This window comes from Chrysemys picta, chromosome 8 (genome assembly GCF_011386835.1).
Source record: "Chrysemys picta bellii isolate R12L10 chromosome 8, ASM1138683v2, whole genome shotgun sequence".
Lineage (NCBI taxonomy): Eukaryota > Metazoa > Chordata > Testudines > Emydidae > Chrysemys > Chrysemys picta.
This window is the reverse complement of record NC_088798.1, coordinates 64,117,381-64,189,225: the sequence shown is the minus strand read 5'-3', so window position 1 is coordinate 64,189,225 and position 71,845 is coordinate 64,117,381. Positions and strand designations below refer to the sequence as shown.

Here is a 71,845-nt window from a genome sequence, read left to right as displayed (position 1 = left end):
ATCCCTGCCCCTATTGGACCCCTTCCCCAAATCCCTGCCCCAGCCCCGCCTCTTCCCCGAGCGCACCACGTTCCCCCTCCTTCCCCTCCCTCCCAGTGCTTGCCGCTGCAAAACAGCTGTTTCGTGGTGGGAAGCGCTGGGAGCTAGGAGGAGAAGCGGGGAAGGCGCGCTCAGGGGAGGCGTCAGAGGTGGAGTGGAGGTGGAGGTGAGCTGGGGCAGGGCGGTGAGCTGCCAGTGGGTGCAGAGTACCCACCACTTTTTCCCCGTGGGTGCTCCAGTCCCAGAGCACCCATGGAGTTGGCGCCTATGAGTGCACAGAGCCTCCCTGGACGCCCATGTGCCTAGGGGCTGCAGGGAGCTGGTGGCTATGGTAAGCGCTGCTGGGACCCTGCACCCTCTCTCGCACCGCAACCCCCTGCCCCAGCCTGGAGTCCCCTTCCGCACCCAAACTCCCTCCTGGAGCCTGCACCCTCCCCAACACCCCAACCTTCTGCCCTGAGCCCCCTCCTGCACCCCAAACCCCTCATCCCCAGCCCCACCCCAGAACCCATGCCCCCCTCCTGAACTTCAACCCCCTGCTCCAGCCCCATGAAAGTGAGTGAGGGTGGGGAAAGCGAGCGATGGACGGAGAGGGGAATGGAGCGAGCGGGAGTGGGGCCTCGAATAAGGGGTGGGGCAGAACGGCTGCCCTCACAGTCCAGTCCCCACACATTCTCCCCCCCCCAGCATCTTGGCGCTGCTGGCTGCTCATGAACACAACATTTATCTGTCGCAGAGCCATGGTGTTGGCACGCTGACCTAATAATCGCTGCCGCGCCATGTGCTACCCAGGGCAACACGCCCAGTCCAGCCCTGTGGAACCAGCCAATGAAAGGGGAAACCTAGAGCCGGAAGCGAACCAATCTTCCAGGGACTGAGCGGGATACCCATTTCCGGTGATAAAAGAGGAGGCGTGTGCTCGGGGACAAGACACTTTTGGTTTCCTCAGCTGCTACTATTTGGCAGAGACCGAAAGTCTGCCCCTAGCTCAGATGAAGTGTGCTCATATTGCTTTAAACTTGCTTGAACCAGAGTGCTCAGATAGTAACAATGGCCAATAGGATAGCACTTTACTTGTAAATTTGAGATTAAGAACGTTAATTGCTCGAAGTTGTTGGTGTGTAGTGCTAGTCCTCAACCACAGCACATGAAAATTGCTAGCTATAAGGTGACAGAGGCATTATATCATCTTTTCTCATGGGAGAAATTCCTGACCTATTGTTTCACTACAGCTAGCCTCAAGTATCCATCCTTGCTTTCCTTTAGGCGGAGAACCCTGGTGTCCTGACTTTCTGTCCCGACACCAGATCATTCATGCATTCGGATCTGTATCTCGACTTTGGTCCACAGTAAGTGTGCACATAAATCTTGTTCCAGAATATTTGAATAAACAAAAACATGGTCATCCTTTCATACAAAGAAAGGGAACTCACTGGAGCCCCGAGACTCCAAAAGTGTCCAAACTTTGTGCCATCATATAGGTTCCTTAACAGGTTGTGGCTGGGGTCTTCATGAGACTGATGATAAAGCTACCACCTCTTCTTGATACTGCTTATATAAGTGTCTCAGGTCATTCTGGGAATGCCTCTCTTATTTCCCTTGCCATCAACAGTAATAGTCTCAGATGGTGGACTGGGATGTTCATCTTGTTTTCTAGACTTTTTCAAGGTTTGTAGGCTTTCTTGGAGATGAAAGTCTCACATCAGGGTTCTGGAGATAAGAAATATTTGTCTAGTCCAGGGGGGTTCAAACTTTTTAGGCCTTTTTAGACCTTTCCAAATAATGTAGTCTACCACGAACCCCCATCTGAGATAGGATCATAATATACCTATGAAAATAGGGGGAAAAAGGTCTAACATTGCATTTTCTGCCATTACATGATTTTTCTCATGTACCCCATGACAAAAGCTTGCATACACCTAGGGTATACATACCCCAATTTGAAAACCACGGGTATAGACTAAAGGTGTATTCCTCTAAGTGCCTAGGTGGCTTTCACAAACATGGAAGGATGGTTTAGTGGCTAGAGTGGTAGCTTAGGATTTGTGAGATCTGGATTCATAATCCTTGCTTTGCTGTAAACTCCCTGTATGAGCTTAGGCAAGTCACTTAGCTTCTCTCTGCCCTAGTTTCCCATTTGTAAAATGGGTATAAAACACAAGGGTGTTGTAAGGATAAACACACTAAAAAGCCTGAAGTGCTTTGAGATTGATGAAAAGTACTATATTCATAGATAAGAACATAAGAATCGCCCTACTGGGTCAGACCAAAGGTCCATCTAGCCCAGTATCCTGTCTTCCGACAGTGGCCAGTGCCAGGTGCCCCAGAGGGAATGAACAGAACAGATCATCATCAAGTGATCCATCCCCTGTTGCTCATTCCCAGCTTCTGGTAAACAGAGGCTAGAGACACCATTCCTGCCCATCCTGGCTAATACTCATTGATGGACCTATCCTCCATGAATTTATCTAGTTCTTTTTTGAACCCTGTTATGGTCTTGGACATCACAAAATCCTGCGGCAAGGAGTTCCACAGGTTGACTGTGTGTTGTGTGAAGAAATACTTCCTTTTATTTGTTTTAAACCTGCTGCCTATTAATTTCATTTGGTGACCCCCTAGTTCTTGTGTTATGAGAAGTAGTAAACAACACTTCCTTATCTACTTTCTCTACACCAGTCATGATTTTATAGACCTCCATCATATCTCCCCTTAGTCATTTCTTTTCCAAGCTGAAAGTCCCAGTCTTATTAATCTCTCCTCATACGGAAGCCGCTCCATACCGCTAATCATTTTTGTTGCCCTTCTCTGTACCTTTTCCAATTCCAATATTTTTTTTTGAGATGGGGCGACCACATCTGCACACAGTATTCAAGATGTGAGCATACCATGGATTTATATAGAGGCAACATGATATTTTCTGTCCTATTATCTATCCCTTTCTTAATTATTCCCAATTTTCTGTTTGCTTTTTTGACTGCCGCTGCACATTGAGTGGGTGTTTTCAGAGAACTATCTACAATTACTCCAAGATCTCTTTCTTGAGTCATAACAGCTAATTTAGACCCCATCATTTTATATGTATAGTTGGGATTATGCTTTCCAATGTGCATTACTTTGCATTTATCAACATTAAATTTCATCTGCCATTTTGTTGCCCAGTCACCCAGTTTTGAGACATCTTTTTGTAGCTGTTCGCAGTCTGCCTGGTTCTTAACTATCTTTAGTAATTTTGTATCATCTGCAGCCGAATTGCAGTCAAAGAATGAAGCGGCACAGTAGAGTAGCCGCCGAAGTGCTGCCGATCGCGGCTTTATCTTTTTTTTTTTTTTTTCCTACTTCGCCGCTTGGGGCGGCAAAAAAGTTGGAGCCGGCCCTGGACACCACTATTTACCTCTCTCGATTCTGAAAACTGACCATTTATACCTACCCTTTGTTTCCTATCTTTTAACCAGTTACCAATCCATGAGAGCACGTTCCCTCTCATCCTGTGGCAGCTTACTTTGCGTAAGAGCCTTTGGTGAGGGACCTTGTCAAAGGCTTTCTGAAAATCTAAGTATACACTATATCCACTGGATCCCCTTGGTCCACATGCTTGTTGACCCCCCCAAAGAATTCTAGTAGATTGGTGAGGCATGATTTCCCTTTACTAAAACCATGTTGACTCTTCCTCAACAAATTATGTTAATCTATATGTCTGACAACATTGTTCTTTATTATCGTTTCAAACAGTTTGCCCGGTACTGAAGTCAGGCTTACAGACCTGTAATTGCCAGGATCACCTCTGGAGCCCTCTTTAAAAATTGGCATCACATTGCCTATCCTCCAGTCATTTGGTACAGAAGCTGATTTAAATGATAGGTTACAGACTACAGTTAGTAGTTCTGCAATTTCACATTTGAGTTCCTTCAGAACTCTTGGGTGAATACCATCTGCTCCTGGTGACTTATTGCTGTTTAATTTATCAATTTGTTCCAAAACCTCCTTTAATGATACCTCAATCTGGGACAGTTCCTCAGATCTGTCACCTAAAAAGAATGGCTCAGGTTTGGGAATCTCCCTCACATCCTCAACCGTGAAGACCGATGCAAAGAATTCATTTAGTTTCTCCGCAATGGCCTTATCGTCCTTGAGTGCTCCTTTAGCACCTTGATCATCCAGTGGCCCCACTAATTGTTTAGCAGGCTTCTTGCTTCTGATGTACTTAAAAAAATGTTTGCTATTACTTTTTGAGTCTTTGGCTAACTGTTCCTCAAATTCTTTTTTGGCCTTCCTAATTATATGTTTACACTTCATTTGCCAGTGTTTATGCTCCTTTCTATTTTCCTCACTAGGATTTAACTTCCACTTTTTAAAGGATGCCTTTTTGCATCTCACTGCTTCTTTTACTTTGTTGTTTAGCCACGGTGGCTCCTTTTTGGTTCTCTTACTATGTTTTTTAATTTGGGGAATACATTTAAGTTGAGCCTCTATTATGGTATCTTTAAAAAGTTTCCATGCAGCTTGCAGAGATTTCACTTTTGGCACTGTACCCTTTAATTTTTGTTTAACTAACCTCCTCATTTTTGTGTAGTTCCCCTTTCTGTAATTAAATGCTACAGTGTTGGGCCACTGTGATGTTTTTCCTGTCACAGGGATATTAAATTTAATTATATTATGGTCACTATTACCAAGCGATCTAGCTATATTCACCTCTGGGACCAGATCCTGTGCTCCACTTTGGACTAAATCAAGAATTGCCTCTCCTCTGATGGGTTCCAGGAACAGCTACTCCAAGAAGATAACCCAAGATTATCCTCATTCCACTAATATATCATTATTACTCTCAGCTGTTTTGTTTTCGGCACTTGTGCTTCTCGTCATGCTTGCCACATGTGTAGTCTTTTTTCCTTTTAATCACAGATTCTCCAAAATCCAGGGCAGACTGGATAAAATGTAACTCCTTTGACACATTCAAATGATACTGAAGACAAAACATTTGCTCTCTTTTCGAGTGGCCCAAATTAGAAACCTTAAATCAAAGGCATGGCGCTGAGCAAAATTTAGTCCTGGATACTTGATATCTCAATTTAGTCAAGCTGTTAGGCTAATTATTAGTATTCATCCAACAAAAGCTTAGGGTAGAGCATAACTTCAAATGTGACCTCTCCTGACTGTGATTTGGAAATATTGTTGCACATCGTGATGTTGCACTCCATATACTTTATGAAAATATGCTTATGAATGTGAATATGATGTAACTAGAATATACTTTATGCAAAAGGTCTCTTGTAAGGTATCATTACAAAGCTTATAATCTGCTGAGTGTGATCATCCTATTTGTTTGCATGTATTATTTCTATGTCTGGAATTAGGAGAATGTGACATTCCCCTCTGGTGTTATCTGGACCAGTGATCTGCTAGGCCACTCCAATCCTTAACTCTGTGATTTATTTGGGGTTTGGATCCCATTGAGCCAGCCTTACCCCGTTCTGCTGTGAGAACCCCCACTCCTGGGCTGTTCACACATAGCCTCTGGCATGTAAGCTGCTCCCAGCTACTTTAGCCAATATCTCCGATCCCAGACACAACCCCAGGAATCTCCGTCTTACAGTGTGCAGTAATGTCCGCTGGATGCTGCAAGCTTATATAAGTTCGTCAATTTAACAAAGAAATTGATATGTACCAGGTTTGTTATCCCAAGCGGAGTCTCTGTCACACTTCAAACCAAATGCACTGCTTCATGTAGAATAAACAAACAGATTTATTTACTATAAAGATAGATTTTAAGCGATTATAAGTCAAAGCATAACAAGTCAGATTTGGTCAAATGAAATACAAGCAAAACGCATTCTAAGCTGACCTTAACACTTTCAATGTCCTTACAAACTTAGATGCTTCTCACCACAGGCTGGCTGCTCTTCATCCAGGCTCTCCCCTTTGATCAGCACTTCAGTCGCTTGGTGGTGGTGGTGTCTGTAGATGTAGGTGGAAGAGAGACAGGCAGCATGGCAAATGTCTCTCCCTTTTATCATGTTCTTTCTTTCCTCATGGCTTTGCCCCTCCACCCCATCAGAGTCAGGTGAGCATAGGGTACATCTTCACTTACCGGAGGGTCCGGCGGCAGGCAATCGATATTCTGGGATCGATCCCGGAAGTGCTCGCCGTCGACGCCGGTACTCCAGCTCGGTGAGAGGAGTACGCAGCATCGATGGGGGAGCCTCCCTGCCGCGTCTGGACCCGCAGTAAGTTCGGACTAAGGTACTTCGAATTCAGCTACGTTATTAACGTAGCTGAATTTGCGTACCTTAGTCCGAAGTGGGGGCTTAGTGAAGACCAGGCCATAGTCTCTCCAAGCAAGGTTGAGCAATTCCCCTGGTGTGGCCTCATGCAGTTGAGTCATCACATTGTAGTTCCCTTGCTGGACAATTGCTATTGATGGGTTGATTGACACCCCACCCGGGTGTTGACTACTTTCTTTGCTATTGCCTCTGGAGAGCTAATATCTGGCTGATTCCCCCCAACGCACATCATATTTTAGTGACAACCATATTACACAATTCTCATAACTTCATATGCATTAATGATATACATAGATGTCTAGATAAATGACTTTCAGCAAATCATAACCTTTCCCCTGATACCTTACAAGGCATGCTTTATATGTAAGATCATGATTATATGAAAATGAGGAATATGGGGGTTACAGTACGCTCCCCCAAGGTATAGAATATCACAGAGAATAAGGTATAAACTTGTATTACTGATGTAAACATATTAAGTGGAAGCCATTAAGGGTGCTTCAGAATCAATGAACTGTAAATGGATCTGTTTACTTGCAAACCTTCCTGTGTATGTGTGGGCCAGCCCAGGAAGAATGAAGTCTGGAGTCTCACAGGACATGTGACCATGTCACATGGTACTGGAATCCATCTTAAATCTGGTACTTTTCCATTTCAAAGGAAGGGTGGGGACCCAGAGAGACAAAAGATTCCCACCTTGTGCCAAAGCTAAAAAATGGGGTGGAATAGGACAAAAGGCGTGGCCAGTCATGAGAAAACCCCTGCTTACCACCTGAAATGTCTGCTAGAACTAACAAGGACTGTATCAGGGGAAAGGATTGGGCCCAGACTAGGAAGGAGTCTAGTCTATGAAAGACGCTTATTGGAACATATCTAAGGGTGAGGCATTACCTGTAATAAGTTTCTTAATGTATTAGGCTTAGACTTGCGTGTTTTTGCTTTATTTTGCTTGGTGACTTACTTTGTTCTGTCTGTTATTACTTGAAACCACTTAAATCCTACTTTTTTACTTAATAAAATCACTTTGGGTTTATTAATAAACCCAGAGTAAGTGATTAATACCTGGGGGAGCAAACACCTTTGCATATCTCTCTATCAGTGTTATAGAGGGCGGACAGTTTATGAGTTTACCCTGTATAAGCTTTATACAGAGTAAAATGGATTTATTTGGGGTTTGGATCCCATTGGCTACTGGGTTTCTGGGTGCTGGAGAGGTGACCTGCTGAGTTGTTTTTGGTTAAAGTCTGAAGCTTTGGGGGTGTGGACCAGACCTGGGTCTGTGTTGCAGCAGGCTAATGTGTCTGGCTCAACAAGGTTCTGGTTCTGGAGTCCCAAGCTGGCAGGGAAAACGGGCTCAGAGGTAATTTCAGCACATCAGGTGACAGTTCCAAGGAGAATTCTTGACCAAACCCGTCACACACATTATCTATAATGTTTAATGCACTTTTATTTTGATGGTGGTTTGTGTCCGAATAAAGCGTTAGTTTGGTGAGTACACTTCCTAGTGAAGATAAATTCGTGGTAGATATCTCAGTCCTCAGTGTGCAATAAGATGCACCATAAACCAACCTGTAATCATTGGGGACAGTAGGTGTGGAAGGGTTTGTATTTTTGCCCTGCTAGAGGAGCCACAGGTATCTAAGCACAACTTCAGTCTACTGGTACAAAGTACAGGTATCCACTTGTGCTGAGGAAATACATAAGGAACATAGGAATTGCCATAATGGATCAGATCCACGGTCCATCTATTCAGTATCCTGTATCTGACAGTGGCCAATACCAGATGCTTCAGAGGAAAGTGTGCATATCTGTCAGTTGTCTCTCTTCTGAGTAATTCCTGTGTCACACATACCTGAAAGGTGCTATATAAAATGATCTTTGGCTTTTGCAGGTTAAACTTCCTTCATCAGGAGGGGCCAGGAATACAAAGCTACATCTCCCTTCTTGCCTCAAAGGAAAGTGGTGGCGGGGAGGGGGAAACTTCTTGAAGTTGGCAGTATAGGACCTATGGCTAGGGTGACCAGGTGTCCGGTTTTCAACTGGAACACCCGGTCGAAAAGGAACCCTGGCAGCTCCGGTCAGCACTGCCGACCGGGCCATTCAAAGTCCAGTCAGTGGTGCTGCAGGTCTAAGGCAGGCCAGTTCCTACCTGTCCTGGCAAGCGTCCTACGCCCCGGAAGTGGCCAGCAGGTCCATCTCCTAGGTGGGAGGGCCACGGGGCTCTGCACACTGCCCCTGCCCCGAACACTGGCTCCGCACTCCCATTGGCCAGGAACTGTGGCCAATGGGAGCTGCTGGGACAGTGCCTGAGGGTGAGAGCAGTGCGCAGAGCCACCTGCCATGCATCCACCTAGGAGCTGGACCTGTTGAATGCTTCCAGGGTGAAGCACAGATCCAGGACAGGCAGGAAGCCTGCCTTAGCCCCACTGCACTGCTGACTGGGAGCCGCCAGAGGTAAGCCCGTGCCCCAACCCCTGGCCCCCCCCAACCCGGATCCCCCTTCTGCACTCCAAACCTCTCATCCGCTGCCCAACTCCAGAGCCTACACCCCCAGATGGAGCCCTCACCCCCCCCGTACCCAACCCGTCTGCCCCAGCCCGGTGCCCCCTCCCACACCATGAACCCCTCTGCCCCACCCCCAAGCCTGGAGCCCCCTCCTGCATCCCAAACCCCTCATCTCTGGTCCCAAACCCCTGCTCCAGCCTGGAGCTCTCTCCCACACCCTGAACCCCTCAATTCTGGCCCCACCCCAGAACCCACATCCCCAGTTAGAGCCCTCATCCCCTACTGCACACCAACCCCCTGCCTCAGCCCATGAAAGTGAGTGAGGGTGGGGGAGAGTGAGCCACCGAGGGAGGGGGAATGTAATGAGTGAGGGGCAGGGTCTCGGGGAAGGATCGGGGAAGGGGGAGTGGTCTTGGGGAAGGGGTGGGGCTAAGGTGTTCAGTTTTGTGCGATTAGAAAGTTGGCAACCCTACTTATGGCACATAGTTGCGCGATTCTGACTCTGTCCAGTAGAGGCCAGTGGTGTGCTAACTAGCCTCGTTACAATGTTACATTGTACCATTCCATGTTAGTTTTTTGCAGGCTAAAGAATTATTTGCAGCCTTTACTGTTCTGTCTTCAATACAATGAATTACTAAAACCACGACCCCCTATGCAAGTGGGAGGATGAAGTCAGTGGTATTGGGATCCACGATAATACCTGCTATGGAAATGATTTAAACCATCAACTCAGAGCCTTACTGCATAGTCCTCCAATGTGGCTGAATCAATTTCACATATTCCTCCTTTGTGCTAGAGTCTTGATTTAGAATATTTATTTTTCAGGCTTTGGCCCTTGGGAATGGAGGTTTTCTCCCCTGTTGTGGAATGACAGACAGGTTCCTGGTACCTGCTTTTAACTGAATGTAATTTAGTACTGAACTAGGCTTTATGATTCTTTGGATGCCTTGGGGCAGGGGTCCCCAACGCAGTGCCCGCGGGTGCCATGGCGCCCGCTGGGGCATCTATGTGCGCCTACCTACTGGCCACCGGACAAGCAGCTGCTGAAATGCCACCGAGAAGCGGCAATGTCAAGAAGCGTTGCCGCCAAAATGCTGCTGATTGTCGGCGGCATTTCGGTGGCGACGCCTCTTGATGATGCTACTTTTCGGCAGCTGCTTGTCCGACAGCTACGCTCCTCGGCAGCTAGTCGTCCGGCACCCGCCACACGGAAAGGTTGGGGACCACTCAGGGCTGGCTCTACTGTTTTTTCCGCCCCAAGCAGCGCCCCGAATTGCCGCTGCGGATGGCGGGGGCAGTCCGTGTGCCGTTAGGGCAGCACGTGCGTTTCTGCGGTGGCAGCAATTCAGTGGCAGCTTCTGTCTTCAGCCAGAAGACAGAAGCCACTGAATTGCCGCCGCGGGCAGCTGAACATAGAAGCTGCCGCCGAATTGCTGTGGCCGCGGAAACACACATGCTGCCCTAATTGCACATGGACTGCCCCCGCCGTCCACGGCGGCAATTTGGCGCACTGCTTGGGGCGCAAAAACACACGGACTGCCACTCTTTGCAGATTGCCACCCCAAGCACCTGCTTGGAATGCTGGTGCCTGGTGCCGGCCCTGGGACCACTACCTTGGGGCTTCCAAGGAACAGACTGTTAAAGCAATTTCCAGACTGAGAGTATTCACCACTGCTGCATGGAGGGACGGGGAGAGGGAGAGGGAGAGAGAGAGCTGCTCCCCATAACCATGAATCATGTGGTCCTATACTTAGCTTTGTTAAGTAAACTGGCATAACACTGTATGGTGGTATTATTTTATTACTACTACTAGATAGTAGGTAGTGTGTGGGTGGGCCAGGATGGAGGGAGAGACTGGGAGTTACGCCTCTTCTTCCTGGAAGTCAGTTGGAATTGTAACCTGAAGGGCCCCTGGAGTCTGTTCCCAGCTCTGTCACTGACTTATCTTGTGACCTTGGGCAAGTTACGTAACCTCTTGGTGACCTAATTTTCCTATCTGGAAAATGGGGCAAGGCATTTTCTACTATAGTAACTCCTCACTTAAAGTTGTCCCGGTTAACGTTGTTTCATTGTTACGTTGCTGATCAATTAGAGAACATGCTCATTTAAAGTTGTGCAATGCTCCCTTCTAACGTCATTTGGCAGCCACCTGCTTTGTCCACTGCTTGCAGGAAGAGCAGCCCATTGCAGCTAGCTGGTGGGGGCTTGTAACCAGGGTGGACCAGCAGCCCCCTATCAGCGCCCCGCTTCCCTAAGTTTCCTGTGCTGCAACCACCCAGCAGGTTATCAATCGGCAGTTCAGCTGTCCCTCCCCCCACTGCCATGTGCTGCTCCTGCCCTCTGCCTTGGAGCTGTTCTCAGAGACTCCTGCTTGCTGTGCAGGGGGAGAAGGGAGAGGTATAATGTCAGGGTGTCCCCCTCTCCCCTGCTCCTGCACTCCACTTACCCCTTTTCCATATAGAGCAGGGAGAGGACATGACGGATAGAGACAGAGAGAGCTTGGGGCAGCAGCTGCTGTCTCAACTTCCTGATCCACTTAAAAAGACAATGCACTTAAGAGTGGGTCAGCTTACTTAAAGGGGCAGTGTGCATCTCTCTCTCTCTCTCTCTCCCACACACAAGGTGTGTGTCTGTCTCTGTCTGCTATGCTGTCTCCCCTCCCTCGTGTTCGTGCTGCCTTGTGTGAGAGGCTACATTAACAACAACGTGTTAACCCTTGAGGGCTCTGTCAAGTGCTAGTTCATCATTTAGCAGCAAGGCATTCCCTGGGAAATACCCCACCCTCTTCCACCCTCTAACTTCACCACCTCAACCCGCAAAAATCATTTTTAGAGGATTTTTATTCCTCTCTCTCAACCCCGTACAGTTGGACTCAAAGTAACTAAGGAACCCGGTTTCTCAGGCAAATGGATAAAAGAATTTCAACAACATCTTTGAACCTCTCAAAGAGTTCTTTCTGTGGTATACATGACAGGGACAATATATATGATGCTATGGCATGGAATAAAGGTTCATCTGGCATTTTCTTGGGATGACTTTCATAACTCTCATGACTTTGTATGCAATGTGCCCCTCCTAAACAGTAGCTGATAAAATCTTTATATCACACTACATCATAAGGAATTTGGGGTCTGTATGTGCAAATGATTTTGTAAATACATCTTAAAATATAGTCCCTCTTACCCATGCATTTTGACATATTGATTCTTCTAAATCGCATTACTGAAACACGTGTAAGGTAGTAGTTAGAGGCACACACTCAACTTTGTTGGTGAAAAAACACATCCTGACCAACATAAGTTTCATTGATTTTTCTTCATGGCTACTGCATTTTGCCAGCATGTGCATGGCATTTCTATAGAATTAATCAGACTGGGTGCATCATCTCTCTACTTTACTGAAAGTAACTGGTGTTCCCCCTCTGCTCCTGACAGCACACTCACAGACTATAGTTCAAATTACCTTCTTCCTAGCATTTGCTTTTAACCAAGTAACAAGCAAACTTCAACCTACGCTCCCTTCTTAGCTTGGCTGTTCCTAGGGATTTCTGTCTGCAGGACCCCTCTGGAGGTGACTTTGTTCAAGAGATGTCAATGGCCCAGACCATCACTCAGACAGAATGGAGAGAGCCATCAATAAATGGGTAAACTGAGAGGAAACGTGAAGGAAGCAACAGGGATGGGTGGGTCAAGCATGTCGGAGGAGGTAGCCAGCAGGGGCCATCAACCTGGGAACCCCAGAGGTCACCCACTGCTCTAAGACCAGGAGAGTCAGTGGAGGCGCTCAACTTAGTGTGTCCCAGGTGCCTGCAAACATGGCAGTTGCCACTGCTGGCCTCCCTGTTCTCACCCTAGTGAAAGGAGATGGGGATCGGGGATCAGGGATCAGGAGAGCTAATAGTGCCATCTACTGTCATTTCCCTGCCAATGTAGGAGGGGCTCAAATTTTGGAGCAGCCTATCCCCCTTCTGAACAGCGAGCTGGCAGACCTTCACAGCTGCCCCTCACACACACTTGTATGCAGCTTAATCCTTGGAATGTAAAGGCAGCTGCAGTGATTGCTACAGGCCTTGACTCACAATTTGGGAGCCTCTAGCTTAGATAAAAGGCAATATCCCCAAATCCTCTACGTCGTGATCTGAGATGGTAGTGATGAGGAAAACCTTGCTGGTGGACTAACTGCTAAGGATGGAGCCATCAGTTAGTGAAAAACCTGGGCAAAGGGAAGGATCCCACAGCATTTCTCAGTGTGGCTAGGCTCAGGCTAAGATGTATTTCTGACAGGAGCAAATTGCAAGTCACCAGGAACTTGGATCTCACCCACGGGACAATTAGCTTGAGTCAGGTGACATGATGACAGAGGTGATCCTGAGGTAGCTGAGCTCTAGGTCCCACAGGGCTTTGTAGATGCAGGTTCAGTAGCACCTGGGAGTTGACTGGCTGCCAGTGCAGAGTACTGGGGAATATGCTGTCACCAGTCCACCTTGCTCAAAAATCAAGGGGCCACTTCCTTCTCCATGTTTTACAGATGGGAAAACTAATGCAGAGTGTGGTTAAGTAACCTGCCAAGTTCACACAGGAAGCCTCTGGTAAAACCAAGAATAAAACCCAGATCTGATTCCCAGTCCCCTGTTCCACCCTCTGCACCATGCTTCAGCAAACAAAGGCAACTGGATTCATCTATTTCACCTTCACTTGAAAAGCCTTTTACAATGAAACATCTTGAGTAACCACTGGATTTTATTGTCCATTTTCCTACTAAAGTCAAGTCCTTTTTGAAGGAAGATATCTGATTTAGGCACAGGGACAAGAGGCATTTTTTAAATAAGCCCCTAGGCTATTCAAGATGCAAACAGAATCTGACATGCATTGCAGGGAAATCTTCCCAGTGCCGAAGGTTAGGATAGAAATAACTTGACTTCAGCTATTCTTTCTATTTTGTAAAGAATATGTGGCTAAAGGTTTTAGATTAAGGTCTTGAAAAAATAGACCTTGAATAGACAAAATCCCAATAGGATCTGGGTAAAGACATAATCAGTGAACCAAGAGATAGCAATTTCTGGGTAATTAAGTTGTTGGTGAATAACAAAACAACACTGGGTAATATTAATGATAATCGTTTTTATTTAGTCAGTGTTCACTTTCACAGATTTTAAGGCCAGAAAGGACCATTAAACCATCTACTCTGACCTCCTGCATCATAGACCCTAGAATTTCATCCAGTTATTCCTGTATTGAGCCCAATTATGGTAAGTGTGACTAAAGTGTATCAAGTTATGCTCTGTGAAGTCTAGATAGTGGATTGAGAAACTTCAGAGCCATAAATTGTACTAAGTATCAGAGGGGTAGCCGTGTTAGTCTGTATCCACAAAAACAATGAGTCTGTCTGGTGGCACCTTAAAGACTAACAGATTTATTTGGGCATAAGTTTTCATGGGTAAAAACCCACACTTCTTCATAATTTTCACTCCATGCATCTGAAGAAGTGGGTTTTTTACCCACAAAAGCTTATGCCCAAATAAATCTGTTAGTCTTTAAGGTGCCACCAGACTCCTCGTTGTTTTTATAAATTGTACTGGGACTCCTGGAGGAATGTTATTTACAAGAGAGCCCAAGTAGATGTACTCCAAGGTAATTAGGAATTTGCGAAGGAAACCACCTGCAGTCCTGTTGGGAGAGAAATGAGCTCTGCTTTAGATTTGTTAACACAAACAATTCCCTTGGCCAAGGATGGTTTCTGTGTTATTCATTCCTATCCCATTTTTCACTTCACCAAGAGGCCATTCCTCATTATAGTTGTTTGGAAGTTGTTTTTCTAGAGAACAGTGTGGCTTTTCTGGATGCATTTGTTCCTTAGCCAATGATGACTCCCTTTATGAAGCCCTCTCCTATGTATACTAAGAACCTGTGAGAGGGCTGTTTAAAGCAACTAGTGCAAATCAGTACTGTACCTGCTCAAGCCAAGAAGGATCACTGGTTACAGTAACCTCCTGCCGTTACTTTTGCATCCTCCTTATGTCACCCAGCACTGACTATGCCATGTCCCCAGTGGTCTCAGTGACAGGAGGGGTCTTCTGATTTGTGGGGTCTCCAAGCATAAGAAGGGAAGGGTGGTGATAAACCCTGTGAATTTTCTCTTGTTGGGTCCCACTCCTGGATTAGACAATGAGTGTGATTCTATGAGTTGCTGAGTTGGAACAGGACTGATGGGGACAGGCCCCAGCTGTCTGTCACTCATGTTTGCCTGTGCCAAAGGCTGGTTCTGTTTATTGCTCATGCACAGGATGAAGGTGGCAAGGGGTGGGGAAGGAGCCTGAAAAAAGGCAAAGGCTAATTTTGGACAGTTTGAAAAAATTCTTATGGTCAGTTACACTCCAACAACCCAGGGATGGGCGGAGGTGTCAGTCAATTTCAGCACAGCCAGGAAAATGCAGGTTTCTGGACCACATGAAGTATAGGCTGCATGATCACAGAGAAAATGGCATCTGCACTGCCTGTGTTGCTGTGCCTGACAACAGCTGTATGGTAGTTAGAATCCCTTAGAATCATAGAATCATAGAATATCAGGGTTGGAAGGGACCTCAAGAGGTCATCTAGTCCAACCCCCTGCTCAAAGCAGGACCAATTCCCAACTAAATCATCCCAGCCAGGGCTTTGTCAAAGCCGGGCCTTAAAAACCTCCAAGGAAGGAGACTCCACCACCTCCCTAGGTAACGCATTCCAATGCTTCACCACCCTCCTAGTGAAATAGTTTTTCCTAATATCCAACCTGGACCTCCCCCACTGCAACTTGAGACCATTGCTCCTTGTTCTGTCATCTGCCACCACTGAGAACAGCCGAGCTCCATCCTCTTTGGAACCCCCCTTCAGGTAGTTGAAGGCTGCTATCAAATCCCCCATCATTCTTCTCTTCTGGAGACTAAACAATTCCAGTTCCCTCAGCCTCTCCTCATAAGTCATGTGCTCCAGACTCCTAATCATTTTTGTTGCCCTCCGTTGGACTCTTTCCAATTTTTCCACATCCTTCTTGTAGTGTGGGGCCCAAAACTGGACACAGTATTCCAGATGAGGCCTCACCAATGTCGAATAAAGGGGAACGATCACGTTCCTCGATCTGCTGGCAATGCCCCTACTTATACAGCCCAAAATGCCGTTAGCTTTCTTGGCAACAAGAGCACACTGTTGACTCATATCCAGCTTCTCATCCACTGTGACCCCAGGTCCTTTTCTGCAGAACTGCTACCTAGCCATTCGGTCCCTAGTCTGTAGCAGTGCATGGGATTCTTCCGTCCTAAGTGCAGGACTCTGCACTTGTCCTTGTTGAACCTCATCAGGTTTCTTTTGGCCCAATCCTCTAATTTGTCTAGGTCCCTCTGTATCCGATCCCTACCCTCTAGTGTATCTACAACGCCTCCTAGTTTAGTGTCATCTGCAAACTTGCTGAGAGTGCAGTCCACACCATCCTCCAGATCATTAATAAAGACATTAAACAAAACCGGCCCCAGGACCGACCCTTGGGGCACTCCGCTTGAAACTGGCTGCCAACTAGACATGGAGCCATTGATCACTACCCGTTGAGCCCGACGATCTAGCCAGCTTTCTATCCACCGTACAGTCCATTCATCCAGCCCATACTTCTTTAAATTGGCGGCAAGAATACTGTGGGAGACCGTATCAAAAGCTTTGCTAAAGTCAAGGAATAACACATCCACTGCTTTCCCCTCATCCACAGAGCCAGTTATCTCATCAGAGAAGGCAATTAGGTTAGTCAGGCATGACTTCCCCTTCGTGAACCCATGCTGACTGTTCCTGATCACTTTCCTCTCCTCTAAATGTTTCATAATTGATTCCTTGAGGACCTGCTCCATGATTTTTCCAGGGACTGAGGTGAGGCTGACTGGCCTGTAGTTCCCCGGATCCTCCTTCTTCCCTTTTTAAAAGATGGGCACTACATTAGTCTTTTTCCAGTCATCCGGGACCTCCCCCGATCGCCATGAGTTTTCAAAAATAATGGCTAATGGCTCTGCAATCTCACCCGCCAACTCCTTTAGCACCCTCGGATGCAGCGCATCCGGCCCCATGGACTTGTGCACGTCCAGTTTTTCTAAATAGTCCCGAACCACTTCTTTCTCCACAGAGGGCTGGTCACCTTCTCCCCATGCTGTACTGCCCAGTGCAGCAATCTGGGAGCTGACCTTGTTCGTGAAGACAGAGGCAAAAAAATCATTGAGTACATTAGCTTTTTCCACATCCTCGGTCACTAGGTTGCCTCCGTCATTCAGTAAGGGGCCCACACTTTCCTTGATTTTCTTCTTGTTGCTAACATACCTGAAGAAACCCTTCTTGTTACTCTTAACATCTCTTGCTAACTGCAACTCCAAGTGTGATTTGGCCTTCCTGATTTCACTCCTGCATGCCTGAGCAATATTTTTATACTCCTCCATGGTCATTTGTCCAATCTTCCACTTCTTGTAAGCTTCTTTTTTGCGTTTAAGATCAGCAAGGATTTCACTGTTTAGCCAAGCTGGTCGCCTGCCATATTTACTATTCTTTCTACACATCGGGATGGTTTGTTCCTGCAACCGCAATAAGGATTCTTTAAAATACAGCCAGCTCTCCTGGACCCCTTTGCCCTTCATGTTATTCTCCCAGGGGATCCTGCCCATCTGTTCCCTGAGGGAGTCAAAGTCTGCTTTTCTGAAGTCCAGAGTCCATTCTGCTGCTCTCCTTTCTTCCTTGTGTCAGGATCCTGAACTCGACCATCTCATGGTCACTGCCTCCCAGGTTCCCATCCACTTTTGCTTCCCCTACTAATTCTTCCCTGTTTGTGAGCAGCAGGTCAAGAAAAGCTGTGCCCCTAGTTGGTTCCTCCAGCACTTGCACCAGGAAATTGTCCCCTACACTTTCCAAAAACTTCCTGGATTGTCTGTGCACCGCTGTATTGCTCTCCCAGCAGATATCAGGGTGATTAAATTCTCCCATGAGAACCAGGGCCTGCGATCTAGCAACTTCTGCTAGTTGCCAGAAGAAAGCCTCGTCCACCTCATCCCCCTGGTCTGGTGGTCTATAGCAGACTCCAACCACGACATCACCCTTGTTGCTCACACTTCTCAACTTTATCCAGAGACTCTCAGGTTTTTCTGCAGTTTCATACCGGAGCTCTGAGCAGTCATACTCCTCTCTTACATACAATGCAACTCCCCCACCTTTTCTGCCCTGCCTGTCCTTCCTGAACAGTTTATATCCATCCATGACAGTACTCCAGTCATGTGAGTTATCCCACCAAGTCTCTGTTATTCCAATCGCATCATAGTTCCCTGACTGTGCCAGGACTTCCAGTTCTCCCTGCTTGTTTCCCAGGCTTCTTGCATTTGTGTATAGGCACTTAAGATAACTCATCGATCGTCCCTCTTTCTCAGCATGAGACAGGAGTCCTCCCCTCTTGCGCTCTCCTGCTTGTGCTTCCTCCCAGGATCCCATTTCCCCACTTACCTCAGGGCTTTGGTCTCCTTCCCCCGGTGAACCTAGTTTAAAGCCCTCCTCACTAAGTTAGCCAGCCTGCTGGCGAAGATGCTCTTCCCTCTCTTCGTTAGGTGGAGTCCGTCTCTGCCTAGCACTCCTCCTTCTTGGAACACCACCCCATGGTCGAAGAATCCAAAGCCTTCTCTCCGACACCACCTGCGTAGCCATTCATTGACTTCCACGATTCGACGGTCTCTACCCCGGCCTTTTCCTTGCACAGGGAGGATGGACGAGAACATCACTTGCACCTCAAACTCCTTTATCCTTCTTCCCAGAGCCACGTAGTCTGCAGTGATCCGCTCAAGGTCATTCTTGGCAGTATCATTGGTGCCCACGTGGAGAAGCAGGAAGGGGTAGCGATCCGAGGGCTTGATGAGTCTCGGCAGTCTCTCCGTCACATCGTGTATCCTAGCTCCTGGCAAGCAGCAGACCTCTCGGTTTTCCTGGTCAGGGCGGCAGATAGATGACTCAGTCCCCCTGAGGAGGGAGTCCCCGACCACCACCACTCCCCTCCTCTTCTTGGGAGTGGTGGTCGTGGAACCCCCATCCCTAGGACAGTGCATCTTTTGCCTTCCAATCGGTGGAGTCTCCTTCTGCTCCCTTCCCTCAGATGGGTCATCTAGTCCACTCTCCGCATTAGTACCTGTAGAGAGAACATGGAAACGATTGCTCACCTGTATCTCCATTGCTGGTGCATGGACGCTCCTCTTTCTCCTTCTGGAGGTCACATGCTGCCAAACCTCCTCACAATCCTTCTGTCCCTGCTGCGCCTGCTCTGAATCTTCAGAACATTGTGGCCGTAGAAACATCTCCTGACGTCTGTCCAGGAAATCTTCATTTTCCCTTATGCAACGCAGAGTCGATACTTGTTTCTCCAGCCCTCGAACCTTCTCTTCCAATATGGAGACCAGCTTGCACTTTGTATAGACAAAGTCGTTTCTGTCCTGTGGAAGAAAAACAAACATGGCACAACCTGTGCAGGTTACAACAGCTGATCGCTCACCTTCCATATCACCATCCTCTTAAGAACTTCCTCAACTGTTGCAGGAACTACTCAGAGAAACCTGCAGATGAAAGCCTCAGTGAGCTCTCCCTAGGCAAACTCCCGCTGTTAGCCTCTGCTGTTCACCGCTCAGCTGGTTCGCTGCTGACTGCCCTTATATACCAGTCAGGCCCACTCAAGGCCCACCTGGAACAAAGCACTCCCAATTCACACTTTTCAAACAAACAAGCAAGCAGTCAAGCACACGGTCAAACTGACCAACTGTCCCAGCAGCAGACACTCAGATACTCACCAACACAGCCCCCCTAATGCAGCACTTAACGTACCTCCTCTCGGACAGCTCCCAGGCAAACTCCCGCTGTTAGCCTCTGCTGTTCCCCTTCCCAATGTATGGCTTCCCTGGCTCTGTCTTAATGTAAAATCATTAGCTAGCTGGAACCTAATCCTGCTTCTGTTGAAGTCAATAGGAAAACTTCCATTGATTTCCCTCGGAGTTGGATCATTGGACCTCAAGAGTGAAATCCTGGCCCCAGTGAAGTCAGTGACAAAACTCCATTGACTTCAGTGGGGCTAGGAGTTTTATCCTAAACTTGCAGAAGCACTGGACAGGCTGGCGGCTCTTTCATAGCATCAATCAAGCTGGAAAGATCTATTCAAACATGTACTTCCCTACAGTATAGAGTCCAGTACTTTGCCTAGTTCTGTTTTATAAAGGATTCAAGTGATGGAGATTTCTACCTTTTCATTTACGAGACGATTCCACAGGTTAATAGATCTTACCACTGGGAAATGTTTCCTGACTTCCAGCTCACATTTTCCCTTGTTCAATTTCATGCGATTGCTCCCAGTCCATACCACCTGACTTGGCGCACTGACTAATTTCTCTCCCTCCTGGGCATTTATATAACCCATGCTATACGTGTGGGGGAGGGAGGGGATGTCCTCCATGAGTGATTGGTCCACATAAAAGAATAAGTGTTTACTATAATGGCCAGCTAATGGATTTACCCCTTTAGTTCAAGTGGTAGAGGATGATGCTTTTATGGCTGTAAATTGATTCAAGACAGGTTGTCTGCTCAAGTGGGATTTTTATATGTGATGGGGTGCAGCCTGGGACTGTGGGACCGCTGTGCCCCCTTAACTCTCCAGCCTGGGCTGTCTCTCACAATGCTTTGCTAGTGACAAGCAGTAAACCCCTCCAGGCACTGTTATCACTCAGCACAACAGCATGTTGAGCCCCACACCCAGCTATATTGCATGAATGCTCCCAGAGCAACTCATGAATCACAGAGAGAAAGGCACCAGAGCCAAATCCCCCCAGCTCCCAGCCTTGTACCTCAGGAATACACTGTCTTGCACTGCTCAACATGAGCAGGCAAGTTTATTAATTGGTTCACCACTTCATCAATGGAAAGTGAACATACACCAGCCTTTGCTAACCTGAGCAGATTTACCAAACACTTCAGGCAAACTCACTGGTAAAGATAAACAGTAAAACAAGTTTATTGACTACAAAAGATAGATTTTTAAGTAATAGGCAAAAAGTCAGAGTTAGTTACCAAAGAAAAGAAAATATAAGCACACAGTCTAAACTCTCAACCCTATGAAACTGGGCAACATCTAGATTAAGCAGTTTTTCTCACCCCACTGGATACTGCAGTTCATAGTACACGGGTTTCACCCTTGAAACCTGGGCCAGTCTCCTCTGTTGGAGTCTTCAGTCTTCTGAGCATCCTTTTTGCTTGTAGCATAGGTGGGTAGGGTTACCAGGTGTCCGTTTTTTGACTAGAACATCCATTTGAAAAGGGACCCTGGCGGCTCTGGTCAGCACTGCTGACTGGGCCGTTAAAAGTCCGGTCAGCCCCAGGCAGGGAGGAGGGTTAGGGTGTGGGTTCCAGGCAGCGCTCACCTCAGGTGCCTCCCAGGAAGTGGTGACATATCCCTGTGGCTTTTAGGCATATTCTGTTAGGTCAGTGGTTCACAAATTTTTGTACTGGTGACCCATTTCACTCAGCAAGCCTCTGAGTGTGACCCCCCCCTTTTTTTTATATATTTAACACCATTATAAATGCTGAAGGCAAAGCGGGGTTTGGGGTGGAGGCTGACAGCTTGCGACCCCCCATGTAATAACCTAGCGACTCCCTGGGATGGGGGGGGTGGGTTAGAACCCCTGTGTTAGGTGGTTGAGAGCTGCCCAAGGACCCGGCCTGCTTTCTGTGCCTTGGTACCTCAGCTCCTCCCTGGAAATAGAGTAGTGTCAGAGACAAGGGAGCATGTGGGTGCTCATCATTGTACTATGTGTCATGCATTACTGCTTCCCCATGGAAACAATGATGCTAGACTAGTTTCTGAGACTGACTCTTTTGAAAGCCTGGCAGAGATTATAATCTCATGCAGCCTTGGAGAGCTGAGCTGTTTGAAATGCACACTCAGAGGAACCCAGTTAAAACATTCAAGTCTACCATAGGCTGGAGCACCCACAGGGGGAAAAGGGTGGGTGATGAGCACCCATCGGCAGTCCCCGGCAGTTCCCCCTTGACCCCCCAGTGTTTGCCACCTGCCAGCAAGCCCCGCTGATCAGCGCCTCCCCCTCCCTCCCAGGGCCTCCCGCCCGTTGCAATCAGCCATTTTGCGGCATGCGGGAAGCTTTGGGAGGGAGGGGGAGGGAGAGGGAGGAGTGAGGGCGTGGTGTGCTGGGGGGAGGAGGCGGAATAGGGCAGGAAGAGGAGGGGTAGGGGTGGAGCGGGGTGGGAAGAGGCAGGGCAGGGTGGCGCCTTGGAGGAAGGGGTGGAGTGGGGGCAGGGCCTGGGTCAGAGCCGGGGGTCAAGCATCCTCTGATACATTGGAAAGTTGGCACCCATGAAGTCTACTGCAAAATACAGGAGCATTATGGGAGCAAGGCAATCCATTCACCAGTTGGGTGCCACAGCTTGGGGAATTATCGCCCCAGATGTATCCGCTTGCATTGTTCAAGGTCAGATCCCATTTAATTACTTCCAGCTCATATTTCTAACCTCACTAACTCCCTTTATCTTATTTCTCTATCTTTACTGGGGTTCCTAACATCTCCTGGCCTAACATGATCTGCAGATCTAGTGCACGTTTAGCTCATCCATTGCCCAGGAATCAGGAGGAGGTGAATAAGGCATGAATTCCAGATCCCTAGCTGAAAGACTGTAGCAATGTCTCCACCATTACATAAAACTGACTAAAGGGGGCCTTTTCTGGGTTCCAAGGGCTTTTCTCATCCACTCCTTTGTGCCCAAAGAGATGATGCCTGTAGTCCGGGGTCTCAAGGGTGGTGATTTACAGTGGAGAGGGGTTGAATTCAAAGTTCCAGCAGGATGCCAGGAAGACAAATTGTTAAGAATCCACAATTCCCGGACTTTCTGGATATGTATTGGAGGCTCACATGTACTTTACTAGCACTAGCATGGGGCTATCCATAAGTCTTTGGACTGGGAATTCTCCTTTTTGGGGAAGAGGTGCAAAAGAACATAAGAACGGCCATATTGGTTCAGACCAATAGTCCATCTAGCCCAATGTCCTGTCTTCCAACAGTGGCCAATGCCAGGTGCTTCAGAGGGAATGAACAGAACAGGTAGTCATCAAGTGACCCATCCCCTGTCACCCATTCTAAGCTTCTGGCAAACAAAGGCTAGAGACAATTCAGAGCCTGGTTTTGCATCGCTGCCCATCCTGATTAATAGCCATTGATGGACCTATCCATGAATTTATCTAGTTCTTTTTTAAACCCTGTTATAGTCTTAGCCTTCACAACATCCTCTGGCAAGGAGTTCCACAGGTTGACTGTGCGTTGTGTGAAGAAATACTTCCTTTTGTTTGTTTTAAACCTGCCGCCCATTACTTTCATTTGGTGACCCTAGTTCTTGTGTTATGAGGAGTAAATAATGCTTCCTTATTTACTTTCTCCACACCAGTCATGATTTTATAGACCTCAATCATATCCCTCCTTAGTCATCTCTTTTCAAGCTGAAAAGTTCCAGTCTTATTAATTTCTCCTCATATGGAAGCTGTACCAAACCCCTAATCATTTTTGTTGCCCTTTTCTCTACCTTTTCCAATTCCAATATATCTTTTTTGAGATGACCGACATGGTGCAAGTGGCCACATTTTTCTGAAGTGGGCCTCAATTCTCAAACAAATCGCTGTTAAAAGAGAAGTTTCTTTTCCAAAACTAAAGATTTAAGTGATAAAAGTCAAAGTTGCAGGAAAACCGAGCTGACCGTATTAGTCTTAGGGACTTGTATGGCTCCCATAACTGTAGTAGCTGAGCACCTCCTGATTTTTAAGATCTTTATCCTCCCAACACCCCTGAGAGGTAGGGAATTGTACACATGGGGAAACGGAGGCATGGAGAGGCTAAGCGACTTACCCAAGGTCACACAGGAACTCTCTGGCAGAGCAGCAAACTGAGCCCAGGTCTCCTATGTGTCCATCTAGTCAGTGCCCTAACCACTGTGCCATCCTTTTTCTTTCTATTGTGTGTTGATCTGGGAAAGATGCGGGGGTGGACACTGGATTTTCCTTCCCATATAAATATCTAGGGGAAGAGAACAGCACAACTGCAACCTTGGAGGGGAAGTGTATTAAAAACAAAGAGCTGGCGGAGAATGGGATGGGGAACTCACAAATCTACAGAGACAAACGGGAGAAAGAGGACTGGGGAAAAAGGATTATCTTCTCTTGACACACCTCCACCAATGTTCCCAAGAGAGTCACCAACTCATAATTTTATCGTGAGTCATGATATTTGGTGTTTTTCTTAAAGCTCCAGCTCCTGGAGTCAGGAGTTTCCATGGAAATCTCCACTTTCATTTAAAAGAAAAGGAAGTTTCTAGTTCTCATGGCTGTTGAGAAAAGCTGAAAAACATGAAACAAGAGTAACCATAGGCGCTGACTTCCCCTCTACCTTGGGGGTGCTCGACTCCATCCCCTCTGCCCAAGGCCCCGCCCACACTCCACCCTTTCTCCCAAGCCCCCACCTTGCCTCTTCCCACCCCCGTTCCCATTCCAGCCCTTCCCCCTAGGCCCCACCCCTGCCCCGCCTCTTCCCGTTCCATCCCCCACTTCACCCCTTCCCCAAGCCCCCACCCCACCTCTTCCCTCCCTTGCTCCACCCCGCCTCTTCCCCACCTCTTTCTGACTCATCTCCTGAGCATGCTCCATCCCCGCTCCTTCCTCTCCCTCCCTCTCAGAGCTGACCTGCACACCGCGAAACATTTGTTCATGGCGAGCGGGAGGTGCTGGCAGGGAGGGAGGGAGAGGAGTGATCAGCGGGGCCGCCGGTGGGGGAGAGAGGCACTGTGGGGTGGGGGGAGAGGCAGGAACTTAGCTACGGGTGGGTGCTAAGTGCCTGTTAATTTTTCTCCCATGGAGTCGGTGCCTATGAGTAACCCAAAGGCTTGGAAACCAGAAGGTAAATATAATGAACCCCCCAAATATCATGATTTTTGGAGGCCTGGCTTATGGTTTTTGAAAGCTTGAGGTTGGCAATACTGCTTATGATGCTGTATGGACTATGGGAGACACTTTATGATATTATGAATACCAATATTATAAAACTGCAAGAAATCTGACCAGATATTCATAGATTCATAGATTCATAGATTCTAGGACTGGAAGGGACCTCGAGAGGTCATCGAGTCCAGTCCCCTGCCCGCATGGCAGGACCAAATACTGTCTAGACCATCCCTGATAAACATTTATCTAACCTACTCTTAAATATCTCCAGAGATGGAGATTCCACAACCTCCCTAGGCAATTTATTCCAGTGTTTAACCACCCTGACAGTTAGGAACTTTTTCCTAATGTCCAACCTAGACCTCCCTTGCTGCAGTTTAAACCCATTGCTTCTGGTTCTATCCTTAGAGGCTAAGGTGAACAAGTTTTCTCCCTCCTCCTTATGACACCCTTTTAAATACCTGAAAACTGCTATCATGTCCCCTCTCAGTCTTCTCTTTTCCAAACTAAACAAACCCAATTCTTTCAGCCTTCCTTCATAGGTCATGTTCTCAAGACCTTTAATCATTCTTGTTGCTCTTCTCTGGACCCTTTCCAATTTCTCCACATCTTTTTTAAAATGCGGTGCCCAGAACTGGACACAATACTCCAGCTGAGGTCTAACCAGAGCAGAGTAGAGCGGAAGAATGGCTTCTCGTGTCTTGCTCACAACACACCTGTTAATACATCCCAGAATCATGTTTGCTTTTTTTGCAACAGCATCACATTGTTGACTCATATTTAGCTTGTGGTCCACTATAACCCCTAGATCCCTTTCTGCCGTACTCCTTCCTAGACAGTCTCTTCCCATTCTGTATGTGTGAAATTGATTTTTCCTTCCTAGGTGGAGCACTTTGCATTTGACTTTGTTAAACTTCATCCTGTTTACCTCAGACCATTTCTCCAATTTGTCCAGATCATTTTGAATTATGATCCTGTCCTCCAAAGCAGTTGCAATCCCTCCCAGTTTGGTATCATCCGCAAACTTAATAAGCGTACTTTCTATGCCAATATCTAAGTCGTTGATCAAGATATTGAACAGCGCCGGTCCCAAAACAGACCCCTGCGGTACCCCACTCGTTATGCCTTTCCAGCAGGATTGGGAACCATTAATAACAACTCTCTGAGTACGGTTATCCAGCCAGTTATGCACCCACCTTATAGTAGCCCCATCTAAATTGTATTTGCCTAGTTTATCGATAAGAATGTCATGCGAGACTGTATCAAATGCCTTACTCATATGCAATGTGAAGTATCTGTGAAAATGTTATTTGCCAAGTATGATAATTTTGTTTATATGTTTGTATTACCTTTGTATTGTGAATTATAGATATGTATAGTATATCTGTATTTCCAAACTTGTGCTGTGTTCCTGGGTGACACCCCCAGACAGATTGGCATCAGCACTAGTCCTGCTTGATGTCCCATCAAGGGACATCAACTGTAAAATGAATCCATTGAAAGGGCCACTACACCTTATGAGTCAGCAAGGCATGCAGGGGCATGCCTATGGACAGAACTCTAAGGTTTTTCCATGCTGTGTGCTGGACAGCTTGTATCTGGAACAAAGAAAGTACAAGCCACATGGCAAAAGGAATATAAAAGGCAGCTACAGCATTATCTCTATTTTGTCTTCATTCCTGCTTCTTACCTTTGGAGGAACTTTGCTACAAACTGAAGCTCTGAACAAAGGATTGGATGACCCATCCAAGCTGTGAATGTGTTCCAGAGGGACTTTCAAGCCAGCAAACTCACCAATACTGCTAAGAACCTGATATATGGACTTTGAAGTCTCTGTATGAATGTGACTGTTTTACCATTTGACAACTCTCTTCTTGTTCTTTCTTTTTTCTTTATAGTAAATCTTTAGTTTTAGACACTAAAGGATTGGCTGGCAGCATGGTATTTTGGGTAAGATCCAAACCAATATTGGCCTGGTAATGTGACTGGCCCTTTGGGCTCAGAAGAACATTTTGTATATGTGAGCAGAGTTTTTAAATAACTTCTCACTATACTGGACCTACATGCTGACTGGGAGTCAGAGAATTGGAATGCAATAAGGGGGCTATGTGATTCCTTTTTTTTTTTTTTTTTTGCTTCTTGATAACCAGTGTGGGGTATCAGATGGGTTGGGGAGTTTAACTTCAGTGTTACTTACCAGTCTTGGGAGAATCTGCTCTCCTTTTTGCATCCTGCCTTGGCATGTCCAGTGAGGGCTACCCCAGGCACCCAGGATCACACTGTTGGTGGCAAATGAACACCTCTCTTGTGTTGCCCCCTCCCCTCGGCCCCCCTCCTTTGTTAGATCTGCAGCATTGGCTGCATCTCATTGCCCTTTCCTGGATGGAATCTGAGCTGTCCAAATGGTACTGGTCCGAGGTGTACAGGGTGGAATTCACCCCTGTGCAAATGAGCAAGGTTCAATCAAACTGAAACTAAATTTGGGATGGGAAGGAAATTAACCACAAGTTTATTCCTTTCAGCTTTGTTGAGCAGGCATATGCAATGTATTGGGTCATTACTGGAAGATTTCCCATTATTAGAACAAAATGAATTCTTCTTAGAACTCAGGAGTGGAAAATTCAGAGCTCCCCCATCTTTAAAAACCTCAGGCATTTGGAGAAATTGCCTACCAAAACAGCACAGGCCTCTGGAAGTTTGCACACTCACAGCTTGTTTTCAAAGCCTTCTCTGGATGAAAGATGGAAGCAAAGGAAAAGAGAAAAAAAGGCTGCTCTAGTGGAATCATCTGGCTCCATTCAATTTGTAGCCTTTGGTGTTGGTTACTCTATTCAGGGTGAGTAAAATGGGGCTTAGGCTAGGTCTACACTACGGGGTGGGGGGGTGTCGACCTAAGATACGCAACTTCAGTTACGCGAATAGCGTAGCTGAAGTTGCGTATTTTAGGTCGACTTACCTGGCTGTGAGGACGGCGGCGAGTCGACCGCTGCCGCGCCGCCGTCGACTCCGCTTCCGCCTCTCGCTGCGGTGCAGTTCCAGAGTCGATGGCAGAGCCATCGGGGATCGATTTTATCGCGTCTACACTAGACGCGATAAAATCGATCCCCGATAGATCGATCACTACCCGCTGATCCGGCGGGTAGTGAAGACATGCCCTTAGAAGCAGTGTTAATGGAAGTACTCTGTGAAAGAGAGAGGTCTGTATATATGGAAATTGTGTGTTAATAGGTAGGGTGTCAATAGAGGGTTCTCAAGAATATCCTAGAAATCAAAGAACTGTAGGGTTAGAAGGGACCACAAGGGTCATCTAGTCCAGAGGTTCTCAACGTTTTTCTTTTTGAGGCACCCCCAACATGTTATTAAAAACTCCATGGCTCACCTGTATCACAATAACTGATTTTCTGCATATAAAAGACACGATTGGCGTTAGGGGGTAGCAAGCAGGGCAATTGCCTGGGGCCCCACACTACTGGGGGTCCCTCATGAAGCTACATTGCTCAGGCTTTGTCTTAAGCCCCAGGTGGTGTGGCTCGGGGCTCAGGGCCCCGGACTTCAGCCCCATGCGGTAGGGCTTCAGCTTTCTGCCCTGAGGCCCAGCCAAGTCCAATGCTGGCCTGCTTGGCGGACCCCCTGAAACCTGCTTGTGGCCCCCTAGTGGGCCTGGACCCCTGGCTGAGAACCACTGATCTAGTCCATCCCCCCGCCAAGATGCAGGATTTGTTGTGTCTAAGACTCTAAACTAATCCTGACTCGTTTGTCTAACATTTGTAAATCTCTCCAAGGACTGGGAATTTACAAGGCTCAGATTCTCAAAGGTCTCTTGGGAGCTAGGCACCTAAATACCTTGAGGATCTGGACCAAAAATACAAGGTTCAGGTAATACTATGGGTCCACCAAACTCAGGTTATTCAGAATCAATCTCCCCACTAAGAAGAACAGGAGGACTTGTGGCACCTTAGAGACTAACACGGCTGCTACTCTGAAATCTCCCCACTAAACACTTGCAGGAACTGCAATGCTTAAGTTGTATATTTATGTACATTGAGTACAAGAAAATGCTTCCCACTGATGAAAGTGTGGGAGTACAGTCTAGTGGTTAGAACAGAGGTCTGTGAGTCATGACTCTTGGCATCTGTTCCTGACTCCTACACTCCTCTGATATGTGACCTTAGGCAAGTCACTTAATCTCGGTGTGCCTTGGTTTGCCATTATTGATACAGTGCTCTCGGAAACTAGGGTGAAAGAAATGAATTAAAATGTCAGCATAGTTACACAAAAATAAACCATTAAAAGTACTACACAATGGGTTGTCTTGAGGCTATACTTCAATGATGATTTTAAATTGTTTTGTAATATATAAAAGCACAGGGAAGTTAGTGTAATCTTTTGTAACCTTTCTGTTGATATGTTCCCAATTAATATGTAATTACAAAGAAAAATGATTAGTTAAGCAAACAGCATGCAATTGCTTTTTAAATACATGCTACTATTATACTCACATTCAAAAATGAAATGGTGTATCAGTAGGTGATCAGTCCACTGACAAGAGAGTAGAGGTTTATAATCATGGAACCTACCGGTATCCTTTGGATGTTTATTGGAGCTCTTTCACAATTTAGCAAAACTACTCCTTTTATGCTCCATTATAACACTAATTAACATTAAACTGCCTTTACCATAATTATATTTCCACCACCTTCTCATTGGCTCTTTATATTACACATTATTTAAATTAACATCTGCACCAATGTCCTTCCCATACTATCAATACAAGCTAGCATTTTAATAAAACATTCACAATTCTCAAAAACACCCATTACAAACTTTGCTCAAACCAGTTATAACCGAAACATAATGGTAATATAACCTTGGGTCACGGCCTTGCTCACTTCTACTTTCCCATAACACTCTGTCTCCAACGTCTCTTTGGCTTTTCTCATGTTAGCAACTTCAATTTCCCATCCTCCTCTACACTTAGGCTAACTTAGCCCCCAAACTTAACTTCTACTTATTTCTTAACCTGAACCATCTTATAGGCTACACTAATGCCTCTGCCAAAAATATCTGTTCAGAAGAGATGCGGCCAGATCCGAATCAGCATATCCATTGATGGATTTACACCAGTTGAGGATCTGGCCCATGTTATTCACACATTCTGACAGTAGCCAAATGTTCAACTGCAGTTTACTGAAAACAGAGGGAAAGGGTGCTTTATAATTACATTGGCATAAACAGACACTCAGCATATACTGATCAGAGAGAAGCTCATATACTTGACAAAATAACAGATGGAGAATTATTTTATGGCATTAATGCTGTTGCCTGCAAAAAAAAAATAAAAAAATCTTTCAGTAGATTCATGTTAGGCTTGTTTCCTGCTTCAATAATAACAGCCCAACTAATCAGAATCTCAAAAGCGTATTTTAAAAAAGCAGATTTATAACAATGACTGCAGTTAGAGGCAGATCGATTGTGGGAGGTTGTTGTAAGTATGCCCAAGGCATCCTGCTTTCCAGCACGACTGAAACTGGCTCTGAAAACTGCAGTACTTTAAACACATCCCTCTAAGTCAGGAAGCCCCACATTGGACTTTCCTTTTAGCAGGTATCATTTTGCAAAGTTCATGGATTTGTCATACGTGTGTGCATTTTTTCTCCAAAGAGGAAATGCTTCAATCTCCATTTTCTAAAGACAAATAAAGTGATTGCTGGAAGTGGCAGTACAATGCTGCGGGATAACTTTTTGGAGAACAGCCCTGTGTGGGTAAGTGAGGAAGAAGATACAGGCTTCTTAAATGTGATCTACAGAGTTAAAATACAAACAAAAACTACTGGAACCCTCCTCCTACAATAGCCACCCATGCAGATGGACTGCTGTGCCAACGTGGATCCCCATTGAAATCCATGGAATTCCATTTAAACACAGCACATCACCTGCACAGATCACAATGCAGGATCAAGGGCTAGAGAAAAGGCCTTATAGTGGGAGACTTACAAAGGGGGTTAGATTCATTAGGAACTGGGGAAACTTTGGGGAAAGAGGGAGCCTATACTGGAAGGATGGGCTCCACCTAAACCAAAATGGAACCAGATTGCTAGATTGCTGGCACTTAAAATGCTTATATACCAATGCTAGAAGTCTAAATAATTAGATGGGTGAACGACAGTGCCTCATGTTAAATGAGGATATTGATATAATAGGCATCACAGAAACTTGGTGGAATGAGGATAATCAATAGGACACAGTAATACCAGAGTACAAAATATATCGGAAGGACAGAACGGGTCGTGCTGGTGGGGGAGTGGCATGGTATGTGAAAGAAAGTGTAGAATCAAATGAAGTAAAAATCTTAAATGAACCAAACTGTACTATAGAATCTCTATGGATAGTAATTCCATGCTCAAATAATAAGAATATAGCAGTAGGGATATATTACCGACCACCTGACCAGGATGGTGATAGTGACTGTGAAATGCTCAGGGAGATTAGAGAGGCTATTAAAATAAAAAAATCAATAATAATGGGGGATTTCAACTATCCCCACATTGATTGGGTACATGTCACCTCAGGACGGGATGCAGAGATAAAGTTTCTTGACACCTTAAATGACTGCTTCTTGGAACAGTTAGTCCTGGAACCCAAAGAGGAGAGACAATTCTTGATTTAGTCCTAAGTGGAGCATTGGATCAGGTCCAAGAGGTGAATATAGCTGGACCACTAGGCAATAGTGACTATAATATAATTAAATTTAACATCCCTGTAGTGGGGAAAACACCACAGCAGCCCAACACTGTAGCATTTAATTTCAGAAAGGGGGGACTACACAAAAATGAGGAGGTTAGTTAAACAGAAATTAAAAGGTACGGCATCAAAAGTAAAATACCTGCAAGCTGCATGGAAACTTTTTAAAGATACCATAATAGAGGCTCAACTTAAATGTATTCCCCAAATTAAAAAACATAGTACGAGAACCAAAAAGGAGCCACCGTGGCTAAACAACAAAGTAAAAGAAGCAGTGAGATGCAAAAAGGCATCCTTTAAAAAGTGGAAGTTAAATCCTAGTGAGGAAAATAGAAAGGAGCATAAACACTGGCAAATGAAGTGTAAAAATATAATTAAGAAGGCCAAAAAAGAATGTGAAGAACAGTTAGCCAAAGACTCAAAAAATAATAGCAAACATTTTTTTAAGTACATCAGAAGCAGGAAGCCTGCTAAACAACCAGTGGGGCCACTGGACGATCGAGATGCTAAAGGGCCACTCAAGGATGATAAGGCCATTGCGGAGAAATTAAATGAATTCTTTGCATCGGTCTTCACAGTTGAGGATGTGAGGGAGATTCCCAAACCTGAGCCATTCTTTTTAGGTGACACTTTTTAGGTGAGGAACTGTCCCAGAATGAGGTGTCATTAGAGGAGGTTTTGGAACAAATTCATAAACTAAAGAGTAATAAGTCACCAGGAGCAGATGGTATTCACCTAAGAGTTCTGAAGGAACTCACATGTGAAATTACAGGACTACTAACTGTAGTCTGTAACCTATTATTTAAATCAGCTTCTGTACCAAATGACTGGAGGATAGCTAATGTGACGCCAATTTTTAAAAAGGGTTCCAGAGGTGATGCTGGCAATTACAGACCAGTAAGCCTGACTTTAGTACCAGGCAAACTGGTTGAAACTATAGTAAAGAACAAAATTGTCAGACACATAGATGAACATAATTTGTTGGGGAATAGTCAACATGGTTTTTGTAAAGGGAAATCATGCCTCACCCATCTACTAGAATTCGTGGAGGGGATCAACAAGCATGTGGACAAGGAGGATCCAGTGGACATAGTGTATTTAGATTTTCAGAAAGCCTTTGACAAGGGCCCTCACCAAAGGTTATTAAGCAAAGTAAGCAGTCATAAGATAAGAGGGAAGGTCCTCTCATAGATTGGTAACTGGTTAAAAGATAGGAAACAAAGGGTAGGAATAAATGGTTATTTTTCAGAATGGAGAGAGGTAAACAGTGGTGTCCCCCAGGGGTCTGTTCTGGGACCAGTCCTATTCAACATATTCATAAATGATCTGGAAAAAGGGGTAAACAGTGAGGTGGCAAAATTTGCAGACAATACAAAATATGCAAGATACTCAAGGTAGTTAAGTCCCAGGCAGACTGCGAAGAGCTACAAAAGCATCTCTCAAAACTGAGTGACTGGGCAACAAAATGGCAGATGAAATTCAGTGTTGATAAATGCAAAGTAATGCACATTGGAAAACATAATCCCAACTATACATAAAAAATTATGTGGTCTAAATTAGCTGTTACCATTCAAGAAAGAGATCTTGGAGTCATTGTGCATAGTTCTCTGAAAACATCCAATGTACAGCGGATGTCAAAAAAGCAAACAGAATGTTGGGAATCATTAAGAAAGGGATAGATAAAAATACTTTTTGGTTTCCGGGGGGTGCTCAACCCCCACTCTGCCCTGGGCCCCGCCCTATCTCCACCCCTTCCCTCAAGCCCCCTGCCTCTTCCTGCCCTCGCTCCGCCCTGCCTCTTCCCAACCCTGTTCCCCTCCCCGCCCCCAGTACCTCCTGCACGCCATGGAACAGCTGATCGTGGTGGGCGGGAGGCGCTAATTGGCGGGTCTGCCAGTGGGTGGGAGGCGCTGTGGGGAGGGACAGGTGCTGATCCGCAGGGCTGCTGGTGGGTGCTCAGAACCCACCATTTTTTCCCCATGGGTGCTCCAGCCCCAGAACACCCATGGAGTTGGTGCCTATTGAGCAAGACTGGAGCTTTTCTGGAAGATGTACTTGAGTCAGATACAAGTTAGTAGGCTCAATACAGGTGTAACTGGATGAAATTCTCTGGCATGTTATACAGGTCACATTAGAACAGGGGTGGGAAAACTACGGCCCGCGGGCTGGATCTGGCCCGTGAGCTGTTTTAAGCCAGCCTTCAAGCTGCACCACGTGGCTCAGCCCCACTCCAGCCAGGGCGCTGGGTCAGGGGCCGGACCACGCAGCTTGGCCCTGCTCCGGCCGGGGTGCTGAGTCGGGGGGCCGCACCAGCGGCTCGGCCCCACTCCAGCGTTCCGGACGGAGTGCAGGGTTGGGGCCACACCATACGGCTCAGCCCTGCTCTGGCACTCCAGCCGGGGTGCAGGGTCAGGGGCCGCACCACGTGGTTAGTGGAAGCCATGGCATGGCCCCGCTCTGGCTCCTACACGCTCCAATGGAGCTGCAGGGGCAGTGCCTGTGGATGGGACAGCGTGCAGAGCTGCCTGGCCACGTCTCTGCGTAGGAGCTGGAGAAGGGACATGCCACCGCTTCTGGGAGCTGCTTGAGGTAAGTGCTGCTCGGAGCCTGCACCTCCTGAGCCTCTCCCCAACCCCCTGCACCAGCCCTAGCCCTGATCCCCCTCCTGCTCTCCAAACCCCTCAGGCCCAGCCCGGAGCACCCTCCTACACCCCAAACTCCTCATCCCCAGCCCCACCCCAGAGCCTGCACTCCCTTCTGCACCCCAACCTCAATTTTGTGAGCATTCATGGCCTGCCATACAATTTCTATTCCCCAATATGGCCCTAGGGCCAAAACATTTACCCACCCCTACACTAGAATGATCTAATGATTGTTTCTGGGCTTAAAATCTTTTGAGTCTATTAATATGGATTGGGGTCTCACTGATAAAAGCCTGAAAATCCAGAACTTCAAAGGTATTTAGGCACCTAATTCCCCTTGATTTCAATGGGAGTCAAGCACCTAAATACCTTTGAGGATCTGGGCCTAAGAAGCATTTCAAAACACCCACTTAATGTAAACAATTGCTTTTTACTTTTTCTTCAGGCTGTGAAGTGCAAATTTAGGATTGGTCCACACTACATACTTACTTTGATATAACTAAGTCACTCAGGGGTGTGAAAAATCCACAGCCCTGAGCAACATAGTTATACCGACCGTAACCCCTTGTGTAGACAGCACTATGTCAGTAGAAGAGCTTCTCCCACTGACATAGCTACCGTCTTTCCTGGACATGGAGTTATTAAGCCAATGGGAGAGCTCTCTCCTGTCAATTTAGAGCGTCTTCACCAGACGTGCTACAGCAGCTCAGCCGCACTGATATAAATGGGTAGTGTAGACCTGCCCTCACTGTGGTCTGTTTTCTCCTGCTTCACTTGGTGATTCTACATCCATTAGGGTCATAAGGAAGTTGGTAGTGTTTAATTCTGCTGTTGGACGTCATGTATCATATACACCCCCACCTTCTATTAATTTCAATGCAAGTTGTATATGTATCCATGGCCAGAAACTGGCTCATAGCACCCCTTATTTTTAAACCATATGGTGCATGTGGTTGTGTAAACATTTTAGCCTTATTCAAAACCACTGAAAGTAATAAGAAGAATCCCATTGCTCCTCTGGGTGTTAGATTAGCCTTTTAATATTTTAGTCTCAAAGGCACAAAATAAAAATTAAAAACATGAAATCGTTGCTTGGAATGAAAACTCAGCTGGTTAGTCCTCCTCAGTGTAAGCAGGCAAGAGAAACAAATTTCTTCCTCTATGTCAAAGTTCATCCTCCAATTAATTTGGAGAGGGAAAAGGACAGATTCCGCTTATAGTTGCAACAATAAAAGTCTTGACAATTCTGTTACTGTAGGTAGAAAACATAGCGTGGTTTCAAATTCAGCTTGTTCAAATCCAATTTATTTTCCTGTTAATAACACTATCATAAACAGGGTGTCTGGGTGTAAGGAAAATAAAAACATTGAAACATTGGCCCCACAGTATGCCAATATTTTTATGGCTGACTTGGAACCAACGCTTCCTCAGCTCTCGTCCCCTAGCACCCCTCCTCTACTTACGCTACATTGATGACATCTTCATCATATGGACCCACGGGAAGGAGGCCTTTGAAGAATTCCACCTGGATTTCAACAATTTCCACCCCACCATCAACCTCAGCCTGTACCAGTCCACACAAGAGATCCACTTCCTGGACACTACAATGCAAGTAAGTGACGGTCACAAAAATACCACCCTATACCGGAAACCTACTGACTGCTATACTTACCTACATGCCTCCAGCTTCCATCCAAGACACATCACACGATCCACTGTCTACAGCCAAGCCTTAAAATACAACCACATTTGCTCTAATCCCTCACCTACAAACACCTACAAGATCTCTATCAAGCATTCTTAAAACTACAATACGCACCTGGGGAAGTGAGGAAACAGATTGACAGAGTGAGATGGGTACCCAGAAGTCACCTACTACAGGACAGGCCCAACAAGGAAAATAACAGAACACCACCAGCCATTACATACAGCCCCCAGCTAAAACCTCTCCAGCGCATCATCAACGATCTACAACCTATCCTGGAAAATGATCCCTCACTCTCACAGGCCTTGGGAGGCAGGCCAGTCCTCGCTTACAGACAGCCCCCGCAACCTAAAGCAAATTAGGGTTACCATTCGTCCGGATTTACCCGGACATGTCCTCCTTTTTGTGCTAAAAATAGCGTCCGGGGGGAATTTGTAAAGCACTCACAATGTCCGGGATTTCCCCCCTCCCCCGGCAGAGCAGAGCGAGCAGCTGGGAGGGCTGCAGGAAAGTCCCGGGCTGGACTCCGGAGCAGCTGTAGAGGAGCCGGATCCGCCCTGCATTCTGAGCCGGCAGCTCTCCCCTGCAGCCCGGTCCAGCAGCACTGTGCAGGGCCAGGGACCGGGTTTTGTTGTGCTGGGGAGCGCAGCCACGTGTCCGGCTCGGCTCGCACAGAGCCCAACACCCTGTTCTGAGCAGCAGGGTAAGGGGGCCAGGGGGCAGGAGAAGGGGCAGGGAGGTTCTGGAGGGGGCAGTCAAGAAACGGGGGGGGGGGGCTTTTTGGGGGGAGTGGAGAAAGTTTTGGGCAGTCAGGGTACAGGTAGGGGGTAGGGTCCTGGGGGGCAGTTGGGGGGGGTCTTAGGAGGGGGCAGTTAGGGGACAAGGAACAGGGAGTCTTAGGTAGGGGGTGGGGTTCTGGAGGGCAGTTAGGAGCAGGGGTCCCAGGAGGGGGCAGTCAGGGGACAAGGAGCGGGGGGGTGGGGGGCTGGGAGTTCTGGGGGGGAGCTGTCAGGGGACAGGAGTGGGGAGAGGGATCGGAGCAGTCAGGGGACAGGGAGCAGAGGGGTTTAGATGGGTTGGGAGTTCTGGGGGGGGCTGTCAGGGGGTAGGAGTGCGGAGAGGGATCGGAGCAGTCAGGGGACAGGGAACAGAGGGGTTTAGATGGGTTGGGAGTTCTGCGGGGGGGCTGTCAGGGGGCAGGAGTGCGGAGAGGGATCGGAGCAGTCAGGGGACAGGGAGCAGAGGGGTTTAGATGGGTCGGGGTTCTGGGGGGGGCTGTCGGGGTGGGGAGTGGTTGGATGGGGCGTGGGAGTCCCAGGGGTCTGTCTGGGGGTGGGGGTGTGGATAAGGGTTGGGGCAGTCAGGGGACAAGAGGCAGGGAGGCTTAGATAGGGAGTGGAGTCCTGGGGGGCAGTTAGGGGCAGGGGTCCCAGGAGGGGGCAGTCAGGGGACAAGGAGCGGGGGGGTGGGGGGCTGGGAGTTCTGGGGGGGAGCTGTCAGGGGGCAGGAGTGGGGAGAGGGATCGGAGCAGTCAGGGGACAGGGATCAGAGGGGTTTAGATGGGTTGGGAGTTCTGGGGGGGGGGCTGTCAGGGGGCAGGAGTGCAGAGAGGGATCGGAGCAGTCAGGGGACAGGGAGCAGAGGGGTTTAGATGGGTTGGGAGTTCTGGGGGGGGCTGTCAGGGGGCAGGAGTGCGGAGAGGGATCGGAGCAGTCAGGGGACAGGGAGTAGAGGGGTTTAGATGGGTCGGGGTTCTGGGGGGGGCTGTCAGGGGGTGGGGAGTGGTTGGATGGGGCGTGGGAGTCCCAGGGGTCTGTCTGGGGGTGGGGGTGTGGATAAGGGTTGGGGCAGTCAGGGGACAAGAGGCAGGGAGGCTTAGATAGGGAGTGGAGTCCTGGGGGGCAGTTAGGGGCAGGGGTCCCAGGAGGGGGCAGTCAGGGGACAAGGAACGGGGGGAGGGTTGGGAGTTCTGGGGGGGCGGGAAGTGGGAGGGGCTAGGGCGGGGCTCCTCCCGTCCTCTTTTTTGCTTGCTGAAATATGGTAACCCTAAAGCAAATACTCATCAGCAACTATCTCCATTAATTATTATTATTAACTACACACCACAGAAACACTAACCCAGGAACCAATCCCTGTAACAAACCCCGTTGCCTTCTCTGTCCCCATATCTACTCTAGCGACACCATTATAGGACCCAACCACACCATCAGAGGCTCATTCACCTGCCCATCTACTAACATGATATATGCCATCATGTGCCAGTAATGCCCCTCTGCCATGTACATTGGCCAAACCAGACAATCTCTACGTAAAAGGCTAAATGGACACAAATCAGACATCAGGAATGCATGACCAACTTTTATTCAAAGCCTGGTCTGTAGGACACACGTTTGAGACCTCCTCTGTCTTTGCTGTAGGATGAGACACTTTGAATTTTTTAAAATTAATGGAGATATCCCATCTCCTAGAACTGGATGGGACCCTGAAAGGTCATTGAGTCCAACCCCCTGCCTTCACTAGCAGGACCTGATTTTGTAAAAGTACTGATTTTGCCCCAGATCCCTAAGTGGCCCCCTCAAGGATTGAACTCACAATCCAGGGTTTAGCAGGCCAATGCTCAAACCACTGAGCTATCCCTTCCCCCAGGAGGGATAGCTCCTGTACCCTTCAGGATTGTAGCTACTTGCTTATTTAGGGTTCAAACAGAAGGACTGCTTTCTCCGGTGTAAAGCAACTCAACTTCTATATTATCGTGTAAGAAAGACTTCTTGGTGGCAGGGGCCTCTCTTTGGCCTGCACTGATGGGTCCACAGGATAAAAGCTAAGGCCTCAAGCTTGTAAACTTTTACACGTGTATTTAACTTAAGTATCCCGTCCTCTCCCCAGCCAGCTCCCCTCCCCATCCACCCTCTCGCTCCCCAGGGCTCCGTTCCCGCTCCGTCCCCTCTCCCTCTCCAGCCAGCCAGGGCTGTTGCCCCGGCCTCTCACTCTCCCCCGCTCAATGCCAGCTGGGACGGAAGCCGGTAGGACTCAACACGCTGGGAATCGATGACTCGGCGCTCGCCCTCGCCTCTGCTGGAAGCGCCGAGTGTTCGATAGAGCAGCTGACTCGCTGCTGGGCCCCTCCGCGCAGCCCCGACCATTTCCCAGCTGGCCCGGAGCGGTGAGCGGGTACTAGGGGGAGCCCGTAGCGTGTCCCCCGCGCGGAGGGGCCGCTACATGGAGCGGGAGGCCCTGGGGAGGGGCTATGGGGGCCAGGGTTTGGGGGCCCTGGGGAGGGGTTCTGTGATGGGGGCTATGAGGGCCAGGGTTTGGGGGCCCTTGGGGAGGGGTTCTGTGTGTGTGTGTGGGGGGGCTATAGGGGACAGGGTTTGGGGGCCCTTGGGGAGGGGTTCTGTGTGTGTGGGGGCTATAGGGGACAGAGTTTGGGGGCCCTTGGGGAGGGGTTCTGTGGGGGGGGGCTATAGGGGACAGGGTTTGGGGGCCCTTGGGGAGGGGTTCTGTGGGAGGGCTATGGGGGACAGGGTTTGGGGGCCCTGGGGAGGGGTTCTATGATGGGAGCAAGTTTGGGGGCCCTGGGGAGGGGGATCTGTGCGGGGGAGCAGGTTATGTGGGGGAGGGGCTTTAGGGGCCCCCAGATAGGTTTGGCTGCAGAGCTATTCTCCCTTTCTGCTGTAGTCTGGTGGCGCTGCATACGTTCACGCTACACCGGAGCTGGTATTAGGGTCTGCTGTGTGAAGCGGCTCCTTCCTCTGCTCCCAGGCTCTGTATTTTACATGGTGGGGTTAACCTGGGGGGGGGGGGGGCAAGTTTCTGCAAGAGAAGCATGGGGGAAAGCAGTTTCCTTGCACTGAGGGATCTCCACAAACATATAACTTTCTCCAGTCTGTGTCCATTGCACTTGCTTCTCCTCTGATAATGGCCACATGACTCCCCCGATAACCTCTGGCCTGGCCCATGGTAGTCCTTGCTTCCCTGGTAGCCAGCCTGTGTCTGTTGTGGTCCCTGCTTCTGTCCCAACCAGCTGGGTGACCCCCCCCCCCCGCCACACACCCCTAGCCTATGAGCATTGTACTCACTGGTTCCTGACAGCTGGCTGGGTGACTTCACCTAGAATCCGTAGTTTGTTCCTGTTGTGCTCCTGGGTCTGGAATGTTATTGTTTACCTGTATTAGCAATCCCATCCTTCTGGTTGTGAATCACTAAATGAGGAGGTGTCTTGCCCTGTTGCCCTATGACAGGCTATGTTAAGGAGAGCAGACAATGCTCATTTTGCTGGGCCATTTGCTAAATTTCCTGCATTTGTTGTATTGTCACAGCCCTATTGGTATCTGTGCAGTTTTCCACATGCCCTCTCCAGGGTGGAGGGTCCCTGGGATTTTAACTCTTAATCTCCACTGACTCCCCGGGTCGGGGAATGTGGTGGTGGTCAAACCAGCAAAGCCACACTTGGGATGGAAAGCAGCTTAGGGTGGAGCTGGGTGGCTCAGGGAACTACTGCTGGTTGGATCCAGAACCTTTGACCTCTCAGTTATTGGGCCAAAGTTCTTTTCTTTCCTGTTTTAGTTACTCTTGTGTGTTTTTTTTATTATTTTTTTATTTTTATAAAATTGGTTTCTGTTGGGTTTTGTACCAAAGGACTTTCTGAAACCATCCAGCTATGTGCCAGGTGCTGTACAAAGATGTAGAAAAACACAGTCCCTGCCCCATAGAGTTTAAAGGCTAAGGCCCTGATCATACAGACACTCACATGTGGCACTCAGTCACAGGCTCAAAGATAAGCATGTACCTTTAAGTGTTTCCAGGATCAAGGCCTAAGAAATTAGACTAAACTAAATGATCTGTTCCATTAAAGAAGGGTTTTTGGGTCCATGAAAGCATAACGTTGCTGTGGTTGTTCATTGATTTTTCATTCTCTTGCCTATGGCATTTGTAGGTGGATTCTGTTTAACTTGTCTGTGTTTTCCTGGGCACTGGAGAAGGGGAGAGAGTGACTAACTCCTTGCATGATCTGATAGAAAATTGTATGCAGCACAATTAGATCTCAGAGATGTTTGTTCCACTCTCCCATCTAGGCAGTGTATTTCTCTGCCACCTCCTTGTACAGGAAGATCAAGACCATTTCTGTGAGTAGAAAACATGCCTCCAAAATTCAAGCGTCACCTAAATGACGACGATGTCACCGGCTCAGTGAAAAGCGAAAGGGTGAGTGCCTCACAGCCAGTAATCTTGTTTGCATTTATTAATGTTTTGTACCCAGCCCCCCTTGTTTTACCTTAATTAAGAGGGATGAGTATTTGCTAACTCTGCACTCCCTGGAGGCCTGAGACCCATCTTTGAGTGAGCCTAACCACACAGCTTCATCGCTGATGACTTCAATGCCATTGAAACAGTGGAGGGGATGATTAAAGTGGACCGCAAATGGATGAAATCCACCAATGCTGAGTAGCCCCACCAACAGCCTAAGTGGGGCAGTCAGTGTGTTAGCTGAAAAGACACCTTTTCAAAAAGCATGGTGGGAGGACCCATTGAATTCTTCTGTCTAGCTCCACTCAATCCTAATTCCGTAGAATGCATCACTCCGTGACTTCACAGCTATTGAACAACTCCATTGGAACATGGAGCCAGCTTGGGACAGAGTGCTGTGTGTGCGTGCTAAGTATTTTCCATTTTGTAAATGATGTGTGTGTCAGTGTTTGTGTTGAGGAGACACAACAAAGATTTAAATGCCAGAAATTGATAACTGCACTGTCTACAGAAAAGGGATTGAATTGATTTTCTTCCCCATCCTCAAAGGCTGTTTCATGTTCCATTAGGGTTCTCTTGTAACTGTGGTGTAACACAGTGATATATTCTAGGGCTCCACAGCTTCATGGACCTGGCTGGTGGGATATAAAGGGAATTAATGAAGTGACATTATTTTTAGATACGCTGAATACCTCCTCTTAGCCTGGCAGGTGGAGAACATTCAGTACACTTGGTGAAGTAACTTGATTTATTTTTATTTTCAGGTCACCTGGTGTAGACTGCTTACTTTGGAGGAAATATTAGATATAAATAATACATAACAAAGATTGTAGGGTGGTTCTTACTTTTAAACAGATTAGCTGCATCTATTACTTACATAGTGCTATAGGTGTGAGTGGCTCTTTACAGATGGGGAGTGGGGAAAAGAGCTTAATATCAGAATGTCCCAGTCATCGATTATTTGATTGTGCAGAGAACTGCTGTATTGCAGCAGCAAAGGTATTTGCACCCCTCACAGAGGTGAAAGTAAGCTGGTATGGCGTACCGGCGCGGCCCGGCGTACCGGCGCGGCCTGGCTTCCCCAGGTGGCAATTTAAAGGGCCTGGGGCTCCCAGCAGCGGCTGGAGCCCCAGGCCCTTTAAATTGCCGCCAGAGCCCCACTGCCGAAGCCCTGGGGTAGTGGCAATGGGGCTCCGGGGGCTATTTAAAGGGACAGGGTTCCCGCTGCCTCTACAGCCCCGGCCCTTCAAATAGTCACCGGAGCCCCACTGCTGCTCCGGCAGGCTCCAGCGGCTATTTAAAGGGCCCAGGGCGGTAGAGGCAGGGGAGCCCCGGGCCCTTTAAACAGCCCCCGGAGCCCTGCTGCCGGAGCTCTTGGGTAGCAGCGGCAGCTGGGGTCTCCGGCAGCGGTTTTAAAGGGCTTGGGGCGGTAGCGGCGGCTGGGCCCTTTAAACTGCTGCCAGAGCCCCCGGCTGCCGCTGCTACCCTGGGGGCGGGGGAGAGGGCACTTACCGGTGCAGGGCTCTGACCCCCCCCAATCCCCACCCCTTCCGGGGGCCAGAGCCGGCCCCAACCCAGTCCCATACCAGTAAGTCACTATTTCTACTTTCACCCCTGACCCCTCACCATGAAGTGTAGCATTAGACTAGTTCAAGGCAGGGTGTTCAGCAGTGCTTTTAATTACATTTCTCTGTGTGCAGTGGAATCGCTATACTACAGGATTCTTAACTTGCACATTTTCTTGTGTAATTTATTTGTAATTTGCATGCAGATTTCTTTTCTTCTGGGCACTTACATTCTAAATGAGCACTAGGGTAACTGATATAACTAGGCTGGGAATTAATGACATAAGCCATGGGAAGGGTAAATTGCAGCTTTCTTATCTGTAGCATCCTAATCGCATAGGTCCTTAAGATAAGAGACTCTGGTATAGCTTTGTTTTTAAATGAGTCTTGTAATTTATGCATTCTCTGTTCAGTTAATCTAGGCTGTAAAAAGTGACACATTAGGGTTTTTTTGCAGACTCAGTAATAAAAATCATGTACAGTTGTCTCTATTCTTTACAGGACCTAAACAGAATAGAAACAAAATAAGGTGCTTTGCAAGTTCTTCTTTTTGTAGTAGTTTCTTTTGATTTTTTTGGTTGCTGTTTTTTTTTTTTTAATAAAAGACTTGCTAGCTAGTAAGTCTGCTCCTGTGAAAACTGATATTTGTTAATATCGCCTTTCACAGCAAAATTACTCAGCCTTGGCAAGCCAGAGGACAAATTATTCTCTGAATGGAGAGGTGGGTAGGGAGGCAGTGGGGGCCAGGGGCAATGGAGGGTTGGTGAAGGCGGGGACTAGAATGGTAGGATGGTGAGCCGGAGGCCATCACTAGCTGTCTGCTCCCTCTGGTGTTTATGGCTCCAGAGGGGGGCAGGGCCCAACCCCTACTGGTGACCCCAGGGAGGGGGTGAATGCTTTGTGGCCCCACCCACCCCAAAAAATCACTGCCCAGGAGGCTGTGGTCACAAGAAAAACCGCTGGTGGCCACCTGCGACTGCGGTGGCTGCATTTGAGAAACGCTGCTTAGGCAAACCTTGTACTGGCTGTGTTGCAATTACTCATGCCCAAATATGATGTCTAAAATGTTCCTGTAAAGTTATACTTTGTGTATTATACATCGCAGTGGAATTTACTTTTTATATCGAAGACCCCTCTATGCTGGGCTTGGAAATATATTTGCTGAACTGGTTTAAATCATTATTACATATTAAGTGGATTTGAACATGATTTGTCTAGCCACAGTGCAGGGGGTCAAACAGTGTTTAAACCAAGTCTGGAAGCCAGGCTCTAGCCTCAAATACTGCTTATCTTAGCTCATAATAGCTCCTAGTGAGATGATTGACAACTTGGCTGCAAGGGGAAGTGCTTTTGCACCACATAAGTCCATACCTAGGCTAGAACACGATTTCTAGACTCTGTTTAAACTGGTTCAGCAAATGCTGTTTAATCTGTAGTGTAGATGGGCCTCAACACTCGTAATATGGGAATTTAAAACCAAACACAAGGGGAACAGCATCTCTAAGCATCGTGAGGATGGGGTGAGACCTGAGAGTCCAGTGCGGGACAGAGAACCCCAAAGAATTTTTTCCTTCTCAACTATTTTTTTAACTCTCAAAAAGGATATAGACTTGAAGAGTTGGAGCATCTGTTATGGAGATAAAGCATGCCAACAGCCCCTAAAAGGAGATATTTATATTTATTTAAAAGAAGAACCAAGCCAATGTCTTATATTTAAAGTAACCTTACAAGATTGTCATGAAAATATTCAGTGCAGGTGCCCAATCTACTTGACTCTCCTTACTATGATGATAAAATCTAATGATATTTTACCTGTCAAATGAACTTTCGGTACAGTAGGATTTTTCAAGACTGACTTAGGTCAGTCTGAGGATCATCCACTGATTTGTAATGGAGGCCAAAAAGCATTACTAAAGAGTGTTGCGGTAACTGTGCAACATGTAACATAAGATAATAAAAATAACCCCAGTACCAGAAATGTACTCCCCTCTCCAAGACCCTGTTGCTGAACAAGAGGAAAATCCAGATGTCAAATTCAACTCCACCCTGTGCATCTTTGTGGCTGTCACAGTATGGGATACTATAGGAACTTGTCGCTCAGTGCAAAGCATTCTAGTCATAAAACCCACTAATAACCTTAACTCCAATGTGAAAATTGGAAAGGTTCATCCTCTCTGTTAACAACCAAACCCCCTCTGCTGGTGAGGTGGGAGAGAGGATCCATTAAATGTAATCCTCATTTCCATTCTTTATATCATCAGGTGACAGTTTATTTAAAAACCACAGCATCTTCTGAGATGGAAATGCATATGGTCTTCCATGTGGGTAGGACAAAACAAAGTACCTTTTATACTCTATCATAAGCTGGTTCGTTTATAAGCTGACACCCCCCCCCCCAGATGGATAAGTAAAAATGGAAAATGTTTATAACCCATTCGTAAGCCGACCCTATAATTCAGGGATCAGCAAACTTTGGCTCCCGGGCCATCAGGATAAGCTGCTGGTGGGCCAAGATGGTTTGTTTACCTCCAGCATCTGCAGGCACAGAGGTAAACCTAAGTAAACAAAGTGTCCCAGCGTGCCAGCTGCTTACCCTGATGGGCCGGGACAGCAACTGGTTGGGAATTTTTTGTGGGGGGAGAAGCTGGGAGTCAGGGGAGTAACCCCTGTGACCACCCCCACATGACCCCACCCCTAGCCCGGGACCCCCACACTCTTCCCATCCCATCCCTTCCCACCTTATCTGGGGAGGATGCCTCTGGACTGGCTGGAGCTGCTCCGGCAGGCTGGGCAGCCTGCTCCGGTGGGCCAGACCGGGCGGTGCTGCTGCCGCATGTTCCAGCGGGCTGGGCCAGGCGGCACGGCTGCAGCGTGCTCCAGAGGGCTGGGTGGCATGGCCACAGCCTGCTCTGGGGGGTGGAGCTGAGCGGCAGGGCTGCAGCTTGCCAGCCCCAGAGCTGCAGCTGCTTCGGAGGCTGGGGGGAGAAAGACTCTGGCCCCGCCTCTTCCCTTCTGGCTCTGCTGCCTCTCCTTGCTCCCTCTGTTGGGGGGAGGGGCAGTGTCCCACGTCTGCCTCTATACCCTTCATAAGCCGACCACCTTCTCTGGTGCTTCCCTTTTTTACTAAAAAAATTCGGCTTATGAACGGGTATATAGGGTAATTACATGAGGTATAAGATTTCGAAAGACTTTAGTAGGTAGTGTGGTTTGAATGTAATGTTTTACAGATGGGCCCTTTGGGAACTGATTGGGATTTAATCTGTATATGGCAGTGCTTTAAGGACTGGAGTACCTAGGCATTTTATTTAGTCTTATTTTAAAGTGAATTTTGACGGTTCGTTACATAGAGAAACAGGAATTGATAGAAATCCATTGTAACTGACTTCATTTTCACCATTAAAACTGGCCACAAGAGAGCTGACCCAGTGGCTTAGTAGCAGTTCTCTGTAGTTTACTGAACTGGCAAATGTCTCTTGTTTACTGGTAATCATGTAGAGACTTTCAGTTCCACCTCTGGGAGGTGGGGTTGCGGCTGAGAAGAATACCCCTTCTGGTCATTTAACAAGGAGCATTGATGTGTTCCAAAGTCATGTACAGCCGGTGGTGAGAAGGATGGTGGATATATGAGAGAGAGAGAAACTCTGGTTTCTAAGTGATTGAAGCTAACATTTTTTCTATGTTTGCAGAGAAACCTTTTAGAAGAAGATTCTGATGAGGAGGAGGACTTTTTCTTGTGAGTAGCTATATGGGTATTGTGTGGGTGTTGGAGTAAGTGGGGGGATACGATATATCATGGGCCAAATCGCTGTTCAACCCAGAACTGGGGAAATTGAAAATATAAGGCAGCTCCTTCTTACTAATGGGTAGAACTGATTGGAATGAAACATTGCCATCTGTTTCTGATTCCTGTGGAATGATTGATTCAGCAGCTGTGAGATCAGGGGGAGCACTAGCAATGAATATAAATTAAGATTAAGCAAATAAAATTGGGGCAGCCCACCAGTTAGGGGTGGAAGAGGCCCTCTGGTTGGGATCTTGTTCAGTTCCTTGCTGATGCAGGATCATTTCCTGTTGCACGTGCTTTGACCTAATTTGAAATGTCACCTCTTTGTGAACCCTGTGAAAGACCAAACCATTTGGTTCAGATAGACTTTCCTGTGTGTATTGGATTCATGATCACTCTGTCTGTTCTTTGCTGGCAGGAGAGGACCTGCAGGACCAAGGTTTGGACCCAGGAATGACAAGATCAGGCAGTAAGTTTCTTAGAGTTTGGATCCATAGTCCAGATACCATTTTATGTGTGTATTTTTGAATTGTGCTGCTTTGTTACCAGTAGGGTGACCAGATGTCCAGATATTATTGGGACTGTCCCAATATTAGGGGCTTTGTCTTATATATGCAACTATTTCTCCCGCACATCCCCCCCACATCCCTCCCCCCCTGAAAAAGTGTCCCGACTTTTCACACTTGCCATCTGGTCACCCCTAGTTACCAACATGTTTCTCCTTAGTCTTACAATGGGAATGCAACTCCTACTTAATCTTTTCTCACCGGTATTTCCTAGCCCATCTGCCTTCAAGCAGAGGAAATTCAACTCCCAAGTTATCAAACAGTTAATCGTGGTCTAGCATGGGTGCACAAATTGGTTTGTAGCACTGTAGCCTGATGCGCTATCGAAAACTGTTGTTACATTTGCTGGGGAACCATTTAACATTCATAACAAAACTTCCTTACAGAATAGTAAAGATAGTGTTTTCAGTTTGAGCCACTATTGTGCCTCCACTGCTGTTGCCTTTCCCATCCAATCTTGTCACATCTTTTGCCTTATTATCCCTCTCCTGTCCGCCCCCTTGGTGTTCCAAGTAGATCCTTTTGCTCAGGAGTACAGTGCTACCCAGATTTCTCATGCACCTGGCAGTCCTTTGGACTTCAGTTTATCATACAGGGAGCAGATGCATGTGACCTTTTGGAGACCTGGAAAGATTTAATAGGATCAAAACAGCTGAACAAACAGGAAACAATTAAAATTTGGATTCTAACCACCAATTATACAGAACAAAAGCGAAGAAACTAACAAAACTAGATCCCTTCTCTTAGAGTAATTTCCTGGCAATGGTTTCAGTGCTTCTGTTTACTGCGAGTCCCAGCTTATTCGACTCTATAATGGTAGCATTTGTTGCACAGTGACCGAGGGGAAAGGTTGGCCGCAGCTGGAGAATGTGTGTCATAAATGGACCATCGGTTTGTTGAAATATATTTGTGTTTCCTGTACATTTCACTCTTGAGAGCTAGAATAGAAATTTCACAGGGGAAATCTAGATGGCAATCAGCTTTGTGTAAACCAGATTCAATCATCTAGTTTGTGGCTTCAGAATCTCTATTCTTCTTTAGTTTTATGTGAGGAAAAGCCAGTGCCTCTCTGAGATTAGTCTATATTGATCCCATGTGGTTAAAAGCAGTTCTGGCCAGACCCGAGTCATACACCTGCACAGCATAGAAATTTTGATGGGACATGGTTCAGATTAAGAGCTATAGATAGATAGATAGATACTGTGAAGTTGGCTCCATTGTGCATTTGAAATGATTCTCCTTATGAGCTATTCTACTTGCAGGCTATTGGGAAAGGTGACATGATGTTCCATAGTGCTAATTACTTTGGGCTAGTCAATTAGAACTAAATAAGTAGATAGATTCACCCAATTGCCAGTCTTCAGTTACCATCATCTGGGCAGACAAGTTTGTATGGCCAGGGTAGAAGATTATAGTCACTGCAACAAGCTAATGTCACTAAATATAATAACTGAGATCTTACCTTCTCTGCCAGTGCTGTCTCTGATTATTAAATTAAAAGAACATCATCTGTTGTCCTCTTTCATGAAAGTCCTAGTGTCTGGAAAGTGGCAAGTGTTAGTAAAGAGAGTGCTTCTGTGACTGAGGGTATGTCTTCACTACCCGCCGTATCGGCGGGTAGCAATTGATTTATCCGGGATCGATATATCGCGTTTCTTTAAGAACGCGCTCACTGTCGATTCCGGAACTCCACCAGAGCGAGCAGTGGTAGCGCAGTCGACGGGGGAGCCGCGGCCGTCGATCCCGCGCCAAGTGGACCCCAGGTAATTCGATCCAAGATACTTCGACTTCAGCTACGCTATTCGTGTAGCTGAAGTTGCGTATCTTGGATCGACCTCCCCCCCCCCCCCCCCCCAGTGTAGACCAGCCCAAAGGGAAGTAGCACCAGATCATCAGTAGTCTCTAGAGGCAAGGGAACCAGGAATTGTTCTCTTCCTGGTATCTTTAACAGCTGGTCAGGAATGGGTGTTGAGCCAGACAGGAGCCAGGGGGTATCAAGTCTGTTCTCCCTGGCAGGAATCTCCTTTGAGGCATTCTGTGGGAGATGGAGGATAAAGGCAGAGGTTGTGATGGGAAGAAAAATGAAACTGGGAAAAGTCTATAATGTTTGTGCATCAAACAATACATTTGTACCTCTGTGGAATGGCTAATGTCCAATATGCATCAGATTTGAGATTTGGCCAGTGCCAGAGATGTGATTCCCAGTGGGGTGATCTACTTGGCAAACATAATGTCTCTTCTCAACCTGTCTCTCTCTCTCAATGGTGCTTCCCACAGACAAGCTAGTTGTTGTGTCTATCTATATTCTTATACTAGGCAGCTTGCTGTGTATCTGTAGTCCACCCTTCATTCTCCAGTGGAACACCATTTCTATTTGTACTGTTTTATTTAGTAAGTGCCGGTGCTGTCTGGAACATAAAGGGAGAATTAAGCGGTGACTTGATTATACTCTATATGTACAGTACCTACATGGAGAACAGATATTGTATATCACGATCCAGTGGCTGGAAGTTGAAGTGACCCAAGTTCAGACTGGAAATAAGGTGTAAAGTTTTAACTGAGAGTAATTAACCACTGGGACAGTTTGCCAAGGGTTGTAGTGGATTCTCCATTACTGGCAATTTTAAAATCAAATTTGGAAGTTTTTCTGAAAGATCTGCTCTGGAAATTATTTTGGGGCAGTTCTCTGGCCTGTGTTATACAGGAGGTCAGATGAGATGATCACAATAGTCCCTGCTGGCCTTGGAATCTATGATCTTGGAACAGTCACTGTTCCACCAGAACGGTTTAGATGCATATTGTACCTGCTGGCCAGAGGAAGGTGCAAGCTTACAATGGTGCAGATTTCCCTTGGTTGTTTTTTTGTGGGGGGAGGGAAGTGGGTGTTCAATTGTTGTTGAAAGGCTGCAAGAGAGAGATGTTTTTAAGGATGAACAGATGGTGGCTGTTGGGCACACGGGAGAGTCTGTGGAGATAAAAGGGGCAGAGTGAAAGAAGATGATAGAAGGATGCAAAGGGAATAGGTAAGGAGGAATAATGGGGGAGTCGAAGCAGAGATGGAAAAAAGTTGTGGAGGGCCTTGAACGTGAGAGGTAAGGGGAATTGGTGAGGGTTCCCAAAGAGGGGAAGGAGACTCTAGCAGTGGCCTGTAAGGTAGAGCAGAGGGGCAGGGGGGTCCTATTAGTTGAGGTGAGGGACGTCAAAGGCATAAATATGTTGTCAGGTGTAGGGGAAAGGACAGATTTAGGGTGTCTGCTCACCCAGGTGCAGCATGGGTGCGTTCGAGGTCATGCTTTACAATAAGAAGCGGCTGGTGAAGTCACTTCTTCCCAGCCCAGTTTCCAGCTTGCTGAGGGGGAGTTCATACCCTTTACACTGGGAAACAGCCCAGTTGGGCCTCTTACACTCTCTCGGATATCTGCCTGCGTTTGTGGGGTGGACCAAAGGAATTTCCTCCTGTAGGTCTGTGGTTTGCTGCTCCTTACGTAACTGTTCGCTCCTTTGTATTCAGCACATTCCTAGTAGTTCTGGAAAAAAACTGCATGGAAATCATTGGCTTCTCACTGTTGTTCAGTGAGTTGGTGAATCTGACTGATGCTAGTAGGCAGGTGTCCACTTCATGTTTGCCTCTAACTGGTAGTTTTGGCAGAAAGGTGAAGGTGGAATGGGCTGCATAGCCTAAGCTATGCTCTTGCCCCTAGTGCTCAGGGTTCAAGGTGACTGGCACAGGATTATTTTTAAATTGGGTTTGGGCCCTTTTGCCGATATTTATGATGTACTTGTGAAGGAGGCCTGGAAGGTATTTTGAACCTCAGAAATATCAGGAATGTCTAGTTTCCCTAGTTTTGCTTGGAGGACTTTTGGGTGGTCTTGGAGTGACTACTGTGAGCTCTTAATGCCTGAGCTGAAGGAGCAAGGTTGAGTCATTGGCATTTAAAAAAACTTTTGAGTGGTCTGACTAAAAATCCCTTCCCCTCTCCATTGCTTAGCTCTCGCTTTAGAAAGAAAGTCTTAGAGACTAGACTAGAGTTTATGCTCCTGCTTTAACTTGAGTTATTTGGTCACTAATTTAACTCAAGTTAACAACACAATTATGAAGACTAGGCTAGACACTGCACAACCATTTGTTCCAATAAATAAATGTGGTTTACCCTAGGGCCTTGGCCCTCATGATATTGTCATTGTGCTAACTCTCAAATCATAAGAGCATCTTCTAGCTAGAGAAGGGATGAATATCTAATGTAACCAGGGCTTGAGTCGTGCTGAAACGTTGCAGAACGCTCTTAAAGCATTTATCTGGGTGTTTTAGTCCTTCGGGTACTATCACTTAGAAGTGATAGTGCTGGAATGCACTTTTGGTACTTCTTTTTTTGGGAGACGGTCACTGATTGTAGAGAACGAGCAGAATTGGACAACCCCCAAACTTTTCATGTTGCCTTTCTACATCAACAGAAGCTAAAAAGGGTATAACCCAAACGCTGTGTTCCCTTTTGCAAGTCACCTTTTCAGGTGCATTGATGAATGGGTGGGGAAGCATGTACCACTGCCCTTGTACCATACCTGTTCTGCAGAAATGGCACTGGAATCCAGGGCTCTGAGATTGGCACTTCTCACCAGTATTAAACATTAAAACAGGTTTACATGGGGGGGGGGGGGAGGGAATGTCAGTCAGTTATCTCAGTTAGGTATTGGATCCTATGCACCAGCTGTTTGCAGGTACCTACTGCCGCTTGATAGTAGACAAGCTGGAAGCATATGTGTTTAAGGCTAGCCTTCCAACCATTTTGGGGGGCAGGAGGGTTATTGATATTGCTTAGAATTTTGTTTACTGGAATAATCCAAGGCTAAGCCCATGAGATACTTGAGCTGTGTGGGATTTTAAAAAGCACCTAAGGGAGTTAGGAGCAGAAGTCCCATTTAAAACAATGAGATGTGATCCTAAATCCCTTAGGTACTTTAGAAAACCTCCCCCAATGTGCTACATTTATCGCCACTGACTATAAATGTTGTATCACACTTGTGGCTGTTTCACCTTTCACAGTACCTCACTACAGTTCACTCACAGAAGTTGACATTAAGCAGATTTCTTAGTTATGCTAATGAACTCGGCCCAGTGGATTCTGCAGCTCTGGAGATTGCTGCCAAATTGTGCTCCAGAATCGAGGCTTTCATTGAGACAATGACTGACTCTAGCCTTGTGAAGCTGACCTTAAAAATTTAAATTGAACAGAAACCAGTGTAGCATTTGTCTTTCTGAATATGCAAAGTTTGAAACAATTGCTCCTAGAGTAGAGTGCATCTGCAGTAGGAACTTTAGCACCCATATTACAGCCATAGCAGAGCTCTACCAGTGTTTGACTACTACTGTAAAGAGGACTCAGTCATTTATCAATGGATCATGAAAAAATTGGTCAAGGCAGGTTTTTATGACGCAGGGGTAAAATCACCTGAGTCTTTTCTGTTTGCAATGTTGTAGCCATGTTGCTCCCAGGGTATTAGAGAGACAAGGTGGGGGAGGTAATAGCTTTTATTGGACCAACTTCTCTTGGTGAGAGAGACGTGCTTTCCAGCTGCACAGAGCCCTTGACCTGAAGAAGAGCTGGAAAGCTGGTCTCTCTCACCAACAGAAGTTGGTGCAGTAAAAGATATTACCTCTCCCACCTTGACTCTTTGGGTACGTCTTCACTTACCAGAGGGTCCGGCGGCAGGCAATCGATGTTCTGGGATCGATTTATCGCGTCTGGTTAAGACGCGATAAATCGATCCCGGATTGATCCCGGAAGTGCTCGCCGTCATCGCCGGTACTCCAGCTCGCCGAGAGGAGTACGCGGCATCGACGGGGGAGCCTCCCTGCCGCGTCTGGACCCGCGGTAAGTTCGGACTAAGGTACTTAGAATTCAGCTACGTTATTAACTTAGTCCGAAGTGGGGGCTTAGTGGGGACCAGGCCTTTGATTCCTTTCTGTTATTGCAACCAACTGTGCAAAAGCACCATTGCTGTAATATGGGTGTTAACCTTTCTAGTGTCTCCAGGCCTAAAGAGAGGTGCAAATTGCCTCACTGATTGCAATTGTGTTGATTCTGAAACCTGAGAATGGCCATTCAATGATCAACATGAACTGTTTCACTACTGATCATTTTTTCAGAAGCATGCAGCAAATATGTTTCTCCTGCAACCCCAAATGGGCCATACATCCCCCCACCCCCTAGCGCTCTAAGGTTCCAACTGCCCCTTTCTTAGCTCTAGAAACCCTCCAGTCATATTCCTTCCGTCCCCAACGACTTCTGCAGTGTAGTTTTGCGTTGTCAATATGAAAATGTGAGCCATATTGGAGTGGCTCCCCAAAACAGGCATGGAGAAGCCGCCCAGGTCACGTTGGTAGCATGGTCTCTTTGTCACTCGTCTCTGCCACTTGAAGAATGTGGCACCTTTTTTTAGCCTGGCAGTATGAATTGCACCTAATATTAGTCAGTTCATAGCCCAGTGGATCTAAAAAGGAAAGATAGGTTCCTTTCCTTCAGAACTTGGTAGACCATTAAAGCAGACACTAAATGGAATTAAGCTGAGAGTGATCTTATTGCTGGTGTTCTGGTTTGCGTGATGTTCTGTCCTTCTTAAAACCAGCATCTTTGTAGTCATTAGTCTAAAGTGGGGCCATGGGAGACGTGTATGGTTTTGTTTTACTCACTTTCCTGGCAAGGATGAATTCAATTTTTTCCACTTGGAAACCTGGCAGGATACAGACCCAGGAGCAAAATTATTGAAAAGCCAGTAGTTCTCTCCCTGTAAATACATTTCTTACTTGGCAGGGGAGTGGACTCTGATAAAATGAAAAATGTTTTGTTTTCAATATTGCTTGACTTTCCAACCTCAAACAGATAGAACTAGTTGAAAATGGTAAATTTGCTCCAAAATTGCACTGTGAATAGACCTTTGTGATCTTTAACTCCCGTACTAGAGAGGCCTCTTTGGCTGGCAGTGAGAAAGGTTGGTCTTGTGGTTAAGGGACTGGAGTGGGGTTCAAGATCTGGGTTTAATTCCTGGGTCAGTCCCAGACTCTCTGTGTGACCTTAGGTTAGTCACTTAAGATAGATGTACCCTGCAAATGAATGTAGGCATAATTGGGCTAGCTTTAATCTAGCTAGTACAGGTAATAATAGTAATGAAGATGTGGTGGCATGGACTTTAGCACAGGTGAGGAACCAGAGAAGGTAACCATGGTCCCTGGCGGGTGTGTCATCTAGTTCCCAGCCGGTGCCACCATGTTGTCTTCAGCGATTCCCTGTGCTAGCTAGATTAAAGCTAGCATGGGTATGCCTCCCTGGGCTACAATCATCCCTTGGCTTGTGGCATAGACAGCCCCTTAATCTGTGTTTCCATTTCCTGTCTGTAAAATGGGGATAAATAATCCTTCCTTTCTACTGCGCTTTGTCTTGTCTATATAGATTGTTCCTTGGGGCAAGGGCTCTCTCTGACCATGCATGTGTACCATGCTTAGCACAATGGTGGCTTGATGACGATTGGAGCCTTGAGACGTAACTGTAAAATAAATAATGATCTGGAGCACTCTATGCATAGCTTTTATCTGCAATCAGAGGACACTGGGATGCTAAGATTTGAAGTGTCCAACTTTTAGTCCTCTGGAGCTGCATAGTCATTTAATACAGACCTTTTTCAGAGGTCGACGTGTATGACTGATGCTTTGAGTCTTGTACATAGCATGGATTTCCTTGAACATCTTCCCTCAAGTTGGATCCTCTCCTTTCTGACTCTAATGTAACATCGCTTGCATCCCTTATACATTCCTGCTGGTGGTTTGAACCAAGAGAATTTGGTTACAGACCTGTCATTGGGAGGACTTTTCATTACTTTAAAGCCAATGAATAATTTTAAGAACATCCACATACTGTGAAGCAAAGTAAATGTGTCTCAAATGTTAGCCCTGAGTCTGCTCGCCCTCCGCATGTGAAACTGTGAGAGTTTGGTAAACAGAGGGCTAGCGGGATCGGCCCCTTCATTTTTAATTTTCCAGTGATTGTTTTTCTTCTCTCATCACCCATCTTATGCTTGGAAGCAGTAATTGCCTGTGAGTCACCCAAGTTTGTCCAGGGCTTATAGTGACACCAGAAGTCCTACTGCCTATGCTTTGTGACAACATGACTCCTTTTTGTTTAGGTGCTCGTCGTGAATCACTGTTTTAATTATATGGGTATTTGGGTGTGTGCATCCAGTGTAAAACGAGTGCATCTGCTGGCCCCTGGGTAGTCTCAGCACGTCATGATAAAGGAAGAAAATGAATTCACTGGACGTGATTCTGATCTGTTTAGTAGATCCGGTATTTGAAGATGGTCTGTTTGGAATAGCTGGCACTTCTTCTACTACCATGTTTCATTTAGGAATGTGAAGTTTAAAAAAAAAATGTCTGTTAAGATTGCCTTGGTCATGAGTCATATATTGTTTTCTTTATTTAAGAGGCAGCTGATGAAACACTGGGTGAGTATCCAGGCCTGTTTCATCAAAATAGGGAATGGTTGACAAACAATAGATTTAGCAGCTCTTCCTGCCCTTCTGTAGCGGAAGATTTCAAGCAGCTGTGGGGAGTCAGACTTCTACCTGTAGCAGAACAATTCATGCTGAATTTATGATATGCTGCAGGAAAGGGCTAGTTTATTTTTTGTGCGACGGTAGAATAATGTTTTGTGCCTGGTTTTCGTCCATATAAAAGTACAGCCTCTCCAGCTCAATGTTAAGCCAGCAGTTTGCTTCAGAGGGGTCTGCTGATGACGGGAACTACAAAAGTGTGGCTGCAGTGGTTTGCGAAGCCTGGCATGAAATGCCAAGACAGACGCGTAGCCCTCTCTATTTAATTAGTGACCACCCATGGCTATGCTGCCGTGTTTCCAGTTTTTTATTAATAGAGGTTTGAAAAGCCAAGTGCTGCTATTTTGTTTTTTACTGAATTCCCTCTTTTCTGTTTTGGAGCAATGAGCACGTGTAGCGGGAGATTTTCAAAGGCACAAAAGGCAGTTAGCTGCCCAGTTCCTATTGAAAGCCCCCAGAAGTGTGGCTCCCAGGGGACATTTGTGCCTTTGAAGATCAGCCCTACAATTGTTGTGGTGCTGGGTTGGCTTTCGCTATTCATTTAGAAATGTTTGGAACTTCCGATTTAATAGTTGCAGTTGCATCTCTAGGCCTTTCGCATCTGGAGCAGTTTTGATGACAGTTTCTCTATTGGTATGCTGTATATTTTAAATCCCTTTCAGATTGTAAGACTGCTTGAGCTGCAGACCCCCAAAGCTCTTTCTTCATTTATTTTGAACCCTGATTTTTTTTTCAAATCTGCAGTTTATTATAATAGGAGTTCTTATACGTGCTCCATGCATAACTGTCCACATAATATCTTCTGCTTTGATGAGAGGAACATATGGTCTCAGGAGACAGAAAAATTAGGTGTGTGAGAACTAGCAGCAGAGTGGGCTATCAGAAAGACCACTGGACTGGGATTTGGGAGACCTGGATTCTATTTTTTTGGCTCTGCCACTGGTCTTCTCGGTGACCATGGGCATGTCACTTCACCTCTCCATGCCTCAGTTTCCCCATCTGCAAAGTGGGGGTGATAACTCTTTTGTAAAATGTTTTTGAGCTCTACTGATGGAAAGCACTGTATACGTGCTAGCTAGGTGGTGTATTATTATTAGGCCTATTCCTGGCTCTGCGACTTGAGGCAAGTCACTTTTCTGAGTTTCTCCATCTGTGAAATGGGGAGGGATAATACTTTCCTATCCCATGGCCGTGTTTCAGGGATGAAATCATTGGTGGTAGGTGTTTTGAGATCCTCAGATTGTAGTTGCTAAGGAAGCGTGAATTATTAGCTATTGGAAATGTTCTTTGATGTATCTTTTGCCATAGGGAAAGCATTGGACCTTTTCCATTAGTACATGACACGTATATTCAAGAATATGTGGGAATGGCTAGAGTTTTTCTCCTTCTCGTGTTTACATCAGCTTTTCAAACTATGCAGATTCAGTATACGCAAGGCATTTAATATATATTCAATCCATGCATTTTATGAGTTGAAGAAACTGAACAAAATAATCTTACCAGAGTAAGAGCCTAGAACCTACTTGCATTGAAGAAAATGGTGGTTTTGTCCAATGCTTAGCTTTTATTGCCTCAGAGACAACTGTTCTTGCCATTGTCCCATGAGGCCAGTACATTTCATATGACTTCTTCACACAGCTCACAGTCAACCTGTGGAAATCCTTGCCTGAGGAGGTTGTGACGGCTAGGACTATAACAGGGTTTAAAAGAGAACTAGATAAATTCATGGAGTTTAAGTCCATTAATGGCTATTAGCCAGGATGGGTAAGGAATGGTGTCCCTAGCCTCTGTTTGTCAGAGGCTGGAGATGGATGGCAGGAGAGAGATCACTTGATCATTACCTGTTAGGTTCACTCCCTCTGGGGCACCTGGCATTGGCCACTGTCGATAGACAGGATACTGGTCTAGATGCACCTTTGGTCTGACCTAGTATAGCCATTCTTATTATATTGCAGGGGCCCTACGCTGTTTCTGATTTCCATCTCCAGTAAAGACAAACGTGCATTCTCTCCAAAATGTAGTCAAGTACTTTTGTTATATGTGGCTTTTGTGTTATTTTATGGCATTGTCCATTAACTTCTGAATTTGCAGTAGCCTTAGGGATTTGAACCTGGTTACTGTGCAGCAAAATAACTACCTGTATTGTTGACTAACCCCTAATATGGAATTCAGAAGCTGGGATATGATAGTTCATCTTAATTTACTTTATCTGTTCCTTTGAAATTTGTTTGAATACATTTTGGGCAAATGCAACTGATTCTTCAAATACAATTGCAGACTTCCTTGGGGAAACACCCTCCTGATGCTTTCATCCCCAGGCTATTTAACAACCCTGTGTTGAGGTTTAGCACTCCAGAAAGGACATAGTGACTGAGGTGTATAAAAGAAACCTACTACCCTGCAACAAAAGAGCCTCCATTCCAAGCTCTCCGCATCTTTGATAAGATCTTCAAAAAGGCCCCACTTAACTAACAGACGTCCTCAGACCCTGCCAAATCACAGCACCCCAACAATAGCAAAGATAGAAGAGATTTAATTAATTCTCCCAACATTGTTTGAAAAAGTGACTCTGGTATTGAGAATGCTTTCAGATCTTCCATTTCATTGCTCTCCTTTTGATAGGAAGATAAAGGCAGATGGACACTCAACTCACACTGACTTTCAGCAAGCTGGGTACATAGTTCCGTAAACCCCTTTTTAAAAATCCCAATCTAAGAGACTGAATCACTTCCATACCCCTCTGCAGTGTGGAGTGAGTCCTGAAGGAGACCTGGAGGCTAATGCAGGGAAACCAGAGCTAGGTTCTAGCGCAAACTCTTGATGTTGAGAGATCTGAAGGTGGATTAGAAAAGTCAAACAGCACAATATGGCAGGAACTGCAAGAGCAACAAAATGCTATTAAAGCTCCTTCCTTTTCCTCGGAGAATAAAGTGCTAATATCCTTAGCCAGGAAAAATCACCCTTGAGTTCATGGACCAAGACTATTCCTCATCTATAAACATATTGCTCCAACTTTCCAGGCGGTTGGCCTGAGCATGGGGTGAGGATGAGAAAGTGTTGCAGAGTAAATGATGCTATGGAGAAAACCCACCTATCTCCTGGAACAGGATGACACAGGGTTAATCCTGGCCACCACAGGCTTTCTCAAATGTCGCAATGACCTTTCCGCTATTGGGTCTGTCTGTATCATTGGTGAACTGCTGCTCATTCTTTCAGTGCAAACAGCTTTCACCGAAGCACCGGTAATGGAATATAGAGTCCGTAACACCTGCTACTGTTAGGCCTGTGCCATTTCTAATGGCTTTACTTTCCTCTAGTGTCCAGAACCAGGTGGATGAAGTCATTGACGTCATGCAGGAGAACATCACCAAGGTGATTGAAAGAGGAGAGAGACTGGATGACTTACAGGATAAATCAGGTGGGAATACTTAATAATATTCTAGAACTCTCTTCCTACCTCCCCTCCCTCACGTGAGTCCTGGGGAACAGCATGCTCCTCTAGGCAGCTTTAAAACACCACTGTGAATAAGCTTAGTGAAGGGATTGAAAGTCCTCTTCTTTCCCCTGGTGATTGTGGCTATTTTGCTGTACACCTCATCCCTCTCTGCCGGGCAATGGTGTTAGATTGATTCCATTTCATGACAGCAGATTCTGGAAATCAGAGCGAGACGATAACCTGCTGAAGCACATTTTCTCATGGGCCCAGGGCATGAGTGTTTCCTACAATATCCTAATCTGGACAAACCTCTATTTGAAGTGTCTCCATGGATACACCACTTCCATTGGGAGGCTGTTTCCAGCCTGAGACTGCCGATCTTACTGTCTGTCTGTTGGGAAGCCAAGTGTCCCCTTTTCCACTTTCATCCCTGTACTTCCTTGAGCCTCCTTAAACATTTTCTTTCCCTTGGTGCTTATAACTTGCCGCTATGGAGAGAACCCACCTATCTCCTGGATACTGTTATCAACTTGGGTCATGACTTGGGACCAGATTTACTAAGATATTTAGGTGCCTAAAGATGCAGCAAGGTGCCTAAATACCTTTGTAAATCTGCCCTTGATATCTCTGCATTGACTTTCATTGCCCTTAAATTGCATTTTCCTCCCCCGACTTCATCTCTTTACAGTCCAGGAATAGTTCTCTAAATATTCCTCATCCATCCCCTTACTTGGGGTAGTTGCTCTTTATGTTCCCTCCACTTGTTACTCCTGAGGGGATTTTGCGCCAAAAAATAAACAATTCTGTGCACAATGTTTTAAAATTCTGCAAATTTTATTTGTCAAATAAATGTGGAGGCTCCAGCATGGCATTGTGGAGCATAGGCCATTGGCTGCACAGAGGTGGAAGATCACTCTGCAGCTCCCCTCGGGACACGGATTCAGCAGTGGAGGTTTGTTGGGGGGTTCTGGGTACAATGGTAATGGGATTCTGCGAGGGGGTCCAGGTGAAGGTGATTGGAGCTCAGCAGGGGTGGGAGTGAGTGTGTGTGTGTGTGTGTGTGAGAGAGAGAGAGAGAGAGCTTGGCAGGGGGGTCTGGGTGTGGGGAGTTCCGTGGGGGGGTCCAGATGCTGAGGGAGTGCGGCTCAGTGGGGTGGGGATCCAAGTGCAGCTGGTTGGAGCTCAGTGGGGTGGGGGTGCAGGTGACTCATCAGGGTGGTCCAGGTGCAGGGGGAGTGGGGCTCAGTAGGTGGGATTCTGGGGGGCTGAGGCTCGGTGGGAGGGTCTGGGTATGAGGGGGTCTGAATGCAGGGGGTTGGGCGGATGCGGGAGCAGTTCCCCGTACAGTGATCCCTCCCCCTGTAGCTGAGGAGTGATGGGTGCAGGGAGAGGGGGTGGCGAGGGAGTTTGCAGAGCTTCCTACAGCCTGGGGAGAAATCTGGGGGTGGGTCTGACCCAGCCCTGGATGCCGTGCAGGGAAAGAGAATGTCCTGAACTCCCCCACCCAGCCAGGACTAGCAGCTGAGCCTGGCACAGGGTAGGAGCCACCAACTAGGCCTTCCCCAGTCCTGCCCCCTGCCCCACAGTGATTTACTTCTCTGCTGGCTGTCCTGGGCACCCAAAACATACTCTGGGGGAGGGTCGCATGACCGCTGTTGTCTTCCCTTTGCTTACCCGTCAGAAAGTCATTTTGCTGCTGGGGAACAAAGAAATCTGTGGGGGACATGAATTTTGCACATGCGCAGTGACGCAGAATTCTCCCAGGAATAAAGACTTGGCAGCCTGCTGGTATTCAGCCTGTGTGCTGTGCTCCATATGCGATCTCACCAGAGTCCTATATAAAACACTGTTATTAACTTGGGTCATGACTTGGGACCAGATTTACTAAGATATTTAGGTGCCTAAAGATGCAGCAAGGTGCCTAAATACCTTTGTAAATCTGCCCTTGATACCTCTGCATTGACTTTCATTGCCCTTAAATTGGAACTGTAAGTTCTTGTTTACCGGCTCTCTGCCCCTACCCTTTCTCTGGGGAGGCAGGAGTCTTGAAAGAGATCCTCCCTCCCCCGAATAGCTGCATTTCAGATTAGTATTCCTCCGATGTATTGGCTTTGCATTTTGCCAGCTTAAACTTCATTTTATTTGCTGTCTAAATGTTTAACCTCTGTAGGTCCCTTTTGTATAGTTTTTCTGACCTCACTGATGTTTGCATCACCTCCCCAGTTAGTATCATTCCCAGCTAGGGGTAAGTCTCCATCAGGTCATGGCTGTTCTCTTCACATACCTTCTAGATTTCTATACCCCTCATCTGTTGCTGGCTTGAGCTGGTCACTTGCAGCAGCACTTTGCTTTTTTTTTAGTAGTCCTACTGGATATTTCAACTTAAATTTAATTCTCCCTCTTTCAGCCTTTTGTGTTTTTAACCTGAAGGGTCCACTTATAAAAGACTTGACTTTATATGCTATAATGTATTTGGGACCCTTACAAGTTACCGTGGAACCTCACTCATTCTTGTTCTGCTATTCTGCAGAGCTGAAAATTCTCATTACCGTAAATGCTTGGGAATTTCACCTTGTGTTTCAGGAGAAAGGCTTAATTGCAGAACACTACAATCAAGTCTTGTAATGCTGATTTCCATAACTTTTATAGTTTCTAGTATACTTATGGTGTTGCCACAATTAAACTACTCTTATGCAAACTGACAAAGACCATTTTTTTTCTTGTCTGTTCACTTACAATTTGTAAAATACATTCACCATTTAGAATAGGTCTCCTAGTCATTAGTTTGTGTTGGCAAAGTTCTACTGTGTTGCTAGTGAAATTCAGCACATTGATGAAACACAGCATGCTGAATTTCAATATAATTATGCAGAAGCACTTGGCGATTGTTGCCTAGTTTATGGTTTAAGAATAAGTGAATTTGCAGAACCGGAGGCCTTTTTTTCTGGTGTGTTTGTGCTTCTAGATGTGCCCATGCTGCTATGCCTTTAATTCTTTTCTCTCTCCATGTGATGCAGAAAGTTTATCAGACAATGCAACAGCGTTCAGCAACCGATCCAAACAGCTTCGAAGACAGATGTGGTGGCGAGGGTGCAAGGTGAGTAAATGGAGAGGGGAAGGAGTGGATTTCTTAATGCACATTCTTAAAATTTGGTCCTATTAAGAGTAATGTGGGAAGATTGCCAGAATCTGAGATTTGTATCTAGCTTGTATGAAAATGGGGCATATTGCAGCCACTCTTATCTTGAATCCATAGCTGAGGCCAGCAGAGACCATGAGTACCATCGTGCATTGCTCTGTCAGGATACTGTTACTTGGGAGAGTCTTACTTTAGGTACCTAGGCTTGAAAATTTTTGGTCTCGGCATTTGAGGTATCAGGGAACATTTTTCTAGTGCTGATAGATGTTGTATATGATCACATCTATACACACTCTTGTGTTGATATATTGAGGTGTTTTTTTCCAAATCAGGTATGCAGCTTACTCCAAACTCCCCTCTATTTTCTGCTTTCTAAACCAAGAGACACCAGAGAGCTGGTTTAGGAATTGGTGTCCGCTAAAGTGATTTGTTTGAAATACACTCCCTTCCATCTGGTCTGTGGAGTGGCATCAACAGTATTCTGGGATAGGGGAACAGATACCTTGTCCTGGATCTAAACAGGGAGGTGACTCATTTAATTTAGAACAAGCCAAACATGTGGTCTCATGTCAGGAAGGTAATTCCTCCCTCTCTTTGCGCTCTTCTTGTAGATGAAGGCCCTTGTAGCTTTGGTTGCTGTCATCCTCTTGCTAGTGATCATCAGTAAGTATTGACAACCCTTCCCTGCATGGTTGGTGGTTTTATTTTTACATTGAAACATTTTGTTTGCTGTAAATAATGTTAAAATTGACACTTAGAACTTCCTTGCCATCCACATATGACCTGATCAGTAGCACTTGAGCAGAAATTGCCAGTGACCCCAAGTCTTGCTCCTTAGGGATGTTCAGTCACATGCAGCCAATATTTTAACCAAGGGCTCCCCTTGCCTGTGCTGAACCCCTGCCATGCTGGGATTACAGGCATGTGTGGGAAATTTCTTCTCGTTTAAACAAAGACCTTCTAATAACCATTACCAAGGCAGGAGATGGAGTTGCACTTTCTCAACAAGAGAGACCCTATTCCTGGAAACTCAGCGCGTAGCACCATGATCAGCTTGCAAAGTCTGAAGGGAGATGGACTGAAGACCCAAAGGGTCTGAGGTACCTTCTCTCAGAAAATGTTTGAAAATACCTGTAATCTATGGCAATTTGTCTATTCTGAGACAAAGCTCCCTTCAAAAGGGGCTTATATAATAATCTCTGGCAGGCAGTGTGGGCCAGTGGCTTGAGTATACGCTTGGGACTCAGAGCTGGGTTCTATTCCAAACCTTGCCACCAGCCTTGCTGTGTGACCTTGGGCAAGTCACTTCCCTCTCCATGCCTTTGTTTCCCCTCCCACTCTTAGCCTGTCGTGTCTATTTAGAGTGTAAACTCCCTGTCCTGTGTGTTTTCTATAGCACCTAGTGCAATGGGAGCTCTAGGCACTACAGTGACATAAACAATAACCAGAGAGAGTGCTGCTCTGAGGCAGAGAAGTCATTCCACCCATCCTTTGAGATGGATGGCTGAGTTTTAACAAGGAGCCCCAGGAGGCCAGCACAACAGCAAGGCCTTTCCTTGCTACTGACCTTGGGAGAAAATTCTCCCATCCATGTAGGAGCAGTGGTACAGGCGTAGCTTTATGCAAGGCCCTGCCTTGGCAGTGAGCAAAAACCTAATATCCTTAGGGACTATCTCATCCTGCTGAAATGCAGTCAGGAAGTGAAAGAGTTAGAGCCATCATCTGGAATGGTAGTGACTGGAGTGACGTTGATGGACAATCCCATCAGGTTTGGTTTGGGGAGTTGGAAATGGATTCAGTTTGCATCCTGCGCAAATGCTACAGGGACAAGACCCTGTGCCATTTTCATCCATTTGAACAAGGAAATATATTTTTACTTGCGGTCCCTTGGTTGACTAAGGAAATCTGGTTCTTCTGCAAGTACTGTCTGTGTGGGTATTACACTTGAGGTGCACATGCACCTCCCTAGTCCTGGATCAGAGGTTTTCCGTTAGCAGTGTCCGTTTGGCCCACACATGCCAAACGGACAACTTTGTGCTGCATGCCAAGGGTATATAGGGCTGCACGGGGGCACCACTCTGGCTGCCTTGGCCTGACAAAGAGCCCTAGCATATCCATCTCGTGCCCGTCTCAGTGTGTTTTGAAGTGGTTTAGTTAATGTAGTGTTCCTAGTTAGGGTTAGTTGCTATTAGTACAGAATTAGTTAGATAGCTGTGAGAGGTTTCAGTTTTTCCTCTCCCATTTTTTCTGGGGAACTTATTTGGCCTGGCTGGGGGCATGCCTGGCTCACCAGGTTTCAAACACTGCCTCTCTTGTCAGTAGGCTATCCCGATCAGCGACAGCCTCTCTAAATGTATCTGTTGCTTGGGAGAATCCCACATCTCCCAAAGGTGTAACTGTCACCTGGCTCTAAAATCTAAAGCTCAGAAGAATGGGGAACCAAACTGAAGCTTCTACTGGTGAAGTGCTCCCTTTGACTCACTTCCAAGTCACGTCTGGAGACATCTGCCCCATACATCTGTCTCCAGACAGATCCAGTGTCCCTTTTACTTCAACTAATGGATTGCCTAAGAGGGGGAAGATCTCAGGGGATTCAGGGAAGGCTCTGAAGAGGAAGGAGCTTGGTCTCCCACCAAACAGCCAGCTCCCAAGAAGTCCTGATCTTGTGCTAGGTCTACAGTGTCTGAGGTCTTGACTCTCGACTCAGTACCATGGAGGTGAAAGATTCCTCGTGTGGTACGAGTGGAGCAGGGACATTCCAGATCACTTCAGAGAAACACGGCACCGGCAAGGCCCCAGTATCATCTGCTTCCAGATCAGCACTGTCTATTTCAAACTTGCCAGCGGTGCCTTCCCATTTGGCTCTGTTGGTACTGACAAAATCAAAGTACACATCTTCAGCCCTGGTGCCTACCTGCCGCAAACCTACAGTACCGCCCAAGCCAACTGCTGCATCAGCACTGACCCACTCAGTACGGCAGGAATTCCATTTCTTCAGCGACATGTCAGTGTTAGACGAACCAGAGTCCCTGCTGCTTATGGGTTCCAAATGACTCTCAGTACCAAGATGCCAGTCTCTGGATGATGAGTGCTTCCTGGTACCACAGGATTCTCTACCCTTTTCTACTGGGCCCACTGGAGGACGTTGCAGAGGATGAAGGAGACATGCAGTCTTCTCCTTATCAGTGCAGGAGTCTCCATTACTGGAACCCATACTTTGACAAAGCCCCTTGCCCATGTCTGGGATGGTGGGATCAGTCCTGGGTACCAACCCTTCTCCCATATGGGCCTCCAACAAGCCGTAGTGGGATCCTTGGGCAGTGTATCAGCAGCAATTTGCCAGATCTCTGGCTCCACCACACCAGAAAACTAGAGTCCCACAGCCTCCTCCACCAAACCCCCCACACAAGGAGGCCTTTGATGACAAGAGGCTAGGGTGAACAAAAAGACTACCACTCAGACCCCTATTTTCTTTGTCTCCTGTTGAGACAGATGTGCCTCCACCATCGATGACTGACGCTATTAGTCGATTCCAGAACCTTGTGAAGAGGGTGGTGGACACCCTCTAGATACCTCTCAAGGAAGTTACACTCACATCACAAGCTCCTGGAAGTTCTGCAGTTGGCAACACTCACTTGGGTTGCGCTACTCATTAATGAAGCATTCCTGGATCCAGCAAATGTGTGGCAAACTCCTGCTACCATACTGCCAACTTGTAAGGGGGCGGTTAAAAAATAAAATGTTTCCCGAAGGACTGGGAATTTGTTTTCCAACCCCCACCTAATTCCCTTGTGGACGATGCTTGTAAACAAGCATGTCTCCTAGATGGTTCATGGGATTAGAATTCACCTGCTGAACAGGAATACATATTACTAATTATAAGAACATAAGAATGACCATACTGGATCAGACCAATGGTCCATCTAGCTCTGTATCCTGTTGAACAGGGCAATTTATTGAGTGATCCATTTCCTGTTGTCCAGTCTCAGCTTCTGGGAGTTGGAGGTTTAGGGACACCCAGAACATGAGGTTGCGTCCCTGACCATCTTGGCTAATAACCACTGATGGACCTATGCTCCAGGAACTTACCTAAATCTTTTTGAATCCAGTTATACTCTTGGCCTTCACAACATCCCCTGGCAGTGAATTCCAGAGGTTGACTGTGCATTATGTGAAGAAGTACTTCCTTTTGTTTGTTTTAAACCTGCTGCCTGTTAATTTCATTGGGTTCTGTGAAGGGGGGTAAATAACACTTCCTTATTCATTTTCTCCATACCATTCATGATTTTGTAGACTTCTATGGTATCTTGAGTTGTCTCTTTTCTAAGATGAACAGTCCCAGTCTTTTTAATCTCTCCTTGTATGGAAGCTGTTCTACACCCCAGATCATTTTTGTTGCCCTTCTCTGTACTTTTTCAATTCTAATGTGTTTTTTTGAGATGGGGCAACCAGAACTGTATGTGGTATACAAGGTTTGGGCATACCATGGATTTCTATAGTAGCATTATGATATTTTCTCTCTTATTATCTATCTCCCAATGGTTCCTAACATTCTGTTAGCTTTTTTGATTGTACTGTAGAAGTCTACTGTTTTTACTTCTGAACAGTAGAAGGGAGTCAACTCGAATTACTTATCTTCAGAAACAGAAGAAGTTTCAACCACTGGTGTCACCATCACTCCCCTTGTGCATCTCCACTGAATCGTCTCCACTGTCAACCATCTTGGATTATTTGCTGGATTTTAAAAATAAGGTTTATAATTTATCTCAAAGGTTCATCTCACTGCGATATCAGCATTTCATTCCCCACCAGAGGGGTTTCTATTTTTGCGCACCCTATGTCCTTCAGATTTATTAAAGGTCTAAGGAATCTTTATCCCCAGGTTAAGGATCCTACTGTGACTTGGGATCTCAATCTGGTACCTTATGGGACCTCCATTTGAATTTATGGCAACCTGCTCCTTGTTTCACTTATCTATGAAGATGGCCTTTATAGTAGCTATTGCATCAGCCCGTAGGGTTGGAGAAACTGGAACCTTGATGGCAGACCCCGCATTTACAATATTTTTCAAAGACAAGGTCTCCCTACAACCACACCCAAAGTTCTTACCTAAGGTGCTGTTAGATTTCCATCTTAACCAGTCTGTTCATCAACTGGTACCTTTTCCTAACCCACATAAATCTGAGCGGGGGACTTCCCTTCGTAGAGTAGATGTACAATGAGCATTGGCCTCTTATCTGGATTGAACCAAGCAACTTTGGAAATCACCTATACTTGTCTTCATTGCAGAAAGATCAAAGAGGTCCAAGATCTCTTTACAGAGACTTTCAAGATGATCTCTGGGTGTATTACCGCTTGCTATGATGCGGCTTGTGTTTTGCCACCCCAAAGGATAATACTACCATATCACAAGCAACTTCCACAGCATTACTCAGAAACATTCCTGAGTCTGAGATATGCAGAGCTGCTAAGTGGACCCTAGTGCATGCCTCTTCTGAACATTATGCCTTGGTCCATGCCATCAGATCTGATGCAGTGCTTGGTTCTGCTGTACCGTCTTCAGTCTTGGACTGGATTCTGAAGCTCCCTGCTCCTGGTGAGGATACTGCTCGGGAGCCACCTAATGGAGCACCCATTGGGACACCACTTGAAGATAAAAAGGTTAATTACCTTGTGCATTAACTGTGGTTTTTGGAGACATTTCCCTATCGGTGCTCTATTCCTGCCCTCCTTCCTCCCCGTTTTTGTTGGACGTTCGGATACAGAAGGAAATGAGGGTAGTTTGCCCGTGCAGCCCTATAAACCTTCAGAGCACAAGGTTGTATAGAGCGCATATGTGGACTGAACAGACATTGTTAACAGAAAATCTCTGATCAAGGGCTTGCGAGGCGCATGCACACCAGAAGTGGAGCACCCATAGGTGGACATATCTCGAAGAACCACAGTCACTGCACAAGGCGAGTAACCTTTTCTTTTTCTCTTCTGCAGCTCTGATAGTAGGTTTGTATATGTATGGTTTTAAAGACTTGTTTTGTTTTTTCCCTCTCTTACAGTACCGATAATCCTGAAATACCACACTTGACTTGATGGCTGGAGATCTCTGTGGAAGCGGCTCTGGGATGATAAAAGCTGCTGTGTAATTTAAATGAAACATATGTATATAGCTGAGGTGACTTTTTTCAAGATGGTGAAAGAGGCAAGTAGCCAGTTCTAACTAGGGCATTCTGAGAACTGCCAAATGACCCTTTTTCATATACATTGATTTATAACAAGGTTGAATGTCCAAACCCTATTTTTTGCTATATTCCAGGAATCCCAGTTTGGAACTAGCTACTTGCTAATACATTTTATTTGTATATATAGTTAAGTAGTAATGAGGTTATTTATAATTTAAACACAGTTTCCTACTGCCAGCTGCCGAAGGTAGGAGCTCAGTTGTTTCATGCAAGTGAAGGAGGAGGAAAGTAGCATTATGTTAAAGGGAATCTAACCATTCTGTGAATAATTGCAAGGATGTCACTTTCTCATGTTTTTTTTTAAAAATTAGGTTCTACAAACCAAGAGACTTTCTGTACTGTCATGAGATGTGCAAGCTAAGTGTTTTCAGTATTGCTGCTTACAGCTGTGACTAAAGACATTCCACTAAACCTATTTTTGACTGTAAGCGTGGAACTCCTGGTGAATCTTTTGTGGCTTTATGAGGGGGGGAATGCATCTTCTGATTTGCAGAATGCCAGAGCATGACAGGAGGCAGGAGAATATTTGAAAAACATGCTGGTTTCCTGTCTGTAGTGGGGGGGGGGTCTAAGTACTGAAAGTGCTCATAGGTTATCAGGAATCCACAGGAGATCAGCTTTCCACTGTCTTATTACACCAAAGCTAGATCGATGATTTTTAAATATGATCAGTTTGATGCCCTGATGACTGAAGAACTGCATTAGAAGTGTGCCTGCATTTGTGTTACTTTTAACTTGACTGAAGGAACACCTCCTCCTCTTGGGAACATAGGTGTGGAAACTAAAGATGCGGTGGGGAGGGGGAGAGCGGTACTGCAACACCCCGAGATTTTACGCAGGGCTCCGCTCCCAGCCTCGCACCCAGAGCTCCACAACCACCCCCACCCTTGGTCCCCTTACCACTGTCCACATCTCCCCCTCCCGGAGCCATGGCCCAGCTCTAGGGAGCAGCGGGGGGCGTGAACACATGTCACCCCCACTCTAAAAGTTCCAGCACCACTGCTTGGAAACATGCGAAGCCTCTTTAACTGCTCAGTAGGCGACTATCTGTGATTCTCAGAGCTAATGTGCATATTTACCTTCCCACTGTGGCATCTGTACAGGGACGCAAAAATCACAGCCACCCCTCCTCGCCCTAAAAATCTTAAACATGGGTGTGTAATGGCAGAGGAGTGTGTACATAGAAAGCTGAATGTAGGAGGGGCTCAGAGGAAACGTGCTAGTTCTCCAGTGCCACTGTTAAGAAAGGGCAGCTGTAAGATGCATAGGGATGTAAATTTGAAAAGGGTAGATTAGGCAATAAGGGCTGTGCATAGCAGGTGCTAGGACCTGCAGAGCTCAGCCCGTATACAAGAGCTGTGTGTTTCCCTCACTATTGTCCTTCCACTCCCCTACTGCTGTCAAAGCTATAGATGTGTGTTCTCCCCCATTCCTGCATTTTAGCTACCCATTGATAATCACATCAGTTGGACTATCCGATAAACACTCAGAGAACCACTCCAGCAGGAAAAGGACTCTGGCTTTAGCTGAAAGAGCCAGTTATTGGTCCAATGGAGTTTTCATAGCAGAGGACTGAAGCTGTGGAAGACCCTACTGCTTGAATTATGACCTTTTTTTTTTATAATACCTCTTCAGCCTGCAGTTACCCAGGGGCAAACACTGGGTTGCTTTGCTATATCAATTCTCTAACTCCTAAGGTATGTGAGGCTGCCAGACTGCAGTGAGTTTGTGACCAACAGGCTTTCACAGACCCCTGGCTGCTGCCAGGAACTGGTCCTCCAGTATATGTACCATGGAATGCAGAACACTACATGGTCCTTGGCAAAAGCCTGTCCCAGCAAATAATGGGCAGACTGCATTCTGAGTGAGGAAAGTTGGAATGTCAGAAGTGACCAAGCCTGATCTCTGACTGCCCCTGCTGTCGTGACAGAAAACCAGCAGTCCTGCTACAGGCTCCTGGGCCGCATCTCGTCCTCCACACAAGAGTGGTAATAATGCCCAGGATGTTCAAGATCCCCGTTCCTGCTGAGCAACTCGGACTGATAACAAATGAGTGAGACGAGGTCCTGACTGATGATCTCAAGCTCACGGCAGGCTACTGTAGTCAATGGCACCTGCAGCTGAGCCTGAACGGCCCACGCCTGCAGGACAACCCAAACCCGGTTTACCTCCACCCGACTTTGGATACTGTTGATGTCCCACAACCACTTGAAGAAGACAGCAGCCAAAGTTGGCACTCCGAACAATATATGCCAAAAACTGTCTGACTCAACCTGGGATGCAAGCACCTGGACACTTAACACATCAGCCCTTGCCCTCTGCTGCTGTTCAACACAGTACTATGCTCCTGTCTGATGTCACTCGTCTCACACGAGGCTGATTTCAGCCAGTGTCTTTAAATGGGGTTTTTCTAATGATCCGCGATGTAGATGTGGTCAACTTCAGACTGTTGCATATCCTTGACAAGTACCCACTGACTTATTTTGCTGGCAAGCTACCGGCTCTCCACCTGGCTGATGATGCTATCAAATGGCTGGGCACCCTGTGCATACGCTGAGAGAGTGAGGCCAAAAGAAACAACCTATGTGCAGTGTGGACAGGTCATCTTAATATTCAGGGCCATATGTGCTAATTGAGACTGGAGAGCCTGTGAAACAAGTCAGGGAAGGGTTTGAGCAAGCATGGGCAGCCTCTAAGCTTCCCACTCATTAAGGGATGGTTTGTGCCACAGGTGAGTTGGTGTGGTTGGGGCATTTAAAATAGTAATTCTTGCAGACTCCCTATGGGCTCACCACTGTGACCATCAGCTGAGGCAGCAGCAAGAGTGCTCTCCTCCAATCTGCGGTGCCAGCTGGTGCCGGTCCCTCTGGGAAGGTAGAAAAATGATTGTAGGAAGTTTCATAGCCAATCCTATCCCAGTTGGCACATAAGGAGATTTCACTAGTAGATGCCACACCAGTCCTTGTTAAGCCTGGGAGAGACTGCTGTATGCCAGTACTGTAGTTTTAGTTGGAGGCACTTTCATAAACCCCTATTCTCAGGTACTTCATAGCTTTTCCTTCTACAGCTCTGAAGATTTGCCCTTCAGGCTGACTCCTCTATCTTGATATTTCAAAGAGCAGGGCTTGCCAGACAGATGTATCTCTACGCACCTATACAAACAGGAGTGAAAAGGATACATCATGGAGAAACGAGCCAGGAGGTCAAGACTACAGGGGAAGGATTAAAAGTTTCACTTTCCCAGTCTCCCACTACACCATGCATCCGGTGCTAGATTACTATGATGGGTCACACGATGGTAGTCAAATAAAATGTGCTGCCTAAAAATAAGAACACATATTAATAGCAAAAAT

At 46.6% G+C, this 71,845-nt stretch overlaps 1 protein-coding gene across 2 annotated transcripts; it reads left to right on the top strand.

Moving 5' to 3' along the window:
- The first annotated feature begins 38,943 nt into the window (after positions 1 to 38,943).
- Positions 38,944 to 68,920, top strand: VAMP4 (vesicle associated membrane protein 4). Of its 2 annotated transcripts, none has more exons than XM_005302815.4 (8): positions 38,944 to 39,081; positions 40,994 to 41,123; positions 46,417 to 46,463; positions 46,933 to 46,983; positions 58,999 to 59,099; positions 62,135 to 62,214; positions 62,868 to 62,919; positions 68,310 to 68,920. In XM_005302815.4, exons 2-8 carry the CDS (start codon positions 41,058 to 41,060, stop codon positions 68,336 to 68,338), a joined length of 426 nt encoding a protein of 141 aa, XP_005302872.1. In that variant the 5' UTR covers positions 38,944 to 39,081; positions 40,994 to 41,057; the 3' UTR covers positions 68,339 to 68,920. The 2 variants fall into 2 exon arrangements, with proteins under 2 accessions (XP_005302872.1, XP_023956716.1); XM_024100948.3 differs by having other exon boundaries at positions 38,965 to 39,089.
- The last annotated feature ends 2,925 nt before the right edge of the window (positions 68,921 to 71,845 follow it).

Excerpts from the sequence above, each read along its gene's own strand:
- VAMP4 (XM_005302815.4), top strand. The coding sequence starts at position 41,058 with ATGCCTCCAAAATTCAAGCGTCACCTAAATGACGACGATGTCACCGGC. Across the intron at positions 41,124-46,416 it reads GCTCAGTGAAAAGCGAAAGG|AGAAACCTTTTAGAAGAAGA; the intron begins GTGAGTGCCTCA and ends CTATGTTTGCAG. Across the intron at positions 59,100-62,134 it reads TGACTTACAGGATAAATCAG|AAAGTTTATCAGACAATGCA; the intron begins GTGGGAATACTT and ends CATGTGATGCAG.